Source organism: Rutidosis leptorrhynchoides, chromosome 9, assembly GCF_046630445.1.
Source record: "Rutidosis leptorrhynchoides isolate AG116_Rl617_1_P2 chromosome 9, CSIRO_AGI_Rlap_v1, whole genome shotgun sequence".
Classification (NCBI taxonomy): domain Eukaryota; kingdom Viridiplantae; phylum Streptophyta; class Magnoliopsida; order Asterales; family Asteraceae; genus Rutidosis; species Rutidosis leptorrhynchoides.
The window spans coordinates 58,701,692-58,773,780 of record NC_092341.1 but is presented as its reverse complement, the minus strand read 5'-3'; the positions used below and the strand labels follow the sequence as shown (position 1 = coordinate 58,773,780).

At 35.1% G+C, this 72,089-nt stretch overlaps 4 protein-coding genes across 5 annotated transcripts; 3 read left to right on the top strand and 1 right to left on the bottom strand.

The window, feature by feature from the left end:
- Window positions 1-13,060: 13,060 nt before the first annotated feature.
- On the top strand, window positions 13,061-14,058 carry LOC139868082 (uncharacterized). The gene is made up of 2 exons (XM_071856420.1): window positions 13,061-13,312; window positions 13,456-14,058. Exons 1-2 carry the CDS (start codon window positions 13,061-13,063, stop codon window positions 14,056-14,058), a joined length of 855 nt encoding a protein of 284 aa, XP_071712521.1.
- Window positions 14,059-55,486: 41,428 nt separating this feature from the next.
- On the bottom strand, window positions 55,487-61,380 carry LOC139866331 (tRNase Z TRZ1-like). Of its 2 annotated transcripts, none has more exons than XM_071854547.1 (10): window positions 61,263-61,380; window positions 58,131-58,327; window positions 57,255-57,460; window positions 56,986-57,148; window positions 56,814-56,884; window positions 56,624-56,719; window positions 56,396-56,509; window positions 56,019-56,087; window positions 55,824-55,898; window positions 55,487-55,711 (listed from the first exon to the last, which is right to left on the bottom strand). In XM_071854547.1, the coding sequence occupies exons 3-10, from the start codon at window positions 57,438-57,440 to the stop codon at window positions 55,637-55,639; spliced, it is 849 nt and encodes a 282-aa protein (XP_071710648.1). In that variant the 5' UTR covers window positions 57,441-57,460; window positions 58,131-58,327; window positions 61,263-61,380; the 3' UTR covers window positions 55,487-55,636. The 2 variants fall into 2 exon arrangements, with proteins under 2 accessions (XP_071710648.1, XP_071710649.1); XM_071854548.1 differs by having other exon boundaries at window positions 57,360-57,460.
- A 2,376-nt stretch (window positions 61,381-63,756) lies between these two features.
- On the top strand, window positions 63,757-64,767 carry LOC139869389 (uncharacterized). The gene is made up of 2 exons (XM_071857708.1): window positions 63,757-63,942; window positions 64,057-64,767. The coding sequence occupies exons 1-2, from the start codon at window positions 63,810-63,812 to the stop codon at window positions 64,629-64,631; spliced, it is 708 nt and encodes a 235-aa protein (XP_071713809.1). The 5' UTR covers window positions 63,757-63,809; the 3' UTR covers window positions 64,632-64,767.
- Window positions 64,768-65,875: 1,108 nt separating this feature from the next.
- On the top strand, window positions 65,876-69,431 carry LOC139869388 (protein QUIRKY). Its single transcript, XM_071857706.1, has one exon. The coding sequence runs from the start codon at window positions 66,180-66,182 to the stop codon at window positions 69,252-69,254; it is 3,075 nt and encodes a 1,024-aa protein (XP_071713807.1). The 5' UTR covers window positions 65,876-66,179; the 3' UTR covers window positions 69,255-69,431.
- Window positions 69,432-72,089: the final 2,658 nt, after the last annotated feature.

Genomic DNA, 72,089 nt, shown 5'->3' with positions numbered 1-72,089 from the left:
AAATTACAAGTTTAATACAAGTTAAGAGTTTCGACCACCAAAAAGTTTAAGTTCCAAACTACACAATGAGCATGGCGTTTGGGATTAAACTACCCAACTATCGGTCAAACTCCAAGAGCTACTAAAGCCAAAAGCGTCCCCTAGCATCAAGCGGGATCTCTAGTCCAAAACGATGCCCTTACCCTTGTCCAAAACCGAACCTATAAAAATGGTAAACAACGAGAGGGTAAGCAAAGCTTAGTGAATGCAATAATTATACGAATACATATATAATTATACCTACTTGCATACACTTACACACCAACCCGCAAACACGCTAGCATACACATTTAGCTTATCGTCACAATAACAAGCTATAAATCTCCAATACCACAAGCTAGCATAACAACCGTATATGAATATAACTCGAATAATATAATATGCTTACAACACAAATAACCATGGTTAATCAATAGTACAAGGGAACGGCGCTCGCGAAAACGCCATCGGTGTTCACAACATCCGTTAGGGCACTTAACACCTCGCACCACTAACCCCTAGGGTGGCACCTTAACACCTCGGCACTTCACCCCGAGTGGCATCTTAACACCTCGATGCTTCACTCATCATTTTACGGAGTGGTGTCTTAACACCTCGACACTACACTCCTAGGTGGCATCTTAACACCTCGATGCTACACCCGAGTGGCATCTTAACACCTCGATGCTACACTCTTCACGTGAAACGTGGTGTCTTAACACCTCGACACTACACATTTCACGCTACAATAAATAGATACATTATATACCTACGCATATAATTATTCCACTCACCTCAAAGTCTTGTGAAAAGATACCCGAGCTTGCAAGACCTTAAAGTAACGTACCTATCATATAATACACATCATCAAACGCAAACTCAAGTAGGTCAACCAAACCCTTTTCACCATTCTAAGCCATTTTGACCCAAGGTGCAATTTCAACCCATTTGCACCCTTAACCCTAAATTGGGTCAACACACACCAAAACCCTAATCATTCGTCAAGATGGGTTTAAAACACATTTAGGTCGCAAGGCTAACTCGTTTTCATACTTGCTAGGCCACTTAGGTCATTAAAGACTCATTTGACCCATTTCAAGGTCAACACACCCATTTGGGTCATCCATACCCAATAACACCCATTTACATATTATTAAAGTGTTCTAGCAACTAACTAACCAAATTTAAGACTCAAAAGTCCAATTAACACATTCAAACCCTAGGGTAGTCATCAATGAGCCTTCATAACCCATATTCACCCAAAATCCCCAAAATACTAACAAAATGGGTCTTTGGTTCATCACTAGCCCAAACCCTAACCCTTAAAGCAATTAAAGTAAGAAATCGGGTTTTATAACTTACCAACACAATCACCACGTAGCTATCGACTAGATGAACGACTTTATAACTTGCACCAAGACCCGATTCAACCTCTTTCACCCTTTAATGGAGCTTTCTCTCTCAAGGATTGCACTCTCTCTCTAGAGTTTAATTGGAGAAGATAAGGTTGTTGGGAATGGAGTGAATGAAGCTCCAAAACTGATCCAAGGTATTAAATTCGGGCTCCAATGTGTTTTGACCAAAATGCCCTCAAAATATCTATTTTAAAAGAAGAGGAGAATTTGTCGCAGACAGATGGCGCGACGCGCCACCTAGCCGCGCGGCGCGCGACCTCCCAGTTCAGCATCTTTTCTCTTTTTAATTAAGTGCAACCAAAACCCCAAAACTTGAGTAACTTATATACACACATGTACACTACAATTATTCGGGTCTTACAACTCTCCCCCACTTATTCGGATTGCGTCCTCGCAATCCAAGCCGCATGACACGAGGGAAGATAAACCAACACGAACTCTTCGGGTTCCCAAGTGAACTCGGAACCTTTACTTCGCCGCCATTGAACCTTGAAAGTTCTCACCTCTTTATTCCTCAACATTTTCACCTTCTCGTCAAGGATAGCAATCGGTTCCTCGACATACTCTAACTTGTTGTTTAGCTCGATTTCGTCTAATGGCATCCATGAAGAATCATCAGACACTTACGGAGGTGGGAAACATGAAATGTATTATGGATCCCCGCAAGCTCTTCGGGTAATTCTAATCGATATGCAACTTCACCAACACGAGCTAAAACCTTGAACGGCCCAATAAACCGAGGAGCTAACTTTCCCCGTTTTCGAAATCGAATAATACCCTTCCATGACGAAACCTTAAGCATCACCATATCTCCTTCTTGGAACTCAATCAATCGCCTACGTCTATCGGCATACGACTTTTGCCTATCTTGAGCCTTCTTCAAATGTTCCCGAATCAAATCGATCTTGCTATTGGTCTCTAAAACCAAATCGGTACTCCCGATCTCTCTTTGACCCACTTCTCCCCAACAAACGGGAGTTCGACACCTACGCCCATAAAGCATTTCGTAAGGTGGCATCCCGATACTAGTATGATAACTATTATTGTACGAGAATTCCACCAAAGGCAAATGCTCATCCCAACTACCACCGAAGTCAATGATGCACGCCCGTAACATATCTTCCAAAGTTTGATTCGTACGTTCGGTTTGACCGTCCGTTTGAGGATGATACGCCGTACTCAACTTCAATTGCGTACCCATATCTTCATGAAACTTTTCCCAAAACCGAGATGTAAAACGGGTATCTCGATCCGAAATAATAGATATAGGAACCCCATGTCGCGAGACCACTTCCTTGATAAACAACTTAGCCAATGCCTCCGACGATATCGCTTCTTTAATGGGAAGAAACAAAGCGCTTTTTGTCAATCGGTCAACTATAACCAAAATCGAATCGAATTGGGTTCTAAGCCGTTTTAGGTAACTTTGTAATGAAATCCATGGTAATGTGCTCCCATTTCCATTTCGGGATTTCTAACGGTTGCAACTTACCATACGGCTTTTGGTGTTCGGCTTTTACTTGTAAACACGTGACACATTGCTCAACATACTTCACAACATCACGTTTCATGCCCGGCCACCAATAATCTTTCTTCAAGTCATGATACATTTTCGTCGCGCCCGGATGAATGGAATATTTTGACTTATGTGCTTCATCAAGTAGCACCCGTCGGTAATCACCCATCTTAGGCACCCACACCCTTCCTTGAAAAGACAACAAACCACGCGGGCCTATAGTAATGAACTCCGATTGGCCCACGATTCGTTCCACATGCTTATTGTGAACGTAAGCCTCTATTTGAATCTCGCCAAGCTTCTCAAGAAAATCGTTGGAAATAATCAAACGTAACGACCCCACTTTTATCGCAGGATGTTGACTCTTTCGGCTCAACGCATCCGCGACAACATTCGCCTTACCCGGATGATAAAGTATTTCACAATTGTAGTCTTTTACCACATCCATCCACCTACGTTGGCGATAATTCAAATCTCGTTGATTAAAGAGATGTTTCAAACTCTTATGATCCGAATAAATCGTACACTTGACACCATACAAGTAATGACGCCAAATTTTCAACGCATGCACAACCGCCGCCAACTCAAGATCATGAGTCGGATATCTCGTTTCGTGTTCCTTTAATTGTCGAGAGGCATAAGCGATGACTTTACCTCTTTGCATCAGAACACACCCGAGCCCATTTAGCGAAGCATCACAATAAACCGTCATATCTTCCACACCTTCCGGTAATACTAACACCGGAGCTTGACACACTTCTCTTTTAACAATTGAAAAGCAATTTCTTGCTCGTTCTCCCAATTAAACTTAGCATTCTTTCTCGTCAACTTCGTTAATGGAGAAGCAATCTTGGAAAAGTCTTGGATAAACCGACGATAATAACCGGCCAATCCGAGGAAACTTCGGATTTCCGTAGGCGTAGTCGGTCGTCCCCAACTCTTCACCGTCTCTATCTTCCCCAGATCTACTTGAATACCGTCTTTGTTCACAATATGACCAAGGAATTGGACTTCCCTTAGCCAAAATTCACATTTGGAGAACTTAGCATACAACTTCTCCTTTCGTAAGGTCTTCAATACTTCACGCAAATGACGTTCATGTTCGTTCATACTTTTCGAATAGACTAGTATGTCGTCGATGAACACTATTACCGACTTGTCCAACATAGGTTGGCACACTAGGTTCATAAGATCCATGAATGCCGCCGATGCATTCGTAAGACCAAAAGGCATCACCACAAAATCAAAATGCCCATACCGCGTTCTAAAAGCCGTTTTCTCAATGTCTTCCTCACGGACCCGCATTTGGTGATAGCCGGACCGTAGGTCGATCTTAGAGAAATACGTTGCACCTTGAAGTTGATCAAATAAATCGTCAATCCTAGGTAATGGATAACGATTCTTGATCGTCACTTTATTCAACTCACGGTAATCAATGCATATTCGCATACTACCATCTTTCTTCTTCACAAATAACACCGGAGCGCCCCACGGTGAAGCACTCGGTCGAATTAAACCCTTCTCGAGCAATTCTTGAATTTGATTTAACAACTCTTGCATCTCCGTTGGCGCTAAACGATAAGGAGTTTTAGTAATGGGGGTAGCCCCCGGAACCAACTCGATGCGAAATTCAACTTGTCTTTCCGCCGGAACACCTGGTAACTCATCCGGAAAAACATCTTCAAACTCATTAACCACCGGAATTTCACGAATAGGTGGTGGCTCATTACGAGTATCAAAAACATGAGCAAGGAAAGCCATGCCACCGGTAACAACATGACGACGTGCGCGTGCAAAAGTGCATATCGGCACCGGTCTCCTCCGCCTATCACCATGAATAACCAACTCTCCCCCACTTGGGGTCTTCACACGAATAAACTTATCATGGCATGCAATATCGGCTCTATAACGATCGAGCCAATCCATACCAACGACAATATCAAAGTCGCCCAAGGTCATTGGAATAAGATCAATTTTAAAGGTTTCGGCACCAAAAACAACATCACAATTTTCACACACATCGACCACTAGCACCGTCTTGCCGTTCGCTATTTCGACTTCTACCGGACGACTTAACTTAGCTAACGGTCTATCAAGTTTAGGCACAAATCTAGGAGACACAAACGACAAATTTGCACCGATATCAAAAAGAATCCTCGCCGGATTAGAATTAACCATGAAAGTACCTGAGACAACTTCGTTCGATTGTTTGGCTTCATCATTAGTCATCAAGTAGTTGCGACCCCTAGCCGTACCCGCCGCCTTCTCTAACCACTTCACATTATCATTTCGCAAATCGGGACACTCCGACTTCTTATGTCCCTCTTTGCCGCAATTAAAACAAGTGACTTTGTTTCCGGAAGATGGTTTCGGACACTCACGAGCCATATGACCCGGTTGCCCACAATTGTAGCACGTATAAGAAAACCCGCCGGTAGTGCCCTTCTTTGCACTATTGACACTTTCGGCCCCCCTCTTGATCTTGCTCTTCTTGCTTGAGGCGTTAGAGTAACTAAAACCTTCAAATTTTCTTTTGGAAAACATGAAATCACTCTTTCTTGGAACCTCCGGCTCAAAACCCCGAGCCAACTCGAACAATTCATCAAAAGACTTAGCCATACCCCGACTAATCTTCCCCTTGTACTCATCATTCAAAGTACGGTAGAAATCCTTCATGAGCTTATGATCATCACCCACATATTCCAGGCAAAAATGAGTCTTTGCCAAGAATGTAGACTTGAGTGTAACCAAGTCCATTGACCCTTGTTGCAAATGGTGCAACTCGTCCCGGATTCTATCGAGATCGGATGAAGTTCGGTATTCTCTGAAAAATTCTTTCTTGAACTCCTCCCATGTCAAGCCCATACATTGTTCTTCACCATACAAGTTGATTTTATCGTCCCACCACAACTTAGCTTCTTCGCGTAACATGCTAGAACCATACCTCGTCTTCTTTTCGGGAGGACATTCCGCGGTACGGAAAGCTCCCTCAATATCGGAGATCCAACATGTACTTTTTAAAGGATCCCGCACCCCATTAAACATCGGGGGTTGAGCATCCTTGAAGTTCTTGTAGTGGAAGTCCTGCCTTCCTTCACCTCCTTCACCGCGAGGATAGATATTCCTAGCGTCAAGGGCCTCTTCGATAGTGGCCTTCATTCGTTCATTAATTAGATCGGTTATTTGCTCATCAACCGAATCTTGAAAGACCTTTCGAACGTCCGCAAGAAAATCCGCTTTTAACTTCTTAAAGACGGCCTCGACCTTGGTTGAGAACTCGGCGTCCCCGCTTGTACTTCCGTTATCATGTTCGGGACCGTTTCTCGTCTTCATTCAATAAAAGGAATTAGGTTAAACCACCAAACGAAAGGACAAATTATATATATATACATACACATAAGCCACACTACTCCATCTCGCTCAACAATCATCGTACTTGTTTGACACGATTTGCGCCCGTAACAATGGTAGCTAATCATTGTTACGCGAGCACGTCGCATTAACTTGCTAGTACAACGTCCATCTCGCTCGATGCTCGCTAAACATACATAACAAATAACGCATGATTAGTTTACATAAACCTATGCACAAACTAATCCCGATCCGACCCAAAGTCCTACAAGTCCCGCATAGCGCACACACAAAAAGTCTAAGTCTAGGCGCCTATCTCAAGTCACCTAAATCCCTTAGACCATGCTCTGATACCACTTGTAACAACCCAAACCAACCCTCGACCAAACCACGCGAAAATACAAAATAAAAAAAAAAATTATGTGCAGCATACTCGCGCGGCGCGCCAGGTAGGGGCGCGGCGCGCCAAAGTGGACTGTCCGGAAAGTTTTTAAATGCGAAAAAGATTGACTAGTTCCCGACACTTTTAGACGAAACGCTTTTTACCATACATCCAAATATGTAAAACTAACCTGTTTCAAACATAAAATCAATGTTTTACAAGCGGGGCCCACACGGCCCAAATTACAAGTTTAATACAAGTTAAGAGTTTCGACCACCAAAAAGTTTAAGTTCCAAACTACACAATGAGCATGGCGTTTGGGATTAAACTACCCAACTATCGGTCAAACTCCAAGAGCTACTAAAGCCAAAAGCGTCCCCTAGCATCAAGCGGGATCTCTAGTCCAAAACGATGCCCTTACCCTTGTCCAAAACCGAACCTATAAAAATGGTAAACAACGAGAGGGTAAGCAAAGCTTAGTGAATGCAATAATTATACGAATACATATATAATTATACCTACTTGCATACACTTACACACCAACCCGCAAACACGCTAGCATACACATTTAGCTTATCGTCACAATAACAAGCTATAAATCTCCAATACCACAAGCTAGCATAACAACCGTATATGAATATAACTCGAATAATATAATATGCTTACAAAACAAATAACCATAGTTAACCAATAGTACAAGGGAACGGCGCTCGCGAAAACGCCATCGGTGTTCACAACATCCGTTAGGGCACTTAACACCTCGCACCACTAACCCCTAGGGTGGCACCTTAACACCTCGGCACTTCACCCCGAGTGGCATCTTAACACCTCGATGCTTCACTCATCATTTTACGGAGTGGTGTCTTAACACCTCGACACTACACTCCTAGGTGGCATCTTAACACCTCGATGCTACACCCGAGTGGCATCTTAACACCTCGATGCTACACTCTTCACGTGAAACGTAGTGTCTTAACACCTCGACACTACACATTTCACGCTACAACAAATAGATACATTATATACCTACGCATATAATTATTCCACTCACCCCAAAGTCTTGTGAAAAGATACCCGAGCTTGCAAGACCTGAAAGTAACGTACCTATCATATAATACACATCATCAAACGCAAACTCAAGTCGGTCAACCAAACCCTTTTCACCATTCTAAGCCATTTTGACCCAAGGTGCAATTTCAACCCATTTGCACCCTTAACCCTAAATTGGGTCAACACACACCAAAACCCTAATCATTAGTCAAGATGGGTTTAAAACATATTTAGGTTGCAAGGCTAACTCGTTTTCATACTTGCTAGGCCACTTAGGTCATTAAAGACTCATTTGACCCATTTCAAGGTCAACACACCCATTTGGGTCATCCATACCCAATAACATCCATTTACATATTATTAAAGTGTTCTAGCAACTAACTAACCAAATTTAAGACTCAAAAGTCCAATTAACACATTCAAACCCTAGGTTAGTCATCAATGAGCCTTCATAACCCATATTCACCCAAAATCCCCAAAATACTAACAAAATGGGTCTTTGGTTCATCACTAGCCCAAACCCTAACCCTTAAAGCAATTAAAGTAAGAAATCGGGTTTTATAACTTACCAACACAATCACCACGTAGCTATCGACTAGATGAACGACTTTATAACTTGCACCAAGACCCGATTCAACCTCTTTCACCCTTTAATGGAGCTTTCTCTCTCAAGGATTGCACTCTCTCTCTAGAGTTTAATTGGAGAAGATAAGGTTGTTGGGAATGGAGTGAATGAAGCTCCAAAACTGATCCAAGGTATTAAATTCGGGCTCCAATGTGTTTTGACCAAAATGCCCTCAAAATATCTATTTTAAAAGAAGAGTAGAATCTGTCGCAGACAGATGGCGCGATGGCGCGGCGCGCCACCTAAGTTCAGCATATTTTCTCTTTTTAATTAAGTGCAGCCAAAACCCCAAAACTTGAGTAACTTATATACACACATGTACACTACAATTATTCGGGTCTTACATATTGACTATGTGAAGTCAGATGATAATATTGCGGATCCGCTGATAAAAGGCTTAAACAGAGAGTTAGTTTGTGAGTCGTGCGTGGGAATGGGACTGAAGCCCATGAAAGGCTAAGTTTATATGAAGGAAAACCTAACTCAGTTGACTGGAGATCCCAAGATCTGAGTTCAATAGGACAACCTACTTGTATGAACTGGCGACGGTCACTGTGGGGGAGTTAATTACTAAACTAGCAACCCCTACACCTTTTAAAGGGAGTTTACTAATTATGTATGAGTAGACTTCCTAGTCCATTCCTAAAAGTGACATGTAAGAGGATAAGCTCATGGCTTTTAATGATTCAACTGAAATAACCATACGTGGTTAATAAGTAGCCATTCGTTGGTGAATCACCTATGTGAGAGAGAAGTAGGGTCGCTTCGAAGGGTATTGTTGGGGCACAATACTTGATAAGCTCTCGCAGAACCAGGCTAATGTTCATGACCATAACGAACATAACTATGAGGACTTGAAGTTGTCAGGGAGAGTCTTGTGTGAAGCGTATTGTCGCCTACACAAACGGCAGACGAGTTCAAAGACATCGCCATCTACTCAGAGCCAGTAGACTAAGTGCGTTTTCACAAGCGAAAGTTCAAAGGGTAACACCTACTTATCGTATGCAAGATTCAACCGCTGAAACTTAATTGGAATATTGTTGTTTCTGAGATCGATTTCCATTCATGTGGGGGATTGTTGGAAAATTTGTGTTGAAAAGTGTGTTTTCACCAATATTTGGACACAATTTAATATATGACAGAGTGATATATATTAATGACTAGTTAGTGAGTTTTGTAGCCTCTAACGAGGGCTTTACAATGAACTAAAGTGTGCCCAAAATGGATTAATGGTGAATGAGATATCGAGTCTCTAACTTGCTAGTTTGGTTGTTAACTTGAAATAATAAGTAAAGAAGTGGAGTTGTCCCACATCGGAAGTGGGAACAAACTGATGGCCTAAGTCTCCACTATAAATAAAGCCTTTAGGCTTTGTTGAAAAACACACCGAAAACTAGAGAGCACAAACACAATTAGTTTTTCCTCTCAGCCGCAACAAGGTCTCCCCATTCCGGTTACCTTTCAGGCAAGTGTTCAAGTCCGGCAGTACGCTGCTTCGAGCCGGTGTACCCTGGGAACAGACGTCGAATCTGTTTAAGGGAATTGTGTCAAACACAAGCCCGGTTCAACCTAATATCGGTTAGATCGTTTCAACTTTCTCTTAGTTTGATTATTTATTAGCAATATGATTATTACGTTTGTGATAATATATATATAAGTGTTTCAGTTTCGTATTCATATTTTCCTACAGTTCATTCTGATCTTGTTATAGTTACCTGATCAATAATCTCTTATTATGCGATTTGACATCTTCTAAATCATATTTCATTCTGATTTTTGGGCATGTTAACTATCTAACGTAAGATACACGAGAAAATAATTATGAAGTTTGTTGATTATTCATTCACTAATCAAGCTTTGTATGGGGAAAAGTGTATATACACCTCAGTGAAATATCATCCCAGAATCTGTTAACACTAATTATTTATTTGAGTTAACTACGTTAAGTATCTAATGCGACGTTTGAAAAGTACACACGAAAGTAATCCTGAAGTTTGTTGATTATTCATTCACTTATCAGGCTTTGTTTGTGAAAAAGTGCATATACACCTTAGTGAAATATCCTAGAATGTGTTAAACTTATAAGTACTAAGATGAGTTAACTAACTAACTAACTAATAACGCATGCTACTGTTACATGCTGTCACAAGCATAGAATGATTGTGATATCAACAGTAGCAAGGTGAAAGTTAAATAACTTTTTGTTTGGTGGAGGTTGTGGACCTTGTATGGTGCATTTGCAGGGTTTAATATATAGCCTACACTCCTCCTAAATCTAATAGGATATGTGCTATGCATTAATCAATTATTATTCATTAAACAAATTCTGTTTTTAACGTATGAGATTTAGGTTATATGGTGTCTAAATCAATGAGACATGAAATCAACTAACTTATATGTTCAATTATAGGTACACCTAAACAAAGTGCACTCCATCAAAGCTTTGAAAGCCAGATGTACAATGACCACATCTAACATTAGCATTACATCAAACACGTAGTGTGCGATCGCTAAAGTCACTAAATACTTCGCCAAATACTTGAACTAGGTGACAAATTAGCTTATTGTATTGATTTTACAACTTATTAAAATTAAACTCCGCCAAATACTTGAACTACTAGGGGACAAATTAGCCTACCATATCGATTTTTTTTTTTTTTTTTGAACGGCAAGATTTGCATCGGTGTATCATTTATTTAAACGCTACCATATTGATTTTACAAGTGAACAAACTAAGTAATAAGTAATTCATGAATTAAATGCAATTGTATGAACCAAATAAACGAGTGTTAACTTATAAGGATGAGTATTATTAAATGTTAAGAGAGATAGTTACCAGATTGCCGGAAGATGAATTAGGAAACGGATTACGGCAACGTTTGGAGTACGGCGATGAGTCTTTTTTTGATGGTCTAACGGTGGGTCTATGAGTAAATAAGAGTCGACTGTAGTGGATTTCAACGCCGAAATAAAGGTATAGAACGTATGCTGAAATAACTTAATAACTTCGTTGATGATATACATACAAGAGACTTAATTAGGAAAGGATTAAAAAAATGGGGGCAACAATTGGTAAACTTTAGCTCCAAGGAACTAAGTTACTTGGGCCACAATCCGTAATAACTTGGTCCATACTTTTATTGTTAGACTCGTTGATGTCGAAGACGGAATTTAAATGGATTGGATTGGAGCGTTAAAAACATATATGCTTTTTATTTTTATTTTTATTTTTTTTATGGCAAAAAAACGAAAACTATACACATGAATGAAGATCCTAAACAAAATGTACAAAGACATGGATGGCTCGAAACTAGTAAACGTCACAAGTCGACATTCACTCCAACCGAGCCAAACCTTGACTTCCAAAACCTAAACCAATACAAACTACCATTCTAACAAATGCTAATTGAAAAAACAATTAAATTAACAACGAAGACAAAAAACGAAAAATAACCGAAATTAAGAAGGCTTGCTACCATTCCTCTTGTCCGGTCGATTTGTGAAGCCTTTAATTTTGTCGATACGAAGTCCTTTGACACCACGGGATTCGAAATTGTATGAAACAACATTAGACGAGGAACTCCCAATTATTGAATTATCAAGGTAATGTATCATTCAAGCTTTCTTGATCTCTTGTATTTACAAACTTGAAATGTTTATGTGATAGATATGTTGGTGAGTACATGATGATGGTTATCAGATCAAGAGGTTTATAGAGTTATGTTGTTGGTAGCTGTTATGATGATGATTTTCTGCACACTTCAAGGATTAGAGCTGTTTGCATACATTAAAAGAGTTGAAGGGCCTTTTATGTACACTTTGTATATAAAGGGTTGTTAGTGTTAATTAATTTATTAATTTATTATATATAGATAGATATATCACAATTTAGGGTTAAGAAATATCATTCAATCATTCTGGCAGTTTTCATTCTCTCTCAACTTTGTTAACTCATATTAGGGTTTCTGATTATTCATCACTTTGGTGAATAACAAATCGTTGTATTCTGTGTTCTTGTACGTGTTCTTATATAGAAACACTTGGTCTCTTAAGCGATTGAAGAATTATTGAATATTATTACTGTGTTGTTGAGAATTTGTCTGTATTCATCTTTGGATTGATTCATAATCTTTTAGATGGTATCAGAGCGTCAAGGACTCTGATCATCTTCTTCGTTGTTTATATTCAACGATTTCTCTGGTGGTGAATCGATTTAGGGTTTCTTTGTTCGATTTGGGGTTTTTCAAGATCTGTTCTGAAAATCTTCGAATTCCGTTCTTCTATTGGGTTACGAAGGTTGATCTAAATGTGTGTGGGCTACTACAGTTGTTAATCTGAAGATTAATTATTGCTTTCTCTGTGATTAGAAAATTAGGGTTTCTTCAAACCCTAATTACTGGAGTTTTTCTCTTTCGCTGCTTATTGTCTAAGTTTCTTTCGTTTCTTTTTAAATCTATTGCTCCCACTGTGAGCCTTCTTCTCTCCTTTTTATATAAAATTGTTCTAACTCTTTGTTTGTAGCTCTGAAAATTGTTGTGGTAGTATCTTTTACTCTCTGAATCTTATTTTCTTGTCTGATCTGTGTATGATTATTCTGAATATTTGAATTTGTGCATCTTGTTTCTCTTTTGTGTTTGTTATTATTCTCTTATCTGCTTTGATTATGTTTACGTGTTTATTTGTTTGTCTTTGATTTTGTTATTATGGGTGATACTAGTGATACTCTCATTAGTAAATTGGATTTTGGGGATTCACTTTATTTGCATCCTAGTGATATTAGCAGTACTCCACTTATCTCTATTAAATTGACTGGGACTGAAAATTACAGAGTCTGGTCATGTGCTATGACTTTAGCACTTGAAACCAAAAATAAAATTGGGTTTATATATAAAACTTGTATTAAATCTGAAGATGATGATATTCTTGCAAAACAATGGAACGGATGCAACTCTGTTGTACTGTCCTAGATTTTAAACTCTGTGTCTGAAGAGTTTTATCTTGGTCAAACTTTTTCCAAAGTAGCTTCAGAAGTGTGGACAGACTTAAAAGAAACTTATGATAAAGTGGATGGCTCTGTAGTTTTCATCTGCATCAAAAGATCAATTCATTGACCCAAAATGGTTCACCATTGTCTGACTATTACCACAAACTCAATGGCTTATGGAAGCAGTATGAGTCTATTGTGCATATTCCACAGTGTACATGTAAAACTGCTAAAGAACTACAAGATCATAATGATATGACCAAATTGTGGCAGTTTTTGATGGGTCTTGATGATAAATATCAGCAAATAAGAAGTATTATTCTAACTACTGATCCTTTACCTTCTATAAAAACTGCATATGCAACTCTTTCAAGAGAAGAATCACATAGATCTTCTTCTGCTTTAACTCATAAGAGTCAAAATTCTGCTTTTATTTCTAAAGTTGTATCTAATTCTGTAAATTTTAATAACAATTTTCAAGGAAATAACAATAGAGGTCCAAATATGAATCTTAAATGTACTAAATGTCTAAAGTTTGGTCATACAGTAGATAGGTGTTATGTAGTTGTTGGCTATCCTCCTAATTTCAAAGAGAAGATGGTTAATAATAGAATTAACACTAATTCTACTAATTCATGGTCTAGTAGTTCAAGCAGTAAACCTTTTTCTAGTAATTCTTGTGTTCCTAATCAACAAAGTTCTCAGAATCTTACTTAGGAACAAATTACCCAACTTCTTAATCTGTTGAACACCAAGAATATGTGTGATGAACCAAAAGAAAATATGGCATGTATTAGTCAATATTTGTGTAATTTAGGATGGATAATAGATTCAGGAGCCAACCAACATTATGTCTCAAATGAAAATAATCTTACTAATGTTGTTGATATATCTGACTTAAGTCTTGCTGTTGGTCACCCAAATGGGTCCATAGCTACTATTTCTAAAATTGGAGATGTTGTGTTAGGTCCAAATGTTACTCTTTTTGATGTGTTGGTGGTACCTGAATATATTGTCAATTTGTTGTCTGTTAGTAAGTTGGCTAGAGATAGTAAATTGTTTATTGGTTTTGATGAGTACAAATGTTACATTCAGGACTTGCCCCAAGGCAGAATAATGGGCAAGACTCATGGACTGGTAGTGAGCAGGGTGGATTTTATTTTTTTGATAGCTATGGTAAGAAAGTTGATAATTGCAATATGAATGTTTGTTTGTTATTATTATTATTATTATTATTATTCATTATTATTATTATCATTATTATTTTTTATTATCATTATTATTATTATTTTTAACATTAATATTATTTTATCAAGTTACTATTAGTTATATAAAACTATACTTAATACATATAATATAACTACATTTTTATTTATTTAAAGTACATAAAATGAATACATTTATGAAAAATACAAGTTATTAATATAAAATGATATCACTAACAAATATATATATAAATTTGTTTGATTACAATTATATGTGTTAATATATATATAAATGATATAGGTTCGTGAATCCGAGGCCAACCTTGCATTGTTCAGTATCGTCGTATGCATATTTTTACTACAAAATATCGTATCGTGAGTTCATTTGATTCCCTTTTACTCTTTACATCTTTAGGACTGAGAATACATGCGCTGCTTTATAATTGATTTACAACTGTTTTATTCAATGCTTTTACAATCTATATTTTTGGAATACATGAGATGCTTTTATAAATGTTTGACGAGATAGACACAAGCAAAACATTCCTCGAATGAATTATTATGCAGACAGAAGTTCTGTGGATTATTATTGAATTAGTTGGACGTTATAATTGCCACTAATTGTTGTGAATATTTCCCCTGATTATTATTGCTTGGTAACCTAAGAATTAGAAACGGGTATGGCCCTAATTCACGCGAATCCTAAAGGTAGCTACTGGGTTTAACACCCCCACCCAGAATGTTCACTAAACGGGTATGACATAATTAGCATGAACACTTGAAATGAGTTAGTTAACTCTTTGATTTTGGTTGATTAAATGTTGTTAGATGTTAAACCTTATGTGTTAAAAGTGTTACTAGCATCATTAGCTTCGTTATGGTATGTTGGATGACATGAAAACCTTACATTAACATGATTATTGATTTTGTGATTCTTGGTTAGGGTTTGATAGATCTTAAAATGAACTTTTGATGCATTAAATGCTTTGCAGTGTTAATTGTAAGTGTTTAGTTGTATTGTATGCGTAATTATATTCGAAACGGCATATTGTATGTGTAAAGTAAGTTCCCGAATCATGAAATGCGTTTTACGAACTTGAAACTTGAATGATGAACTCTTAACAATAATTCGATGAGGTTTTTGTTGTTGTAAATGATTAACTTGATTGATGATACGTGTTTAGTTGTATTCCTTGTCAAAATACCTTTCCAACGATATAAGATACATGTTTTAAGTGTTTTCGGTTCACAATTTGTGTTTGTTTGAGTTTTGGTTCGAGACTTGTGAATTTTCTGCAACTTCAGCTGCCCAGGTGTTTGGACACCGTCCAAAACCTTGGACGCCGTCCAGTCCTTCACTACTGGACGCCGTCCAGCCATTTTGGACGCCGTCCAAATGAACTGCAGAATTCTGATCAACTTGGTCGTTTACCTTTTAAATCTAACTATGCTACGCACCTCCGATTAACATGAAACTTGGCCAACATGTTCATATATGATTACTAATTGAAGAAAAATTGTCTGATACCCGACCCGACCCAGTTTAATTTGACTTTGACTTTGACCAAGTTTGACTTTTAGTCAAACTTAACCAAATGCGTATGCAATCGTTCTAACATGCTTTTATACTTATATCTCACATGAAACTTGACAACGTGATTCACATGCTATATATAATCGAGTCGTAACGAGCCATAGGACTAATTGAACACATTTCGACCGACCTTGTGTCATAACCGGTAATTGATACGACTTATTTGTTTAGGTCAAGGCTAAGCAACTTTCATTTGCACAACGCTTAATTACAAGCACTTTGGCATGCAACTACGGTGAGATCATAGTCCCATCTTTTCAACAACTTTTACTCTTTAAATTATGGGATGAGAAACATATACGTATCATACTTTTATACTTTGAACACAAGTACGAAAACAAACATTCCACAGCGAGTTAGAACAAAAAGTGTGATGGCCCCGTCAAAACACTTAACGGCTCCGTCACTTGGTCCCACAGCTTGATCGAACTTAAATGAATTTAACAAACGACATTGCATTCTTTTGTTTCAAAAGTTTCCCAAAAAGGAAAGCATACCAAAATATGTAGTTTAAAAGTAACCCAACATATTAATTAACCCAAAGTTGACATAAAACATTGTCAACAAACCACAAGTTTAAATTATCCAAAAATAGAATGCAAGCTTAAGTTTCATAAATTGTTTCATTAACATCTGCCCAAATGCATGCAGACTCTTCTAAATACAGCGGAAGCATCACATAAACTCAAGTACCTGTGAAAACATGCAAATAAACTGTCAACACAAAGGTTGAGTGAATTATAGGTTTAAATAATTGAATAAACTTTAGACCACAAGATTTAAAAATGTTAGAAAACATTAAACATTATTTTATTATCAATGAGCCACCTGGTAACCACTTAACCCTTTATTTACCCTTTCCAAACACAATAATAATATACACTGGACAGTGTATCTTCAACTAAATACGAAGTACTAAACATTCCGATTATAAATTGCTAGCGCAACTAGCTCGAAATGGGGTTGTCAAACCCGATAGATCTATCCGTAGGATTCGCGTTCACCGATAGAAACCAATGATTACAGTTACCAGACTAGGGAATATTTTTGTCCAACTCACAATGAATAATTTAAATTTAATTGTCACTTGTGTCTAAACGTAAATAAAATGCATGTAATCACATCCCAAAAATATACCTTGAAAAGTATGTAAAAACGGGACTATAACTCACCTTAATAGTAACGAAGTAACCAACACAATTAAGCGAATATCAAATGAGTACAGTGATCAGGAATAATCACAACGCCGACCTATAAATAAAACAGGTCGATATAAATAACTAACTTAGGTCAAGTCTTAGTATGATAGCTATTGTACATGTTGCAAGTAGTCATAGAACAATACTTAATATGCATCGGTTTGATCGGAACAGCTTACGGACACACACTTTCTATTTTTAGAAAGTTTCTATTTTTAGCAGGTTTCCATTTTTGGAAAGTTTCTATTTTTGGAAAGTTTCTATTTTTGGAAAGTTTCCATTTTTAGAAAGTTTCTATTTTTGGAAATTCTATTTTTGGAAAGTTTCCAAATTTAGAAAGTTGCTATTTTAGGAAAGTTTATAAGTTAGGAAAGTTTCCTTAATTAGAAAGTCAACAAAAGTCAACTGAAAGTCAAAGTCAACCGAAAGTCAACTCAAAAGTCAACCTTGGTCAAACATGGTCAACGTTAATTTTAAAAATGTAAGTTGTAATAATAATGTAAGTTATAATGTTTATTAATGTTAAATATGTCTAATTATGTCATAACATAAGTTTAATTAAATTAAAATGAATTATTAAAGTTAATATAAGTTTAAATGATATAATTAATATAACATAAGTATTTAATTAATTAATTAAATATTAGTCATAATATAAGTATTATTAATTAATAATAAATTTTAAATCATATCATAAGTATTATTAATTAATAATGAATTATTAATCATATCATAAGTTTCTAATTATAATTATTAAATCATAAGTATTTAATAATTAAATTATAATTAAATAATAACTAAGCCTTATAGTAATTAAATAATTAATTAATCCTTATTATAAGTCTTATAATAATAATCTTACAATATAAGTTTAATACTTATCATAAGTATTTTCCATTAATAATAAAAGTGTTGTTAATCATAAGTTTAATTAAAATGTTAATTAAATCATAAGTAATAATTAAATGATATAATAAATATATATCATAAGTCTTAAATTATAATAATTACCTTTTATATCATAAGTAATTAAATGATAATGAAATTCATTATTTATATCATAAGTTTAATAATTAATCATAAGTTTTAAATCAAAAGTTCATCGGATCGTATCTTGAGCCCCGGGTGTCGGTTTTCGACGAGCCTTACATATATCTCCGCCTAATCAAACCACCCGACACTTTGGTACACTTAAGAACACACCAAGAACAGCCAACAAGTCGTGGTGATCAGCCATGACACCACTTGAAACTTTAATTCAATCAAAATCGTGTTTTAGACGTAACGGGTGATTCGTGGCTTGGATTTAGATGACCCGAACATGAAAGTTCGTCCCACCATTAATCCTAACACACTAACACACCCTAAAGTCACCAAATATGGTCACAAAGTCGGACCAAACCTGGTTCATACCAAAATCACATTTCTATCTTAACAAAATACCACTTTGATCATATCTAGGGCTCCGGGAATCGAAACGTCATGAATCCGGAGTCTAAAATTAATGTCTTGATGAGAGGAACTCATCTAGATACTTTATTTTAACTTTTATAACAGTCACAATATCATAAATACACGAAATAGCTGCTGTCCCAATTTTATCAAACCGAAAACATGTGTTTATGAGTAATTCTATGCATACAAACACCATTACAACAACAAGTAATCATCATACTATTAAAATATAATCAAAATATAGAAAAATAAAAAAAAATCAAAAGTTCTAGGGTTAGGGTTTATACCCTAATCAATAATCAACAAGTATAATCGCGTAGAGAACGGAATGAGGAACGCGTTGATGTATAACAATGGATGATCCAAGCTATGATTTGATGAAGGATGATGATGATGGTGGTGGTGTACCATCGCCAAAAGGAAGAAGAAGAGAGGAGGAGAGCAAAAATAAAAGCTAGGTTTTAGGGAAATAAATTGTGATGTAAATGAAAAATGAAATTTAGAAGTGAAAAACAAAGGGGTATCCCCTCCCCCCTTTGGTTCGGCCGATTGGTGGGGTGTAGGGTGGGCCCCAAAAGCCCAATTTGATAAGTGATCCATTCCTTATGGCCCGAAAGCCCGAACGAATCCCGAAACGCGAAAACACGATTACTCGATTAAAAATCCGGAGAGATAACAAACGCGCAACGAAAAATAAATATAAATACTACATATAATAATATGACCTTAAAATATCATATTTAAAATAATTAGGATTTAAATATCCCAAAAACTCGACCATTGGTTTGAAAACCGAAAAGATTCGCCGGATATAAATCCGCAACACGTAGAAACGTATAATTCAAAATATGAATACAAATATTCACATAACACATAATAATTAATATATTATTATTAAAATAATAATATAGGTCATAGAAATGACGTAGCACAATTAACAGTTAATGGTCGTTAAATAATTAACGGTAAAAGATAACGGAAAAAGTAGGGTCGTGACAGTACCTTCCCATTACGGAAATTTCGTCCCGAAATTTAAGCAGGTGCAGGGGTTGACTCAGCATCTGGGAACAAATGCGGATACTTCTACTTTATCTGATCTTCACGCTCCCAAGTGAACTCGGGACCGCGTCTGGCGTTCCATCTAACCCGGACAATAGGAATTCGGCTCTGCTTAAGAGTCTTAACTTCTCGATCCATAATTTCAATTGGTTCCTCAATAAAGTGTAGTTGCTTATCAACATGAAGTTCTTCCAAAGGAATAGTTTTGTCGGCCTCGGCCAAACACTTCTTTAAATTCGATACATGAAAAACATCGTGAACAGCACTGAGTTCTTGTGGCAACTTCAACCGATAAGCCGCCGGTCCAACTCTCTCAACAATCTCAAACGGTCCAACAAAACGAGGACTTAACTTTCCCCTTTTACCAAAACGGATCACACCCTTCCATGGTGAAACCTTTAACATGACAAGATCACCAACTTGAAATTCTACATCTTTCCTTCCCCTATCGGTATAACTCTTTTACCGACTTCTGGCAGTTCTCAATCTTTCTTTAATCTGTACAATCTTCTCGGTAGTCTCGTGAATAATTTCTGGACCTGTGAGTTGAGCATCCCCAACCTCATTCTAACAGACAGGAGACCTACACTTCCTACCGTACAGAGCTTCAAACGGTGCAGCTTGAATACTTGCGTGATAACTGTTGTTATAAGAAAACTCAGCTAGTGGCAAATATTTATCCCACCCATTACCAAAATCAATAACACACACTCGTAACATATCTTCTAACATCTGAATGGTCCTTTCACTCTGACCATCTGTTTGAGGATGATAAGCGGTGCTCATATCTAACCTAGTTCCCAAGGCTTCCTGTAAGGATCTCCAAAACCTCGATACAAATCGGCTGTCTCGGTCTGAAATAATGGATACAGGAACACTATGTCTAGAAACAATCTCCTTCAAGTACAAACGAGTAAGCTTCTCCATTGAATCTGTTTCCCTAATAGGCAAAAAGTGAGCCGACTTAGTGAGTCGATCTACAATCACCCAAATGGTGTCATAGCCACCCGTAACTCTCGGTAACTTAGTAATAAAATCCATCGTAATTCCTTCCCACTTCCACTCGGGAATCTCAGGTTGCACCAAAAGTCCAGATGGTTTTTGATGTTCAGCTTTAACCTTAGCACAGGTCAAACACTTAGCTACATACATAGCCACATCACCTTTCAAATTAGGCCACCAATACAGCTCCTTAAGATCATGATACATCTTTCCTGAACCAGGATGAATAGAGTACCTAGACTTATGAGCCTCATCTAAAACCAGTTGTCGCAGTTCACCAAACTTCGGAACCCAAAGACATCCTGCAAAGTATCTAGTACCATCTGCTCGTACCTCAAACTTCTTAGCCATACCTCTTACGTTCTCATTCACAAAATTCTCTTCCTTTAAGGCTTCTTGTTGTGCCTCAAGAATCTGCCTTGCGAGATTTGTTCTAATTGTCATATTCAAGGCCCTAAACCTGCGAGGTTCAGCCCTTTCTTTACGACTCAATGCATCCGACACAACATTGGCCTTACCCGGATGATATAAAAGTTCACAATCGTAATCATTTAACATCTCAATACATCTTCGTTGCCTCATGTTTAACTGTTTCTGATCGAGGATGTGTTGAAGACTTTTTTGATCTGTGTACACAGTACTCTTGACCCCATAAAAATAATGTCTCCAAATCTTAAGCACAAAAACAACGGCCCCCAACTCTAAATCATGAGTTGTATAGTTCTGTTCGTGAATCTTCAATTGACGTGATGCGTACGCAATAACTTTCTTTCGTTGCATCAAAACACAACCAAAGCCTTGACGCGAAGCATCACAATAAACAACAAAATCATCATTACCCTCAGGTAGTGACAATATCAGAGCGGTAGTCAACTTCTTCTTTAAAATCTGAAAAGCAGCCTCTTGTTCATCCGTCTACTCATACTTCTTCCCCTTGTACGTTAAAGTAGTCAGAGGTTTCGCTATACAAGAGAAATCTTGAATGATCCTTCTATATTAATCTGCTAATCCTAGGAACTGACGAATCTGAGTAGGAGTTTTCGGAGTTTCCCACTTTTCAATCGCCTCAATCTTAGCAGGATCAACTTGTATCCCTTGTTTACTAACAATATGTCCAAGGAATTGAACTTCTCGTAACCAGAATGCACACTTAGAGAACTTAGCGTACAACTCTTCTTTTCTTAACAGGTCGAGCACTAACTTCAAATGTTCCTCGTGCTCTTCATCACTCTTCGAATAAATAAGGATGTCGTCGATGAACACAATAACGAACTTGTCCAGATAGGGTCTACACACACGGTTCATGAGGTCCATGAACACAGCAGGTGCATTCGTCAATCCGAATGGCATAACAAGAAACTCAAAATGACCGTAACGGGTGCGAAAAGCAGTTTTCGAAACATCAGATTCTTTAACACGCAACTGATGATAGCCGGAACGAAGATCGATTTTTGAATAAACAGATGAACCCTGGAGCTGATCGAACAGATCATCAATTCTCGGAAGGGGATAACGGTTTTTAATAGTAAGATTGTTCAACTCGCGATAATCAATGCACAAACGAAAAGAACCATCCTTCTTCTTAACAAACAGAACAGGTGCTCCCCAAGGGGACGAACTAGGACGAATGAAATCCTTGTCTAATAACTCACAGAGTTGACTTGACAATTCTTGAAGTTCGGAAAGCGCAAGACGATAAGGAGAACGTGCTACAGGAGCAGCATCGGGAACAAGATCAATTTGAAATTCTACCGCGCGTTGCGGTGGAAGGCCAGGTAAATCTTCGGGAAATACCTCAGGAAAATCTCTAACAATATGAACATCACCAACGTTCTTCGTTTCTTTATCGGAATCAACAACATGGGCTAGAATAGCATGACAGCCCTTGTGAAGATGTTTAAGAACTTTTAAACAGCTAATAATATTTAACTGTCTGCATTTCTTGTCTCCAAAAACCATCAGCGGCTCTCCAACCACATTAGTAATATGAGTAGCTTTATCATAACACACAATCTCAGCACGATTCGCAGATAACCAATCCATCCCAATAACAATGTCAAAACTACCAAGTTCAATTGGTACCAAATCTACCTCAAAATCTCTACCTGCCAAACTAATGTTATATTTACGATGCACAGTCTTAGCAGTGAGTACCTTACCATTAGCTATTTCAACAACATAAGTATTGTCTAAAGGAGTTAACGGTGTTTTGATTTTTGGACTTAATTTACTCGACACAAAACTCAAATCAGCCCCTGAATCAAATAGTACATAAACTGATAAATCGTTGACCGAGAACGTACCACTAACAAGTTTAGGATCTTCCTCAGCATCCCTGGCGTTAACATTGAACGCTCTACCACGTGCAGTCTCTGCAGTCTTCTTGTTGGGACAGGCATCACGGAAATGCCCCGGCTTCCCACACTCGTAACAAACCCTCTGATTACTACCATTATTCGGCTTCCCATTACCATTACCATTCCCACCTCTATTACCAGCATTATTACCGTTATTACCACCTGCAGTAGGAGTAGCAAAACTCGGCAGAAGCACCGTACAATCCTTAGCAATGTGTCCCTGTTTGGAACACCTCTTGCAAGTACCGGTACAGTAACCATCATGAGCTTTGTAACATCGAGGACACACACGCTGACTGCGGTTATTCGAACCAGAAGTATCCTGCTTTTTCTGCTGACTTTGGTTTTGATTGCGGTTATTATCCCACTTTCTCTTCCCATTATCAGCTTTCTTAACAGTCTCTTCACTAGGTTCGATTACAGGAGCCTTGGTTCTTCTCAAGATCTTATCATTCAACTTATGAGCCATTGACATCGCGGCCTCAATAGTCTGGGGCTCACTAGACTCGACCCCATGCTCGATTTTCTCAGATAACCCATCGATGTAAGCTTTAATCTTAAGATTCTCATCCGCATAAACATTAGGACACAACAGAGTTAACTCGAAGAACCTTTGCTCGTAGGCATCTAATTCGGTGCCCATCATCTTCAAGTTCTTAAGTTCAACCTCTAACTTCTTAAGCTCACCCCGGGGACGATAGCGGGTGATCATTCTTTCTTTGAAATTATTCCAAGTTAAACCATAAGCCACATCATTTCCCAAACTATTAACCAAGTTGTTCCACCAGGTCAATGCACTATCCTTAAGAGTGCAGCTAGCAAAACTAACCTTGTCCTCCTCTCGGACTCGACTAACCCTGAAAATAGACTCGATTTTCTCGAACCAGCGGGTAAGTCCTATGGGTCCTTCCGTACCACTGAATTCCTGTGGACGACTTGCCATGAACGTTTTGTGGGAGCATCCCACCTGATTGTTATTCGTATTAGCATTAGCATTTGCATTTGCTGCCATAGCAGCAGCTATCCCTTCGGTGATAAGACGTTGCATACGGGCTTCGTTGGACTCTCTAGGAGGCATGATCTTCAAAACAGAATAACACAACCGTTAGTACTAAGAATAATACCAGTGTTATAAAGGAATAGATCGAACACGAAAAGATTAATCGTTAAAATAATAGTCAGTAACCACTATGAGTAATAACATGACAGTTATGATTGTTATAGAAATAACCACCACATGCATACATATTTTATGGTAACATCATACAACATACATAGCACCTAACATACATGATCTACATTACGCATAATATAACATGCCAAGAGTTACAACATCAGAAATAAAATGTGATAATGATAATAGATGTCATAAAAATAACCATCCATACATAATGAAAAACATCCCATAACAAAAACCTTAATAAAATCCTCGGCAAAACGCCGTACATAACCCAAAAATGTATGTATGAAAGGACATTAAGTCTTATGAAATAAGTAATCAATCATGAATCATCATATCACATCTGCTTAGAGCGGGTGTGATAAGCTGGGCCGGCATGAGTCTCGGCAGGAGGCTCATACTTCCGCAACTTTCCTTTCACTTCTTCCAACTCTGCCTTCAAACCACGAACTGTGCTCTCGAGAGCCTTGAACCTAGCGTCAACTTCACGGTTACGCTTACGATTCTCGAACCCAACATTATTCTTGAAGCTAACAAACGAATCCATACTAGCTCGAATCTAGTCCATCATCTCGTTATGTGGTAAAGTATGCATACAATCACTAAGCGCGTTAATACGCGTCACTTCATTGTAAGCCCTGTTCATGTGAGTAAGGGTGGAAAAGTAGTAGTGAACAGGATCGTCGATCAAAGGTTGACCAGCACGGCGTCTTTCAGCAGCCGAAGGAGCAGGAGCACGAACGGAGTTGTTGCTCGAAGTCGACATCTGCAAACAGTAAAACCACAAACCATATACCAAATAGGAATAAATGCTTATGATATATCTCATATGAAATGAAATGCATAATAATGCTATAGCAAAAGGGTCGGGCTGTAGACTAGACTCTAATGCATCCTAAGAACCACGGGTTGATCACATTAAGACCGCCTAGTTCCCTACAACCAGAGCTCTGATACCAACTGTGATGGCCCCATCAAAACACTTAACGGCTTCGTCACCTGGTCCCACAGCTTGATCGAACTTAAATGAATTTAACAAACGACATTGCATTCTTTTGTTTCAGAAGTTTCCCAAAAAGGAAAGCATACCAAAATATGCAGTTTAAAAGTAACCCAACATATTAATTAACCCAAAGTTGACATAAAACATTGTCAACAAACCACAAGTTTAAATTATCCAAAAATAGAATGCAAGCTTAAGTTTCATAAATTGTTTCATTAACATCTGCCCAAATGCATGCAGACTCTTTTAAATACAGCGGAAGCATCACATAAACTCAAGTACCTGTGAAAACATGCGAATAAACTATCAACACAAAGGTTGAGTGAATTATAGATTTAAATAATTGAATAAACTTTAGACCACAAGATTTAAAAATGTTAGAAAACATTAAACATTATTCCATTATCAATGAGCCACCTGGTAATCACTTAACCCTTTATTTACCCTTGCCAAACACAATAATAATATACATTGGACAGTGTATCTTCAACTAAATACGAAGTACTAAACATTCCGATTATAAATTGCTAGCGCGACTAGCTCGAAATGGGGTTGTCAAACCCGATAGATCTATCCGTAGGATTTGCGTTCACCAGTAGAAACCAATGATTACAGTTACCAGACTAGGGAATATTTTTGTCCAACTCACAATGAATAATTTAAATTTAATTGTCACTTGTGTCTAAACGTAAATAAAATGCATGTAATCACATCCCAAAAATATACCTTGAAAAGTATGTAAAAACGGGACTATAACTCACCTTAATAGTAACGAAGTAACCAACACAATTAAGCGAACAACAAATGAGTACAGTGATCAGGAATGATCACAACGCTGACCTATAAATAAAACAGGTCGATATAAATAACTAACTTAGATCAAGTCTTAGTATGATAGCTATTGTACATGTTGCAAGTAGTCATAGAACAATACTCAATATGCACCGATTTGATCGGAACAGCTTACGGACACTCACTTTCTATTTTTAGAAAGTTTCTATTTTTAGCAGGTTTCCATTTTTGGGAAGTTTCTATTTTTGGAAAGTTTCCATTTTTGGAAAGTTTCTATTTTTGGAAATTCTATTTTTGGAAAGTTTCCAAATTTAGAAAGTTGCTATTTTAGGAAAGTTTATAAGTTAGGAAAGTTTTCTTAATTAGAAAGTCAACAAAAGTCAACTGAAAGTCAAAGTCAATCGAAAGTCAACTCAAAAGTCAACCTTGGTCAAACATGGTCAACGTTAATTTTAAAAGTGTAAGTTGTAATAATAATGTAAGTTATAATGTTTATTAAAGTTAAATATGTCTAATTATGTCATAACATAAGTTTAATTAAATTAAAATGAATTATTAAAGTTAATATAAGTTTAAATGATATAATTAATATAACATAAGTATTTAATTAATTAATTAAATATTAGTCATAATATAAGTATTATTAATTAATAATAAATTTTAAATCATATCATAAGTATTATTAATTAATAATGAATTATTAATCATATCATAAGTTTCTAATTATAATTATTAAATCATAAGTATTTAATAATTAAATTATAATTAAATAATAACTAAGCCTTATAGTAATTAAATAATTAATTAATCCTTATTATAAGTCTTATAATAATAATCTTATAATATAAGTTTAATACTTATCATAAGTATTTTCCATTAATAATAAAAGTGTTGTTAATCATAAGTTTAATTAAAATGTTAATTAAATCATAAGTAATAATTAAATGATATATTAAATATATATCATAAGTCTTAAATTATAATAATTACCTTTTATATCATAAGTAATTAAATGATAATGAAATTCATTATTTATATCATAAGTTTAATAATTAATCATAAGTTTTAAATCAAAAGTTCATCGGGTCGTATCTTGAGCCCCGGGTGTCGGTTTTCGGCGAGCCTTACATATATCTCCTCCTAATCAAACCACCCGACACTTTGGTACACTCAAGAACACACCAAGAACAGCCCACAAGTCATGGTGATCAGCCATGACACCACTTGAAACTTTAATTCAATCAAAATCGTGTTTTAGACGTAACGGGTGATTCGTGGCTCGGATTTAGATGACCCGAACATGAAAGTTCGTCCCACAATTAATCCTAACACACTAACACACCCTAAAGTCACCAAATATGGTCACAAAGTCGGACCAAACCTGGTTCATACCAAAATCACATTTCAATCTTAACAAAATACCACTTTGATCATATCTAGGGCTCCGGGAATCGAAACGTCATGAATCCGGAGTCTAAAATTAATGTCTTGATGAGAGGAACTCATATAGATACTTTATTTTAACTTTTATAACAGTTACAATATCAGAAATACACGAAATAGCTGCTGTCCCAATTTTATCAAACCGAAAACATGTGTTTATGAGTAATTCTATGCATACAAACACCATTACAACAACAAGTAATCATCATACTATTAAAATATAATCAAAATACAGAAAAATAAAGAAAAATCAAAAGTTCTAGGGTTAGGGTTTATACCCTAATCAATAATCAACAAGTATAATCGCGTAGAGAACGGAATGAGGAACGCGTTGATCTATAACAATGGATGATTCAAGCTATGATTTGATGAAGGATGATGATGATGGTGGTGGTGTGCCATCGCCAAAAGGAATAAGAAGAGAGGAGGAGAGCAAAAATAAAAGCTAGGTTTTAGGGAAATAAATTGTGATGTAAATGAAAAATGAAATTTAGAAGTGAAAAACAAAGGGGTATCCCCTCCCCCCTTTGGTTCGGCCGATTGGTGGGGTTTAAGGTGGGCTCCACAAGCCCAATTTTCTAAGTGATCCATTCCTTATGGCCCGAAAGCCCGAACGAATCCCGAAACGCGAAAACACGATTACTCGATTAAAAATCCGGAGAGATAACAAACGCGCAACGAAAAATAAATATAAATACTACATATAATAATATGACCTTAAAATATCATATTTAAAATAATTAGGATTTAAATATCCCAAAAACTCGACCGTTGATTTGAAAACCGAAAAGATTCGCCGGATATAAATATGCAACACGTAGAAACGTATAATTCAAAATATGAATACAAATATTCACATAACACATAATAATTAATATATTATTATTAAAATAATAATATAGGTCGTAGAAATGACGTAGCACAATTAACAGTTAACGGTCGTTAAATAATTAACGGTAAAAGATAACGGAAAAAGTAGGGTCGTGACAAAAAGCCTCAATTCAATTATCATTAGTTACACTTGCAGGGTGTAAACGTGAACTTATGTTATGTGATCACATGGGCTTGAAGAGCCCTCATTCGGACGGTTCGCTACCGTTAGCGGATGAAATATATTTTTGGGTATAGTGTAGGTTCTAACACTAATTCAATGGGGTTCGTATACAGTTAAGTTTTGATAATTGGGTGCTCGCGAATGTACAACATCTTTGGAATGCAAACGATTTGGATAATCAACTATACAAAATCTTGTGGTTCAAAAACAACGTTTACAAATACACCTATGATTTCACCAACGTTTTTCGTTGACAGTTTTCTATATGTTTATCAGGTTCATACTTGGCTACTTGATACATGCTTCTGCACACTTTGATTTCTTGCTTGGGGTCAAGCATACATGCATACGCTAGTGATAGCACCTTGGGATTCAAACATAATGTTTACATGCATACGCTATTGATAGCATTCGTGATTTTCAACTTATATTATGTCGGAAGTTATTTCATTTATACTTTACAACTGTAAACTTAAACTTGTTGTCAAACCGTTTGGTAACTTAAAACTTCGCAAGTCATGCACGTTTCAAATGAATGCGACATAATTTTGGTCAAACGCGTCTCATTTAGGGACTATGACCACGTAATGAGACCTAAGTTAACGGCTCCGTCAATGACGATTTTGTTGGGCCGTTACAAGGAGTGTGTCATGGAACCCAAAGGACTAGCGCTTTTTCCTCATTTAGTTGTATATAAAACAAATAAAAATAGAAGATAATAGACGATTAACATTTTTCTCTTCTTTAAAAAAAAGAAAAAGAAATTGTTAGCCATTATGGCTATACTTAAGAAAAATATTAAAGCTTTGATGATTATGCATTTTAAGTAGTGGGTTAGTTATTCGAGGTGGTTTTAATTATGTACAAAATAATTATGCGTGTTCTAATTTCTTAAGCATAGTCCTAAGAGCACTAGGAGTCATTCGGTGTTAATCTCAGTGTTAAATTTAACACTGGATTTAACACTGAGGTCAAAATAGGGGAAATCGTTCAGTGTTAAATCTCGGTGTTAAATTCATTATTTAAATACTTTTAATATTATTAAAACAGAAAAACAAAGGAAAAAAAAAACCACAGCGTTACCACAGCAACGGTGGAGCATAACGGCGAGATTTAATGATGGATTAACGCCGGGACGGAATGGAAAAATGTCGACGTCGCCGGCGTTAAAAATGATTTAACGGTGGGAAATAGCTTTGACTCCCACAGCTCTTAGGGCTATGTTTAGAAAAATCCTTCAAAAAAAGACAAAATTGCGTCGATGGTCCTTTATGTTTGTATCAAATAGCACGGATAACCTTTATCCATTTTTTCGACTTAGATAACCTTCAACTACAACATTTGGCACCGAAGACCCTGTCGATAAACTCTGTTAGTATTCTTAGTTTCTTACGTTAAGTTTCATCACGTGCTAGGCACATGAGGGAAATTTAGTCCATTACTATATTTCTTTGTTGGATACGTACGTGAGTGTTAACATAGTTAAAACAAATCCTACAAACTAACCCAACCAAAACTCTTTCTCTATTAGAAGCTGCAGACATGAATTAAACCGTCAAGAAGCTGTGCGATTACTAACAACGGTAAGCGAGTAACTATTTTGAAACCCCATCAAGTGTTGATGTCCTCCCAGATCTCATAAACTACCTTGGATTTGAATTACTCTACATAAAGGATAAAAGATAGCTTCAGTTGCGAGTTAGACACAGATCTAAAAAACCATACATAAATTAATAAGAAGTTTCAATTCCAGAAGGAAGAAGATGACCTCGTTTTGTTTTCTTTAGATCCGGAGTATTTTGGGGATACCAATCCTTTGGTGGTTTCTTTGCAACTAAGCTCTCGTCAAGATTGATGTACTGATTTCTAGGATTTGTAATTTTTTAAGGTCCGTCGTAGGAGGTGGGGCTGCCGGAATCTTAAGAGTCGTCGTTGAAATCGGATCAATCTTCATCGTCGTCGTCTTCGAAGGTGTGCGTGTTTTTGAGTTTCACAAGTTACAGATCGTGAACCATTTAGTTTATGAAGATTGTATATGTGTTAACGGATATTAGACGTAGACGATATCTTATGTAATATCTAGCATTAAATGTAGGCATATCTATCCATATCTCATATTAAATGTAGGATCCCTAAAATCAAGGGATATGAGATCAGATCATGTACTATATATTTGGCCTCTTTGATCAATAAGAATCATGGGTGAATTATAACATTCTAATATGGTATCAGAGGGTTTGATCCAAAACCTAGTCGGTCGAATGTGTGCCGCTTCTGCTCTACCACCCATCAAATCTTCTTCCTAACCCCATTAATACCGAACCTCTACTTCGGTCTTCTATCTTTTTTTTCCTCAATCTATCTACCGAAGCTCTACTTCGGTCTTCTATTTATCTTTCTTTTGTTTTTCAATTCTTGCAAAAAGCACCTAAATCACGGTTGAAATATACACCGTCATATCACCACCGGAGCAGCAACATCACGGTTTAGATTTCAACCGTGATGTTGCTGCTCCAGTGGTGATATGACGGTGTATATTTCAACCGTGATTTGGGTACTTTTTGCAAGAATTGAAAAACAAAAGAAATATAAATTGAAGCGACCCGTCCTAATCCATCTGGACGAATACATTACATTTGGTTACATCGCGAGGTACTTGACCTCTATATGATACATTTTACAAACATTGCATTCATTTTTAAAAGACAAACTTTCATTACATCGAAAGTTGACGGCATGCATACCATTTCATAACATATCCAACTATAATTGACTTAATAATAATCTTGATGAACTCAACGACTCGAATGCAACGTCTTTTGAAATATGTCATGAATGACTCCAAGTAATATCTTTAAAATGAGCAAATGCACAGCGGAAGATTTCTTTAATACCTGAGAATAAACATGCTTTAAAGTGTCAACCAAAAAGTTGGTGAGTTCATTAGTTTATCATAATCGATCATTTCCATCATTTTAATAGACCACAAGATTTCATATTTTCATAAACATCATTCTCATATCAGGCATTTCGCAAACTGCATAGAGATAAAAATCATTCATATGGTGAACACCTGGTAACCGACCTTAACAAGATGCATATAGAATATCCCCATCATTCCGGGACTCCCTTCGGACATGATAAATTCGAAGTACTAAAGCATCCGGTACTTTGGATGGGGCTTGTTGGGCCTGATAGATGTATCTTTAGGATTCGCGTCAATTAGGGTGTCTGTTCCCTAATTCTTAGATTACCTGACTAAAAAGGGGCATATTCGGTTTAATAATTCAACCATAGAATGTAGTTTCACGTACTTGTGTCTATTTCGTAAAACATTTATAAAATCAGCGTATGTATTCTCAGTCCCAAAAATATATATTGCAAAAGCATTTAAAAAGGGAGCAAATGAAACTCACGATAAGATATTTTGTAGTAAAAATATGCGTACGACGATACTGAACAATGCAAGGTTGGCCTCGGATTCACGAACCTATATCAATTATATATATTAATACACATAATCGTAATCAAATAAATTTACATTTATAATTTATTAGCTGTATCATTTTTATATTAATAATATATGTATGTCTCATATATTCTTTTTGTATATAAAAATATTAAATTTGGTTATGTTATTTGTATTACTTATAGTTGTATATAACTATTAGTTATTTTAATAATAATAATGATATTAGTAATAATAAAAATGATGATAATAATGATAATACCAATTAATAATATTAATAGTTAGCAATTCACTTAATTCATAATTTTATCCATAGTTTTCAAATCTATAAATTTATATATACTTTTAATCTTAATAATACTATTTTTAAAAACTTTTATTGTCATAATCATAATACTTTTAATAATAATGATATGGATATTACTAATAATAATAATAATACTGATAATTTTAATGATAACACTAATAAAATTTATAGTTATAATAATAAGTTTTAATTTATTATAATACTTGTAATAATAATAATAACTAATGATAACAATAATAATAATAATAATAATAGTAGGAATAATACTTATAATACTAATAATAACAATAATAATAATAACAATAACAATAACAATAATAACAATAACAATAATAACAATAATAATAATAATATAATAATAATAATAATAATAATAATAATAATAATAATAATAATAATAATAATAATAATAATAATAATAATAATAATAATAATAATAATAATAATAATAATAATAATAATAATAATAATAGAAGTTATACCTCAAAAGAAAAGGGTCTTTAAAAAATTTGGCATCGGCTGGGCTCGAACCCGCGATCTCCCGCTTAATCACAAACACCAAACACCACTCATCCGTCCCATTCATTTCTGAAATATTCATAAGCCCAATCCTATTTAATCTTTTTAATTATGTTACACTAACTCCTCCTTCTTCTTCTTCTTCTTCTAACTTCAAATCAACAGAACCCACAAATCTTTTTACTAATAAGTTGGTGATTTAGTTTTAGGTTATTCCAAATGAAACAGAAATGATTGGTTTAAGGGTAATACGATTAACAGAAGAAAAGTTTATAGCAGCAGCAGGTTTCGCAAGAATACATTTAAACAAAAATTTCGATTTCCAAATCAAGGTGTTTTAAGACCCTAGTATCTTCACGAAATATCCTCTAAACCATCTATAGAATATACGAGTAACATCAATTGAACCTTAATTGTACCAGATTACTCAAATTTGCTCAAAGAAACTCGTTTGACTTTTTGTTTTACAAACTTTGACTTCGAAATTCAAAATCAGTTGAAGGAATTAATAATTGAAAACTTACAGATAGTTTGAGTAGATAAATCCTAATATAATTGCATTATTAGTTTTTGGAAACAGATTCGAATTCGAGCATTTGATGAAAAGGTGTTGGTATAGAGGAACGGCTTTGTTCTTCTTGAATTTTCTGTTTTTCAGATAATAGCAGCTAAGATAAATATAACAGATAATGATAGTGAGAAAATGAAGGATTTCCTCAACACATTAGCTGCTTAATTGTTTTATAGCGATTATGGGAATTGACAGTATATGACACAGAAAAAAAAATAAAAAAAATTTTAAAGCAGAAAAGGATGTGCAACGGCTTTTGTTGGTATTGTGGCTTGAATTCAACAGCTAAAGAAATCAATCGACATGTACAAAAAGGTGATAACGATATGAAACAGAGAATCACAAGTTATAACAGTTATATATATATATATATATATATATATATATATATATATATATATATATATATATATATATATATATATTGTAATTAATTTTAATGATTAATATTTGTATTAATATTAATAATATTACAATTATTAATAATAATAAAAATAATATTAATAATCAAGATAATACTAATAATAAGAGTGATATCAACATTAATGAATAAAAATTAATAAGTTGTATTATAATGATAATAACCACAATTATAATGGTTTTAATAATTTTTGTAATAATATTATTGCTAATAAGGTTATCATTAATATTAGTATTAGTAATTATATTTAATGTTAATATTTAAAAATAATAATTATAACACTAATAATATTGATATAACAAATTATATTTATCAAATCTCATATCTATATATTATATATATAATATTAATAATACTGACATCAATATTAATAATGAAGGTAATACTTGTGAGGTTTCGTATATTATGCAAGATGTATATGTGTAATATAGAATAGATAGTGGAAGGGAACACATATAGTACACTCTCCTGATATCTATAATTGTATGTATGTGATAAAGTGGTAAAAGCAAGTTGGTGAAATTACTAACATATAATATATATAAATGTGGAAATTGAATATCATTTAAGCAGCCCTTTGAACTTATTCGTCGACATATTTAATAAGGTGTTAGATCATACTCCGTTGTTAAACAGTAGCGGTTAAAAGTACTCGGAAAAGAAATCCCAAATTTTTAAATTAAGTTCATGTATTTATTTTAGTCATAAAATGTGCGAAACATGATCGAGTAGGTTCGTCTATTATTTATTTTATTACACTCACAAGCTCGCAACTTAATTAATATCAATTGAAATAATGGGCGTGTGTTATTATCGTTTACTCAATATATCTATATTCGATATACTTTACATATATGTACATATTTTTATTTTAATAATAAATTTTATTATATCATATATTATTTTACTTTACACAATTAATTCTAATAACTAACTAATATAATATTTCAATTTATATTTCGAATTAATATATATATTTATATTTTTAAATATATATATATCTATTTCCATATAGTTGTTCGTGAATCGTCGAGAACATTCGAAGGGTAATTGCATAAATGAAAATAGTTTAAAATTTTGAGAATTAACCTTACAGACTTTGTTTATCATGTCGGAATCATTTATAGTTTTAGTTTAAATTTGGTCAGAAATTTCCGGGTCGTCACAGTACCTACCCGTTAAAGAAATTTCGTCCCAAAATTTGATTAGGATGGTCATGATTGACAATAAATATGTTTTCATGACGCATACGAGCTGAAAATTAGAATTTTATCATCATCGATTAATATAGACAAAACAATTTGATTTTGTGAAGAGTACGAGTGAAGCTATCGCAAAAGAGTAAAATGAATAAATGTAGGTTTGTCTTGTAACATCCCGCGTTTTTTTCCGTTAAATTTAATTTTAACACCGTCTTTTTTTTTTTAAAACATAATCTTTCGTATTTAAAGTAATAGTTTCCGTGAGTAACGTTCATTATATTTCCGCTATTTAATTATAACATCACTCGGTTACTCGAGCGTTTTTAAATTATTTCGTTGGTTAATTCCCGCACCCGCTTTGAAACTTGAGGGACCGAAGTTGTCAAGTGGGCAAACTAGTTGACTAGGTCAACTAGTCAACCCACCATTCTCATCCATTCAATCCCTCCATCTCTCTCCCTTTTCTCTCTAGCTCAAGAACCCCATTTCTCCCAACTTCACTAAATCATCATCTAAATTCGATCTAGGAGGCTTACAACAAAACAAATTACATTTTCGTGACCCTCTCTTCATCCTCTACGATTTGATACTAACTACACCGATTTTGGGTAACATTTCTAAAACTCTAGATTTCTTTAAATTCGTGTTTTTGACTTGAAATGTTGTTAGTTAGTGTCTATGGCTCGTGTCTAGCATGATTATATGATTTGTATGCTCGATCTTGATGTTTTGGTGTAACTAGCTTGAAAATGAAAAGTGGATGCTTAATCCTTGATTTTGGATGAGTTAATGTTGTTAGATTGTTAAAGTGCATGTTTTAATTGTGTTACTAGTATCATTAGCCACATTTGGATGTGTAGGTTGATTAAGGAAACTTCAAAAACCCGATTAATGATTTTGTGATGTTTGACTAGGGTTTGATAGTTCTTGACATGAACTTTTGGATGCTTAAATGCCATGGAATGTTAATTGTTAGTGTCTAGTAGTAATGTATGCTTCATTACCTTCAAAACGGCATATCGTATGTGTAAATTGGATTCCCGAATCATAAAATACGTTTTACGAACTTGAAACTTGAAAATAAACCTTTCTCGATCAATTGACGAGTTTTCGTTTATTGTAAATGATGTTTTTGATTGATGATATGTGGTTAGTTGTATTCCTTGTCGAAATAGCTTTCCGATGATATAAAATACATGTTCTAATTGTTTGCGGATCATAAAATGTGATTGTTTGTGTTTTGATTCGTGCATACTTTGAAAACTGACCAGAAATCCCTGCACAGAGGGTGGCGCGGCGCGCCCCTTCCCCGCGCGGCGCGCCGATGTGCCTGGTCAGATTCTGACCTCCTCGTCCCGTTTCACGTGAAATGTTTGACTAGCTATCGACCTCCGATTCACATGAAACTTGTTCTAATATGCTTATATATGAGTAAAAACCTCAGAAAAATAGTTCGGGACCGAACCCGAACGCGTTGACTTTTTCGTTGACTTTGACCAAGTTTGACTTTTAGTCAAACTTAACCAAACTTTTAATGCAATCTTCCTAACATGCTTTTATACTTATATCTTGCGTGAAACTTGACAATTTGCTTCACATGCTACATAATCGAGTCGTGTCAAGCCATAGGACTAATTGAACACATTTCACCCGACCTTGTGTCGTAACCGGTTAATTGATATAACATACTTGTTTAGGTCAAGGCTAAGCAACTTTCATGCACACGTTTACTTGTTGAAGTACTTTTATACTCGTGCACTCGAGGTGAGATCATAGTCCCACTTTTACTCTTTTTGAACTTATATTTGGGATGAGAAAACATAAACGATTCTTTTGAACTAAGTGAACACAAGTACAGGAAAACAAACATTCTACATACGAGTTTAGAACAAAATCCTCAATTCGATTATCATTAGTTACACTTGCCGGGTGTAAGCGAGAACTTATGTTGTATGGATCCATATGGGTTTGACAAACCCTCATTCAAACGGTTCGCTACCGTTTACGAATGAAATATATTTTCGAGAAACAGTGTATGTTCTAGCACTAAGTGATGGGGTTCAATGGAAGGAAATGTTAAGCATTGATAATTGGGTGCTCGTGAAACAAACTTTTGGAATGTATTACTATTATTTCATTGATGCAAATCTTGTGGTTCACTTGTACTTATTTACTTAAACCTATGATTTCACCAACGTTTTCGTTGACAGATTTCTATGTTTTTCTCAGGTCATGCACGATATGTGAAACATGCTTCCGCTTACTATTTGATACTTGCATCCGATGTCGAGTATACATGCATTTCATGGAGCGTCTTTTGACTTTACTTTAAACCGTGTCGCCTAGATTTCAATCGTACTTATAACGTTGTAACTTAACTTTTGGTTGAACAATCCTTGTAAACTTTGAAACAATCTTTATTTTGAAATGAAGGCGACATATTTTGGTCAAACGTTATCTTAAAGACTTATAATCAGGTAATGGGACCCACGTAGCCGACGCCGTCACTTGACGATTTGTCGGGGTCGCTACAGTTGGTATCAGAGCCAGGTTGTAGGGATTTAGAGTTCATTTGTGTCCACCCCGAGTCATAGGGTACATAGGTGAATCTAGACTACAACCGGCATATAGACTGAAGTAGGAATTATTTGACAAATTGTGCATTTATACTCGAACTCTTCTATCATATCTAACTCGTATTCGATCTTGATCTTACGTTGATAAATTTTGTTGAGGCGCCACCTTGACTTTATGAAGTAATGTTAAATGCACATGAGAATCAGGGTAATATAATTTCCGGGATTATATTACGGTGATTCACATGGACGTTCCGACATTATGACGTAAAGAATTTAAGGCGAGTCAAGGAAAAATTTCCTCTCTATCCTATTTCCATACTCCGGTTAGTATTGTTGAAAATACTAACCAACGATATTCTTGTCTCATGAAGGAACAATGGCTCACCAAGGTCAACACAATACTCCTCTCGAAACTCTGGAACAAGCTCTTCAACAAATGATAACCACCGCCGTGGGTACGGCCGTGGCCGATCACTTTTCTAACAACAACAATCATGGGGCCGGTAATTCAATCGAGGGTTGCTCCTACAAGAACTTCATGAAGTACAATCCTCCCACTTTCAATGGAACCGAAGGACCGGTTGCTCTCACCCGATGGTTCGAACAAACAGAAGCCGTTTTTAGCATAAGCGGTTGTCGGGACCAGGATAAGGTCAAGTTTTCCACCCTCACTCTCACCGGTATTGCTCTCTCACGGTGGAACACGTATGTACAATCGGTGGGTATCGATGAAGCCCTTACACTCTCTTGGACCGAATTAAGAGAAAGAATGACCACCGAATACTTCCCGCGCGAAGAGACTCGAAGGCTCGAACAGGGGCCAAGAAATTTAAAAATAGCCCGAGATGACCTCGAAGCTTATAATCAACGGTTTGCCGAACTAACCTCAATTTGTCCAAACCTCCGGGCTCCCGGGCCCCAAGGAGTTGAGTTTTACATGGATGGCCTCCCTAAGAGCATTCCACACGGGGTAATGCCATTAAGACCCGCCGACCTACAAGAGACTGTGATGATAGCCCGCCGATTTATAAAAACGGTGGATGAAATTGAAGCGCTGGCACCAACGGCCGAGGCCCAACCAGTTAACAACAAAAGAAAACAGGAAGTCTCTCCATCAAGCAACCACAACCACAACGACTCCACCAAGAAGCCTTTCACCCCCGGCGGCAGGAAAAATTATGCTGGAACACGACCTTTTTGCAACACGTGCCACAAACATCATTATGGAAAATGTGGCGGACCATTTTGCATCAAGTGTCAAAGAAGTGGCCATGTGGCCCATAGTTGTAAGGGTGCCGCCCCCGTCGCTAAAAAGGTGCCCAGTGCACGCAGAAGGGGTGCTTGTTTTGAATGTGGACAACTGGGTCATTTTAAGAATGCATGTCCCAAGAAGAACGCCCACCCTAATGTACGCGAATGAGCTTTCAACCTTAACACATAGGATTCCCGGAACGACAATTAGTTACGGGTACGTTTCTTCTCAACGACTCTTATGTTTCATGTTTATCCGATTCGGGTATCGATAAATGTTTTGTATCCAGGGCTTTGGAGCCTACTCTTTGCACTCCACCCCTCCCCCCTAGATATTACTTACGCCATTCAAGTGACCAACGGAAAACCATTGCGTATCGATAAATTTTATCGGAGGGAGTACGTTAAACTTATTGGGTAGGTAATTTGAACTTCGATTTGACACCTATAGAACTAGGGAGCTCGGAACCTATTCGAAAAAAAAAAAAAAAAAAAAAAAAAAAAAAAAAAAAAAATGTTTCCCCATCATCTTGTATAGATTATTGTGAACTGAGTAATTTTCGGTTGGAAACCGATACCCTCTCCCTCGCATCCATGACCTCATGATTATTTGCACGAATCCCGTATGTTCCAAATCGACCCCCGTTCCGGTTATCATCAATTGGGGGTTAAGTGAGACGATGTCTCCTAAGCCACTTTCCGAACTCGCAACGTTAGTTGTAAATTTTTCTTAGTACCATTCGATTTATTTAGGACTCTGTCCGTATTCATGAACCTCCTAAACCACGTATGCGAACTTATCTAGACAAATCGGTTATCGTATTTATAGATGACATCTTGAGTTATTCAAGTAAAGAAGGAAAACGAACAACATCACCATCTTACGCTCGAACTTTTGAGAAAAGAGCAACTCTATACCAAATTCTCCGAGTGAGAATTTCTGTTGAACGAAGTACAATTTTCTAAACCATGATGTGAATGGTCTAGGCATTTCAATCAATCTCGAAATCAAGCCACATGTAATCAGGAAACTCCCCCGACTCAGACTTGTATTCGTAAAATCTTAGATCTCGCCGGTTATTACCGAAGATTCATTTCTGCCTTTTCTCGTGTTACACGACTTTTAACCTCGTTAACTCACTGAGGGAAAAATTTAAACCCCCCCCATGTCCGAACCTTGAGCGTGATACTTCACACCAATATTTCTAGTTAAAAATCGTATAGCACCAGATGGAACTCAATTATGAAAATATTTCTACATGAACGCCGGAAGGCATGCTCTCTCGACTCAAAATCAGTGTAACTGAAATTCGTTATGTTGCGCGAAGAATTCTAATACTAAATTGTGGATCCGATCAATTTTCTCGTCATCACATACCACGCTACATATCTCTGTTATTTCACCGTTACCGTCTGATATTACTGGAGCTTAAGATAACACACGATCCAATGATACTTCACTCTTCTTTGACTTAATGTCATTGTGTTTCTAATAATCGGCCAACTATTATTCAACCCCGAACTAAACAACTACGTGTACGATCTCGTTTCTCTTTCAGACTTCAACTTTTGACAACTAGAGGCACGTTATGGCAACCTCGAGATGTAAACTCATCCTATTCTAAGTCCTCATTTCACTACTATCTTTACCGTTCGCATTTCCGTTTAAAGAAACTCCTTGTAACATTTCTCCATGGATAGAGAAACTCCTCATATTACATAAGTATTCGCCACGAGGGTGAATAGTCCTAACGAACATTTTTTTTTCGAACCCTAACTGACTCGTTCAAACATATCTTAAGAGATTCTATTCCAACACGGTGTATCTTTGTTAATTATCCCGTATCGAAATACTCGTTTCACTTCTAGTTTTACAAGAAGCCTCGGGACCGCGTTTAGACATGAGTACCGCGTACCATCCACAACCCGACGGACCGAACAAACATGCGATTTAAACCTTGGAAACCATAATACGAATTTGTATTACCAACTTCAAATTTACTTGAGAAAAATATTTTCCTTTAACCGAATCCTCGTACTACAATGATTTTCATTCGAGTTTTAACGTCACTCCTTTTGAAACCACGTGTGACCGGAAACGTCACTCTCCTTTGTCGAACCAAGTAAACGATGATCAATTCACCGGGGCCGAGGTTATTCATGAGCAACCGAGAAAATTTATTCATATTCAGGCAAAACCCTACGCGACTCGTAATCACCAAGAGCTGCGCCAATGTTAGACGTAAACATTTCAAATTCCACGTGGGAAACCGCGTCACGTTAAGAGTCGCACCTTGGAAGGGTGCAATCCGTTTCGGGAAAACGTAGGAAGCTAAATCCGCGATATTTTGATCCTTTAAATTCTTGGGGTGTTTTGGACCCGTAGCTAGCCGTTTAGACTTTTCCGACTCATTTTGGGTCTCCGTTTATCCTACATTCAATGTATCAACTCAAAGATGAATTTTGCGAAACGAGAACTTGTTATCTCCTTTGATGAACTCACTATCGACGATAACCCTCACTTCCTAGGAGGACCGGTTGAAACCATGAATCATGGAAGCCAAACCTTAAAACAACATATGATCCCGACCGTCAAAATCCGTGGAAATACTCAAGGACGTACCTTCACTTATTCGTAGAATTTACAACGCAAGGTCTCGAGTAAGATTCAACAACTACTACTTCCAACTAAATTTCGGGACGAAATTTCTTTTGAGGTGTGGATAATGTAACATCCCGCGTTTTTTTCCGTTAAATTTAATTTTAACACCGTCTTTTTTTTTTTAAAACATAATCTTTCGTATTTAAAGTAATAGTTTCCGTGAGTAACGTTCATTATATTTCCGCTATTTAATTATAACATCACTCGGTTACTCGAGCGTTTTTAAATTATTTCGTTGGTTAATTCCCGCACCCGCTTTGAAACTTGAGGGACCGAAGTTGTCAAGTGGGCAAACTAGTTGACTAGGTCAACTAGTCAACCCACCATTCTCATCCATTCAATCCCTCCATCTCTCTCCCTTTTCTCTCTAGCTCAAGAACCCCATTTCTCCCAACTTCACTAAATCATCATCTAAATTCGATCTAGGAGGCTTACAACAAAACAAATTACATTTTCGTGACCCTCTCTTCATCCTCTACGATTTGATACTAACTACACCGATTTTGGGTAACATTTCTAAAACTCTAGATTTCTTTAAATTCGTGTTTTTGACTTGAAATGTTGTTAGTTAGTGTCTATGGCTCGTGTCTAGCATGATTATATGATTTGTATGCTCGATCTTGATGTTTTGGTGTAACTAGCTTGAAAATGAAAAGTGGATGCTTAATCCTTGATTTTGGATGAGTTAATGTTGTTAGATTGTTAAAGTGCATGTTTTAATTGTGTTACTAGTATCATTAGCCACATTTGGATGTGTAGGTTGATTAAGGAAACTTCAAAAACCCGATTAATGATTTTGTGATGTTTGACTAGGGTTTGATAGTTCTTGACATGAACTTTTGGATGCTTAAATGCCATGGAATGTTAATTGTTAGTGTCTAGTAGTAATGTATGCTTCATTACCTTCAAAACGGCATATCGTATGTGTAAATTGGATTCCCGAATCATAAAATACGTTTTACGAACTTGAAACTTGAAAATAAACCTTTCTCGATCAATTGACGAGTTTTCGTTTATTGTAAATGATGTTTTTGATTGATGATATGTGGTTAGTTGTATTCCTTGTCGAAATAGCTTTCCGATGATATAAAATACATGTTCTAATTGTTTGCGGATCATAAAATGTGATTGTTTGTGTTTTGATTCGTGCATACTTTGAAAACTGACCAGAAATCCCTGCACAGAGGGTGGCGCGGCGCGCCCCTTCCCCGCGCGGCGCGCCGATGTGCCTGGTCAGATTCTGACCTCCTCGTCCCGTTTCACGTGAAATGTTTGACTAGCTATCGACCTCCGATTCACATGAAACTTGTTCTAATATGCTTATATATGAGTAAAAACCTCAGAAAAATAGTTCGGGACCGAACCCGAACGCGTTGACTTTTTCGTTGACTTTGACCAAGTTTGACTTTTAGTCAAACTTAACCAAAATTTTAATGCAATCTTCCTAACATGCTTTTATACTTATATCTTGCGTGAAACTTGACAATTTGCTTCACATGCTACATAATCGAGTCGTGTCAAGCCATAGGACTAATTGAACACATTTCACCCGACCTTGTGTCGTAACCGGTTAATTGATATAACATACTTGTTTAGGTCAAGGCTAAGCAACTTTCATGCACACGTTTACTTGTTGAAGTACTTTTATACTCGTGCACTCGAGGTGAGATCATAGTCCCACTTTTACTCTTTTTGAACTTATATTTGGGATGAGAAAACATAAACGATTCTTTTGAACTAAGTGAACACAAGTACAGGAAAACAAACATTCTACATACGAGTTTAGAACAAAATCCTCAATTCGATTATCATTAGTTACACTTGCCGGGTGTAAGCGAGAACTTATGTTGTATGGATCCATATGGGTTTGACAAACCCTCATTCAAACGGTTCGCTACCGTTTACGAATGAAATATATTTTCGAGAAACAGTGTATGTTCTAGCACTAAGTGATGGGGTTCAATGGAAGGAAATGTTAAGCATTGATAATTGGGTGCTCGTGAAACAAACTTTTGGAATGTATTACTATTATTTCATTGATGCAAATCTTGTGGTTCACTTGTACTTATTTACTTAAACCTATGATTTCACCAACGTTTTCGTTGACAGATTTCTATGTTTTTCTCAGGTCATGCACGATATGTGAAACATGCTTCCGCTTACTATTTGATACTTGCATCCGATGTCGAGTATACATGCATTTCATGGAGCGTCTTTTGACTTTACTTTAAACCGTGTCGCCTAGATTTCAATCGTACTTATAACGTTGTAACTTAACTTTTGGTTGAACAATCCTTGTAAACTTTGAAACAATCTTTATTTTGAAATGAAGGCGACATATTTTGGTCAAACGTTATCTTAAAGACTTATAATCAGGTAATGGGACCCACGTAGCCGACGCCGTCACTTGACGATTTGTCGGGGTCGCTACATGTCTTAACAGGTGACGTAGTCACGGTTGATTTCCGGAATTCAAGGAATTTCGAGAAAATCTTCGTAATAAGATTTGGTTCTTTGGTAATTAAGGAAATTAGGATCCGCTTTGATTAAATGCGATAATATGTTTACTTCTAATATTACCTTGGTGTGATACTATCCTTAATTCTACCGTGTCTTTATATTGCTATTCGTATTAATATCCACGATTTATAATTTCTGGGTTGTTATTGGGCTTTATATTTTCTCTTATATTTTGGAGCTCTCTGCCTTTTTATTCTCTACTCGACCTCTAGTAAAGCGAGTAATGGTCCATAATTTGTAAGTATGGAGTTTCGAATAAACTTAATGTTCTAAACAAGAAAGAACGTAATAGCACGATTTGATTTGTCAAATTACCAGAATCACTGAGAATAGAACTATCAAGAATATACTTTCTTGATATGTTCAGAAGTTAAGCAGAATGAAAGAGTTATGTAACATGGCACATGATGACGTTATGATCTGTGAATCATCACGTTCCATTAGAAACTCAGCATGACTTACTATAATATAATCACGTTGATCAAGTGTCATTATATTATACTAATTCATGCATCAATTTCTTTACATTTCTCCAGAATTCATTCATAAATTAAACTTAGATTTTACATAAGTTTCCAATATAATGAAACACAGGAAGCACGAAGAGGTATATAATTTTGGACGAGAATATTTATGAAAATATCCTCAGAAATATCGAAGATATTTATGATGATATTTTGGAATTTCCAAGTTCGAAGGTTGATGAAGAAAAATTTTCTGCAAGATTTTAACATGACTACGGAGCAAGATATTCTCTAAAGATTTCAACGGATCCAGAATTACCTGGATTCTTTGAATATAGGGTATGGTCCTTGTATTTGTCCTTGGTCTCCTTCGTAGTTAGCTCAATCCGTTTTCCAGTTCCAACTTTTCTGAGCTTTTCCAACATACTATTCTTTATCATCAAACTTCTGATGATTAAGGTCGTTTACGGTTGTCTACGGTTTCTGCTGCTTCATTCATCTTTTTCAACATTCAGAGTATTGATTTGCAGACTGGGTGCTTTTCAGAATTTCAGAATGAAAGATCATAATTCTAAGAGATAAATGTTATACATATAACTGTTGATGTGGATATGCGGTGAGTTTTCAAAGTACTGATTGCTGATTCCCGATAATTGGTATGTCAGTTCTCGTTACAAGATGCAGATGAGTATATGATAGGGTTTCAATGAATAAATATAATGATTTATCAGAGAGATTTAAGCCGAGAAGCAATGAGGTTGCTGGTACGTCTGCTGGTAATATGGTGGAATATAAAAGTTTCCCTGGTAATAATAAAAAAGCACGCATATATATATCAAGGTTATAATAAGGTTGTTTTGAACGAAAAGTCGAAGTTGACTTGTTGGAGCTGTGACAAAATTTGCTACTTTGAAAGGGATTACCAAGTTATTTTGGGTAATAATAACACTAAAGAATTAGCACAGCTACGTGTTAAACGTTTACTCAGTTGCCGAGAGTTTCTCAGGTGCATAACTATATGCATCAATCTCTTCTTCCGTAGAATAAGTGCGGTTGGTTCATCCTATCGATTGAAGTGTTTTCAAAAATTATGAAAGGTTTGAATCGCAGATTGTAATCGTCAAGATACAAATGAGGTTTAAGATGAAATCAAGTGGCAAACTCGAAAGATTGTTTAGTTTTATATGTTATAATCAATATTTTAATTCATTTTAATTGTCCAATGTTGGCAGTCCACAGTTAGCAGTCCACAATTAGTAATCCAATAATTCATATATAGTTTAATATATAATATTTGAATTAATTAATACGTATTCGTGACCCGTTGTATACATGTCTCAGACTCGATCACAACTCAAAGTATATATATTATTGTAGAATCAACCTCAACCCTGTATAGCTAACTCTATCATTACTGCATATAGAGTGTCTATGTTTATTCCAAATAATATATATAGATGCGTCGATATGATATGTCAAAACCTTGTATACGTGTCCCGATATTTAAAATGCGTAAATAACAGTATTTAAATGACGATAAATAAAGTGCGTAAAATAAATAACAGAATGTAAATGACAATAAATAATAAATTGCGATAAAATAAATTGCGATAATTAAATGTACAATAAGGAATTAACAGTTAGCTAGGAACAGTTAGCTAGGATTTTGTTAGCGTGGATTCTTAACAAAATTTCTCATAGTTAATTTGTTTGTTTCTAACAAATTTTATTTTGTCCAATGTTTTCTTCATTATGCCACTTGTCGAATTCTGATAGGTCAAAATCCAAATATGAAATTGAATGAAAATGGTTATTCTGTGGTGAACGGATACGTGCACCGGTGGATGTAAGTAGGATAGTAAATGACTGTTGAATCAGATTTGAAAGAATGTACAGTGTAACTTATTAATGTGAAATCTAAATATTCCTCGGGTATTACCTACCCGTTAAAATATTTCACCATTAACAGTTTGTACAAAAGAATTTTTGATTACAATCTTGATAATGCTAAAAACGAACATATATTTCATAGCATTATTCCTCAAGAAAGACAAGCTTTTAGTTGCAATTGTTCTATTTACAAGTGATATTCGTTTAAATAATAAAAGGTGAAGACAAAAGACAGATTCGACGAATTGAAGACGCAAATGACCAAAAAGCTCAAAAGTACAAAATACAATCAAAAAGGTTCCAATTATTGATGAGAAACGTCTCAAAATTACAAGAGTACAAGATTCAAAACGCAAAGTACAAGATATTAAATTGTATGCAAGGACGTTCGAAAATTCAGAACCGGGACCAGAGTCAACTCTCAACGCTCGACGCAACGGACTAAAAATTACAAGTCAACTATGCACATAAATATAATATAATATTTAAATAATTCTTATAATTATTTATATATTATATAATATATAAAAATCCGTCGGCAAGAAAGGAACCAAAATGTGTGAGCTGGTTTTACAAACTCCGCGAGTTGTGGAGTTTGTAGTGAAAAAATTACGCGAGTCGCGGAGACTTCCTGGACCAAAATCCTTATAAAAGCCAGCGCAGTTCGACGAGTAAAAATATCATATAATCTTTTTCTTCTTCTTACTTATACGTAAGATATATATATATATATATTTTATATTTTAATTTTAATTTTAATTTTAAATCCTAATAATAAGGGTATGTTAGCGAATGTTGTAAGGGTGTAAGTCGAAATTCTGTCCGTGTAACGCTACGCTATTTTTAATCATTGTAAGTTATGTTTATATTATTTTCATTAATGTCTCGTAGCTAAGTTATTATTATGCTTATTTAATACCGAAGTAATTATGATGTTGGGCTAAAAATATTAAAATTGGGTAATTGGGCTTTGTACCATAATTGGAGTTTGGATAAAAGAACGACACTTGTGAAAATTAGACTATGGGCTATTAATGGGTTTTATATAAACTAAACAATACCTTGTTAATTTAATATACAAACTTATAATTTGACGTATTTATATATAACCAAATACGCTTGACTGGATACGGTGGGCGGGATATCTATAAATACCAATAATTATTCATTTTACCGGACACGGAACTGGATTAATAGTTAATAGACTTGTTGAAACAGGGGTGAATTACATTCAAGGGTAATTGGTGTAATTGTTAACAAAGTAGTAAAACCTTAGTTTACACGCAGTCGATAACCTGGTGTATTCATTAAATAAAGTATTAAAACCTTGTTACAATTCGAATCCCCAATTAGTTGGAATATTTGACTTCGGGAATAAGAATAATTTGACGAAGGCTTTCGCTTTTTATATTTATGACTGATGGTCTATTATGGACAAATCCGTATGGACATATTAAATAATCCAGGACAAAGAACAATTAACCCATGGGCATAAAAATAAAATCAACACGTCAAACATCATGATTACGGAAGTTTAAATAAGCATAATTCTTTTATTTCAGATTTAATTTCCTTTATTTTATATTTAATTGCACTTCTAATTATTGCACTTTTATTTATTCTTATTGTATTTAATTGCACTTTTAATTATCGTACTTTTTAATTATCGCAATTTTATTTTTTCGCACTTTTATTTATCGCATTTTCATTATCGTTATTTACTTTACGTTTTAAATTAAGTCTTGTATTTATTTAATATTTTACATTAGTTTTAACTGCGACTAAAGTTTTAAAATCGACAAACCGGTCATTAAACGGTAAAAACCCCCTTTTTATAATAACAATATTACTTATTTATATATTTGTATTTTTATAAAATAAAACTAATATAGCGTTAAGCTTTACTTTAAAGATTTTTTCCCTGTGGAACGAACCGGACTTACTAAAAACTACACTACTGTATGATTAGGTACACTGCCTATAAGTGTTGTAGCAAGGTTTAAGTATATCCATTCTATAAATAAATAAATATCTTGTGTAAAATTGTATCGTATTTAATAGTATTTCCTAGTAAAATTTAATAGTATTTTATACCCCTTAGCTTTAACTATCAAATCTTTATGAAAACATATATACATATATATTTTCTTCAGATATAATCGTGGATTTAATGAGTTAATATGATATTAATCTCATTTGATTTATCGTTAGAACTAGAACACATAATCTCTAAAACATTAGAAATTATATAATCGTCACGTAGAATGAAGATAATTGATGTAGAACAATTCGTAGAACGATAATTATACTCGAGGTACAGAATGAGATGTTGAGGCATGTAGCGTTGAAACTTGGTTTGTTGGTGGTACTGGTGTTGATGTTGCTGGTACTGTTGGTGTCAGTGATGTTGCTGAAGCTGGTACGTTTTGCACCATATTTTCCAAGACCACAACTCGGGAGCGAAGCTCGTTGACTTCTTCCATAATTCTGGGATGATTGTCGGTCGGAACGAGTGGATGAATAAGGTTTAGAATTGTGGGTAGAATATAATCGTGACGAGCTAATCTGGAAATGAGGCTGAAATTGGTGTTTCGGATAGGGTCGCCGGTAAGTGCATCAGGTTCTTCGCCAAGAGGTGAATTCGGTTGGTGGAAGGGATCGCCTTCTTCTTATCTCCATTGATTAGGTCGATCATGAACCCATCCCCAATTCATCCAGAATTGATGATGGCCGATTGGTTGATCCATTTCGGGTATACTGCTTTCGGAGCTCAAGTGTGTTTCCTTATCGGAATAACTGTCGGAATAACTATCGGAATAGCTATCGGAATCTGAGGGACTCGAACTGGTTGAGGGATTCATCTCGTATGATCAGATGAAGGATTTTCGATAAGAAATAGATTATAGGATGTAGATTAGTACCCTGCAATACATAATTTACATATGCATATATAATACTAAAATCCCATAAATTACGGAGGAATCTACGGAAGCTGTCAGACAAAGGTAACAATAATAGATACGCTAAGATATGAATTTATCTATACACTGTCTATGCAATAGAGGCAGTAAGACGTGTCTAGACTTTAAGGATGATAAGCAAATAATTTTCGACACGAAATGATAAGCAAAACTTTTGACATGCAGACACGGTCGAAGTCCAGACCCACTAATGCATCTAAACAACTATCAGTTAGACACACTAATGCAAGACCTGGTTCACTAAGACCACCTCTCTGATACCACATGAAGCGATCCGTCCTAATCTATCTGGACGAATACATTACATTTGGTTACATCGCGAGGTACTTGACCTCTATATGATACATTTTACAAACATTGCATTCGTTTTTAAAAGATAAACATTCATTACATTGAAAGTTGACGGCATGCATACCATTTCATAATATATCCAACTATAATTAACTTAATAATAATCTTGATGAACTCAATGACTCGAATGCAATGTCTTTTGAAATATGTCATGAATGACTCCAAGTAATATCTCTAAAATGAGCAAATGCACAGCGGAAGATTTCTTTAATACCTGAGAATAAACATGCTTTAAAGTGTCAACCAAAAGGTTGGTGAGTTCATTAGTTTATCATAATCAATCATTTCCATCATTTTAATAGACCACAAGATTTCATATTTTCATAAACATCATTCTCATATTAGGCATTTCGCAAACTGCATAGAGATAAAAATCATTCATATGGTGAACACCTGATAACCGACCTTAACAAGATGCATATAGAATATCCCCATCATTCCGGGACTCCCTTCGGACATGATAAATTTGAAGTACTAAAGCATCCGGTACTTTGGATGGGGCTTGTTGGGCCGATAGATCTATATTTAGGATTCGCGTCAATTAGGGTGTCTGTTCCCTAATTCTTAGATTACCAGACTAAAAAGGGGCATATTCGGTTTAATAATTCAACCATAGAATGTAGTTTCACATACTTGTGTCTATTTCGTAAAATATTTATAAAATCAGCGCATGTATTCTCAGTCCCAAAAATATATATTGCAAAAGCATTTAAAAAGGGAGCAAATGAAACTCACGATACGATATTTTGTAGTAAAAATATGCATACGACGATACTGAACAATGCAAGGTTGGCCTCGGATTCACGAACCTATATCAATTATATATATTAATACACATAATCTTAATCGAATAAATTTACATTTATAATTTATTAGCTGTATCATTTTTATATTAATAATATATATATATATATATATATATATATATATATATATATATATATATATATATATATATATATATATATATATATATATATGTCTCATATATTCTTTTGGTATATAAAAATATTAAATTTGGTTATGTTATATGTATTACTTATAGTTGTATATAACTATTAGTTATTTTAATAATAATAATGATATTAGTAATAATAAAAATGATGATAATAATGATAATACCAATTAATAATATTAATAGTTAGCAATTCAGTTAATTCATAATTTTATCCATAGTTTTCAAATCTATAAATTTATATATACTTTTAATCTTAATAATACTATTTTTAAAAACTTTTATTGTCATAATCATAATACTTTTAATAATAATGATATGGATATTACTAATAATAATAATAATACTGATAATTTTAATGATAACATTAATAAAATTTATAGTTATAATAATAAGTTTTAATTTATTATAATACTTGTAATAATAATAATAACTAATGATAACAATAATAATAATAATAGTAGGAATAATATTTATAATAATAATAATAACAATAATAATAATAACAATAATAATAATAATAATAATAATAATAATAATAATAATAATAATAATAATAATAATAATAATAATAATAATAATAATAATAATAATAATAATAATAATAATAATAATAATAATAATAATAATAATAATAATAATAGAAGTTATAACTCAAAAGAAAATGGTTTTTAAAAAATTTGGCATCGGCTGGGTCGAACCCGCGATCTCCCGCTTAATCACAAACACCAAACACCACTCATTCGTCCCATTCATTTCTGAAATATTCATAAGCCCAATCCTATTTAATCTTTTTAATTATGTTACACTAACTCCTTCTTCTTCTTCTTCTAACTTCAAATCGACAGAACCCACAAATATTTTTACTAATGAGTTGGTGATTTAGTTTTAGGTTATTCCAAATGAAACAGACACGATTGGTTTAAAGGTAATACGATTAACAGAAGAAAAGTTTATAGCAGCAGCAGGTTTTGCAAGAATACATTTAAACAAAAATTTTGATTTCCAAATCAAGGTGTTTTAAGACCCTAGTATCTTCACGAAATATCCTCTAAACCATCTATAGAATATACGAGTAACATCAATTGAACCTTAATTGTACCAGATTACTCAAATTTGCTCAAAGAATCTCGCTTGACTTTTTGTTTTACAAACTTTGACTTCGAAATTCAAAATCAATTGAAGAAATTAATAATTGAAAACTTACAGATAGTTTGAGTAGATAAATCCTAATATAATTGCATTATTAATTTTTGGAAACAGATTCGAATTCGAGCATTTGATGAAAAGGTGTTAGTACAGAGGAACGGCTTTGTTCTTCTTGAATTTTCAGTTTTTCAGATAATAGCAGCTAAGATAAATATAACAGATAATGATAGTGAGAAAACGAAGGATTTCCTCAACACATTAGCTGCTTAATTGTTTTATAGCGATTATGGGAATTGACAGTATATGACACAGAAAAAAAAATAAAAAAAAATTTAAAAGCAGAAAAGGATGTGCAACGGCTTTTGTTGGTATTGTAGCTTGAATTCAACAGCTAAAGAAATCAATCGACATGTACAAAAAGGTGATAACGATATGAAACAGAGAATCACAAGTTATAACAGTTTTATATATATATTGTAATTAATTTTAATGATTAATATTTGTATTAATATTAATAATATTACAATTATTAATAATAATAAAAATAATAATAAAAATAATATTAATAATCAAGATAATACTAATAATAAGAGTGATATCAACATTAATGAATAAAAATTAATAAGTTGTATTATAATGATAATAACCACAATTATAATGGTTTTAATAATTTTTGTAATAATATTATTGCTAATAAGGTTATCATTAATATTAGTAATTATATTTAATGTTAATATTTAAAAATAATAATTATAACACTAATAATATTGATATAACAAATTATATTTATCAAATCTCATATCTATATATTATATATATAATATTAATAATACTGACATCAATATTAATAATGAAGGTAATACTTGTGAGGTTTCGCATATTATGCAAGATGTATATGTGTAATATAGAATAGATAGGGGAAGGGAACACATATAGTACACTCTCCTGATATCTATAATTGTATGTATGTGATAAAGTGGTAAAAGCAAGTTGGTGAAATTACTAACATATAATATATATATAAACGTGGAAATTGAATATCATTTAAGCAGCCCTTTGAGCTTATTCGTCGACATATTTAATAAGGTGTTAGATCATACTCCGTTGTTAAACAGTGGCGGTTAAAAGTACTCGGAAAAGAAATCCCAAATTTTTAAATTAAGTTCATGTATTTATTTTAGTCATAAAATGTGCGAAACATGATCGAGTAGGTTCGTCTATTATTTATTTTATTACACTCACAAGCTCGCAACTTAATTAATATCAATTGAAATAATGGGCGTGTGTTATTATCGTTTACTCAATATATATATATTCGATATACTTTACATATATGTACATATTTTATTTTAATAATAAATTTTATTATATCATATATTATTTTACTTTACACAATTAATTCTAATAACTAACTAATATAATATTTCAATTTATATTTCAAATTAATATATATATTTATATTTTTAAATATATATATCTATTTTCATATAGTTGTTCGTGAATCGTCGAGAACAGTCGAAGGGTAATTGCATAAATGAAAATAGTTCAAAATTTTGAGAATTAACCTTACATGCTTTGCTTATCGTGTCGGAATCATTTATAGTTTTAGTTTAAATTTGGTCAGAAATTTTCGGGTCGTCACATAAATAGAAGACCGAAGTAGAGCTTCGGTAGATAGATTGAGGAAAAAAAAGATAGAAGACCGAAGTAGAGGTTCGGTATTGATGGGGTTAGGAAGAAGATTTGATGGGTGGTAGAGCAGAAGCGGCACACATTCGACCGACTAGGTTTTGGATCAAACCCTCTGATACCATGTTAGAATGTTATAATTCACCCATGATTCTTATTGATCAAAGAGACCAAATATATAGTACATGATCTGATCTCATATCCCTTGATTTTAGGGATCCTACATTTAATATGAGATATGGATAGATATGCCTACATTTAATGCTAGATATTACATACGATATTGTCGACGTCTAATATCGTTAACAATATGTTGCTCTTTTTGTGAAGCACTTATTGATGCTATTTATGTTGTTGAATTTTAATTTGGTTTTAGTTTTAGAATTTTTAAATGGAGTTTTACTAAAAGATATGAACGTAAACAGGGATCAATTTGTGGTGGTTGTAGAGGGAACAAGGGTTTATTTGATTGTGAGGTTTGATGTTTACTCAAAGTAGAGGTGAATTACTTTGATTATTTTGATACTGACATCAAATGATTTACGGAGTAATTATTTTGTGCTAATTTGATTTAGGTTTTTGATGTGTTAATTTATTAGTTATGGTTATAAAGAAAAAGGGGTTTTATCTTTGGGAAGAAGAATGTGAGTTATACAAGACCCTAAAAAGTATATGGACAAAATTGCCCTCGCGTGCTTTGCATGTGATCGGTTTTAACGTCCAAATACTAACGGGTGTTAGTGGTTGAGTTATTTGTGTCGAAATTTGATATTTGAGGGTCATCTAAGTAGAAAAAATAGATAAAGGTTATCCATGCTGTTTTATTAATGAAAAAATAAATTTACATTTAACAAAGCCTTACTACTACTTCAAAAAAAGAACCAGCAGGATAATGGATCATTACCCTGATAATATAAGATAATAAAAGGTTTCTCTAGATGAGGGGAAGATAAAAGAAAGATAAAAGAATAACAAGAAAAAAACCCTGTTCTTCTTCCGTAAAGAATTCTTCTAATAATAATAATTCCGAACCGAATCACTATACAATCAAAACCCTCATTATTAATTTTCAACTAGTCTTAAACTTTGAAAGGAAAGTGCAAGAGTAAAATCCTAATTCGGAGTAATTTTTCAACTAGTCACAAAATTTACCTTTAAGGAGTAATTCCTACAAAGTGCATAGCCAAATTAGTCCTCGACTAACTTTACAATTTTGTACTGAATTAACATATTCATCACATTAATTAGTCAATTGGTTTAATTTAAATCGACATCAATACTCTCCAGGTACTACTTTACATGTATTCCCAACCCATGAAGAACAAACTAGTTTCTTTTTAAAGTCAACACAAAAATAAAATCTGCCTGATATCACTTTATCAGTCTTCCTTGTAGCAGATGGAGAACAACAAATATGCAGTCATTTTGAACACCAAACAAAATCCAATTTTCATATATTTTAACTTAGCCAAATGTTTTAATCGGAAACTATTTCCAGATTATGTTGTTGCTTAATAATTACTCCCTCCGTCCCATATTTATTGTCACCGGACAAAAAACACACAGTTTTAAGAAATCCCACTAACTTTATTTTTCCACCAATGAAATATCTCCTCTCTCCAGATCCACCAATGAAATATCTTCTTTCCTTTCTATTTATGGAAGTAGACAATTAATTTGGGACATCCCAAAATGGAATACCGGACAATAATTTAGGGACGGAGGTAGTACTAATTATAAATTAATGATAAGATTGATTGCGAGTTGTGACCCAAACACTTTTTTTATATTTACTCGTAACACTATTCAAAGAAAACCAGAACTTCAAACTTCTAGTATTGTATAACAAAGGTTATATACCAAATATGAAGAACGTAAAACAAAATCAGCTAAACTACTAGAAAACAAAACATAGTCAATTCAATTTCATCTGTTCCTCTTCATTTGAAAATATGAAGGTCATATAAACCATCTAGAATCCTTCTTTTAGTGCGAAAACAAGACCCGCCAAAGGTGGAGGCAATGCCGAAATAGCTTCTTCAATCACCTGATTCACGCCAAACAAATGTCACACGTCAGCAAAAACAAAACTGTTAGTGATAATAATAAATAAATAAATAACTGCTTCAATTTGGGTGTTGATCAACATTACTACATACATCCAACTTATACCGAGCTGAAAAGTGTATCAACAGAATTGCTTTATTCTCAAATTTACTTGCATAACTGACTATCTGTATATCACCAAAATAAGAGACCACAAACATATGTTATATGTTATCAACACAATAATGATGATGAGTGTCTATCATGTCATGTGCATATATCATGTACATACAAGATGATGATTTTACCTCGGACAAATGTATGTGTCCATACTCTTTTGCATGCTCCACTGTCTTTGTATTCTCCACGTACGTGCTCTACACGACCCAAACAATCATGTACATATAAGTTTTTGTGTTTTTAAAAGAAATGTTTGGCTTTACTGTTTTAATTTATCATAGTTTATTACTTTGATTATTTTATATTTATAATAGCATAATAGAGACTGAAGAACATATATATATATATATATATATATATATATATATATATATATATATATATATATGTATATATATATTGATATTTTACAACTGTATAAATATTGAGACGTTTGGGGTATCATATGGAGTATTTAGTTTGTAATATAAAAAATATATAAAAAAAAATGAAAAACAAATGTTACCTCCATAATGAGAATCTTTGCTTTTAATACATCACCATTATCTTTGTCAAAAATGAACTCGGATGTTGTATCTCCAGTAAAAGCTACTTCAGGTGATGTTACCATACTTGTAATCTGCCAAATTACAAACAAAATGTATATACAGTATACATATATAATATATAATATATAATATATACATATAAAATGTATATAAAGTATACAATATCTAAAATTAAAAAGACAAACCTCGACACCAGAAAATTTCAACTTTTTAATTTCATCCCCTGGAAGACCAACATACTCGGGCTTAAGTTTTTGTTTCACTTTATAAACTATATAACCCTGCAACCAATAAAAAAAAAGGTGAATAATTTCACTATAGTTTTAAAAATTAATGCATATTTGGTTTTAAAAAAGATATATGTTGAGTAACGACCTGACTTGGTATACGATGGTAAGTCTTAAATGCTTTTACTTTAAGATCTTTTTTCAAGAAGAATTCTTCACCTGTAGTTTGTATTGATGTATATTAACTTAATAATATTGAGTAGTTCATCTCAGCTTTTAAACTGAAATAAATAAAGAAAAACAATACAAGAAAGTATTACCAATATCCAAACCGATTAATGTATGATTGAGCTCTGATCGGTCAATGTCCCTAAAATCTTCGAAAAGCTTTTCAACACTTTCTTTAATGACGGTTGGTACAACAATTGTTGGAGGAGACATTTTCTCTAGACCACGTGTTCTAACATACGCAGGCAATCCTCCCTATTAAAACGTTGCAACATGAGTTACTGGTAACATTAAACCAAAAAAACAAAAAAAAAACTATAAGATTGAATATATATATATATATATATTCAAAAAGGTTTACAATGTGATCTATGTGGCCATGAGAGATGAAAATGAATTGCTGAGAGATCAGTCGTGGATGATTAATTCCAATGTCGAAAGCCAAGTTGAGTGACGGAAGAATTACACTAGTCTCGTGCCCTGCTATCGACAACCCTTCGATTGGGTACCCTTCAATTTCCAAACCACGTTTCTTCTTTGTCTCCATTTATGATAACAAGCTTGCACCTGTATAGTATATATCCCAAACAAGAAGTAAAATTTGATTAATAATGTTCATTCTAATCTTGTTATAGTTACTTGATCAATAATCTCTTTCTAAAGCTAACTGGCAATGTGCTATGCATTAATCATTTAATATTCATTAGAGAACACAATTTGTTTCTTACCTGTGAGATTTAGGTTATATGGTGTCTAAATCGATGAGACATGAAATCAATTAACTTATATGTTCAATTATAGGTACGGTACACCTAAACAAAGTGCACTACATTATAGCTTCAGAAGCCAGATGTACAATGACCACATCTTACATTGGCATTACATCGAACACCTAGTGTGCGCTCGCTAAAGCCACTAAACACTTAGCCGAATACTTGACCTACGTGACACATTAGCCTATCGTATTGATTTTTTTTACAACTGATTAAACTCCGCCAAATACTTGAACTAGTAGGTGACAAAATTAGCAGCTTATCGTATTGATTTTATGACTGATTAAACTCCGCCATATACTTGAACTAGGGGACAAATTAGCCTATCATATTCATATCGATTTTACTACAAGTGAACAAACTAAGTAATTCATCAATTAAATGCAGTTGCAGTTGTATGAACCAAATAAACGAGTGTTAACTTATAAGGAGGAGTATTATTAAATGTTAAGAGAGATAGTTACCAGATTGCCGGAAGATGAATTAGGAAACGGATTACGGCAACGTTTGGAGTACGGCGATGAGTCTTTTTTTGATGGTCTAACGGTGGGTCTATGAGTAAATAAGAGTCGACTGTAGTGGATTTCAACGCCGAAATAAAGGTATAGAACGTATGCTGAAATAACTTCGTTGATTTTGATTTGATATATATACAAGAGACCTACTTACCTGTTCATTAAGTGTCTAAGTTGGTAGTTATATTTCTCAATCACTCTCAACTTCGTAATCTGTGCCGAACGGCACTCCGCCTGTAAATTTCAAAATTCACAGGAACACCGTCCCTTTTCAGTTCAACCACCGTTAACCACCTTCCTTTCCGACTTGGACTACTGTAATTCTTTTAAACCGTCTTTCCCTAATTCAATTCCTATTCATCATCCTTACCAACAACAATTGAATCCGAACTTTCAATCTCATACATACCACAATAATAAAACCTCGAACACTCCTTTTTTCAGGAAATCCACAATCTTTGTTGGGGGTTTATCTAAATTCATTAATCCGGAACTTATTATAAACAACTTGAATGAGTTTGGCATCATTCAGGGTGTTGCGTGGAAACAGGGGCGTAGCTTCGCCTTTGTAAAATTAAAAGAAATCGATTCAGCTTTCAAAGCCATTGATTCCAAACATGGTTCTTATTTTAATGGAAGAAAAGTGTTCGTTGGGTTTGCAAAATCGGAGATGGTTATCAAAGATAGTACGATAGCAAAGGATTTATTCTATAAAGCAAAAAAACCGTTCTTAAATTCCAATTTCTCCAATTCTAAGAAATCTTTCAAACAAGAAATTAGGTTAACTGTCAATCCGGAAGTGCAACAGAGGATGAAGAGATCGGCTTTGATTATCGATAAAGTTCCAATCAAAGCTGTAAAATTATTCAAATGGCTAAGGAGCCGTAATATTTCAATCGTTTCAGTAGCTACATGGGGTGTTTTCGGGTACATTGTTGAATGTAAAGATGCTGAAAGTTTTAGTAGAATGATTATGGGACCTTCGATGAACAATCTTGAGTTTTTGAAGGTTCAACCAATGGACCAAAGATTTCTCAAATTCTCTAGAATTACGCGTTTAGAGTTGAAGGGGTGCCCATTTGAATGTTCATCCATTGACACGATGAACTTGGTTGCAGGAACATTCGGTAATGTAATTTATGTTGATCCTAAACCTACAGGGCTTATTCACGCAGAATCCCTTTTTGCTTTAGTAGAAGTCAATGATCCGGCACCGATTACTCAATATGTTAAGGTTAAAGTGTCTGAAACAGAATGGCTTAATATTTGGGTACAAGAATTCAACGAAGGTGTCACGATTGAAGCTGTTAATTTAGATCGTATTGATGAATACAATTCTCTCTTACAAACCTACTACTGTCATGTTCCTAATTCTAATGAAAAATCACAGTTTGATGAAAGTAATGGGGTTATTAATATTTCGTCTCCGGTCAATGTTACATAAAGCTTTCGGTGGTGAAGAAGACGAAAGGCCTGATAAGCTCAACCTTGTAAATAATGTTGAGTTTCCAGTTTCTACTCCTGGTGTTGTTTCCATGAAAAAAAGTGGTGGAAAGGTTGATTTACACCACACACTTGAAAAGGTACAAAAAGCTATTTCCACCCACAAATCTATTAATAAAAACAATCCTCCTTCCATTTCCACTTTTCCAAACCTTGATATCTTGGACCCCAATGAGGGATCTGTTTTAGTCAAAGACGTTGAATCATCTTCCAAAAAGCAAGTATTCGACTTCAATGGTGAAGACTTTCCATCTCTTACTCCTAAACAGGTCAGTTGCAGTCAACATGTTAACCCTCCTTCTGCCATTTCGAAAGATAAATTATGCACAAAATCAACCAATTCGGTTCAAGAAAAAATCAAATGCATTGATAGTGATTGTCGTTCATATTGTGATGCTATTAGAAAGAGAGGTAACAATTCGAAATTTACTAAGCAAAATACAACTGTTTCTAAAGCTAACACTAAAGATAGTTATGTAACCCCACGGACCAAGGCTGGTATTGTTGATACACTTTGTAAATCTCCAGTTTTTGATACTATTAGTGAGATTAAGATTTCTGGTTATCATAAAGATAATAAGGAACAATTATTAGCAGAAACAAAGAATTTATCCCTCGAAGAAGAAATTCAAAATTTAGATGTGGTAATGAAAAATTTAGAGGCTGAAGTGATGCCTTCTAAATTACCGAAAGCATGAGGGCCGCCTCATGGAACACCCGTGGCCTCGGAAACATAGACAAAGGTCGTATGACGGGTACAATGGTCAACCACTTTCAAGTTTTGTTTTTGGCAATTCAAGAACAATGGTTAAAGAGGTAACTCAACCTCCCATTTTAAACGAGTTAGAATTTGGAAGTATTGTCGAATGAAAAAAAAAAAAAAAAATAATAGAAGGAAGGCCCTGTTATCAAGAGAAGAGTGCAACAAAACGCAGTCATTCACGAGTGAAGTGGTTAAAATCGGGGGATAAGAATGCAAGGTTTTTTCATCTCGTGTCTCGTATCAAGCAACAATCATCGTTCATCATGGGCATAGCCTTGGCTCCTGTTTTCGATACTCACTGTTTTAATTGGTCTGGGGCCTGCTCAATCTAACAGCCCAACTTGCCATGTATATCGAATCCCTGATCAGTCTTGATGATATTCACAAAGTCAATTCCGGGTGCTATTTTGGAGTTTTCGGCCGATTGGTACAGTGGCATGGGTATCGGTGACAAAAAAAAAAAAAAAAAAAAAATGGAGTTTAATCAGGCCGACTACTATTTGGGTTATTTGGCTTGCAAGAATCGATTTCGTTCTCAATGGTAATTACACGTGTTGGGCCTCAATTTTACGACAAATCAATCTCAAAGTCTTCTTTTGGGCCATTTCACTCAAGCTTTGATACGGGCTTCAATTTTATGTTTGGGAGTTTAATCCCTGACTCTTATGTATGTAATAGTATTAGGTTGCAAGTTTCATTTCCGTTCACGTGTAACTTTACTTTGTAACCGGTTCTCTTCATCGGTTTGATGATGGACCATCTTTCGATTTGAATATATTTTCCTTTTTCGTCGAAAAAAATAATATACAAGAGACTTAATTAATTAGGAAAGGATTAAAAAATGGGGGCTACAATTGGTAACCTTTAGCTCCAAGGAACTAAGTTACTTGGGCCACAATCCGTAATATCTTGCTCCGTACACTTCGATTGTGTGGACTCGTTGATGTCGACACAGGAATTTAAATGGATTGGAGCGTTTAAATACATATATAATTGTTACAATGGATATATATCTATTTATTTTGTTAGATCCCCATAGTTAGGCCCGTTTGTTTTTTTTCTTATTAAGTCCATTTATCTGAATATATATATGATGTCTGAAAAAATTAATTGACGAATAAATAATTATTGTTTGTTTTTTGAGCTGAATAAGCGTCTGAATAAATAAATTTACTAAATTAACCTTATAGACGGGTAGTTACACTGGCAATTATTAAAAACTGAAGACTTAAATGAAAATTCATAATACTTTTGATTATTATAAATTAAGACGTGTCTTATTTATTAAGTCTAAAACAAACACCCCTTAATAGCTTTTCATATTAAGTTCCATTGTATTAAGTTAATTAAGTGAAAAACAAACATGACCTTAGTCTTCATCATGTGTTAGTCTTCATCCTCATGTGAGGTTGCATAGAAGAGTAATTTTTTCATTTTACAATTGAAGTTTATTGTATATCATAAGATCAATCGCTATATGTTTTACTATACAATAGATTGCAATCGTAAAATGACAAAATAACCCTTGTGTGCACCTTACGTGATGGAACCCTGACTGTCATGTCAGAGTCAGATTGTGTATTTTTTGGTAAAAAAGTGGGTTTTGACTGTGACTGTACTTGACCCCCGTTAACCCAAAATGTCAAGTTTTTGTGTGAAATATTTGAAGGATGAGATGGTAAAATCTGATTGAAAATTGGGTGGGAAAAAATAAATTAAATATAAATATAAAATGGCAAAAACTTGTGATTGGCTCTACCAAATCTGACGCACATGGCTTGTACCGTCAAAAAACCAACTAACGGAAGTTGGCGTCAAAAATTGACGCCGGGTTAACGGCATCAAAATCCGTCAAAAGCTGCCACATATGTTGGCTGACGCAGCGTTAGTAGTAGTCTAACGCTGAGGACCTAACGTTTGTTACCTTCAGGGACAAACGACGCAATATTTTGAAACATTAAAGTCATCACGTAGAAAAATACTTTAAGTCCATCAATGAAACATTAGTCAAACATTAAGGACCAAATGGTGTAATTTTGTCATCATACAATTACGAGTACATTTTTCATACCTCCATATTCATTATTCATATTCTCTCTAAAAATCCTTTATTTTAAAAAATGTCTAATAACCAAAACATCTCAAACAATCCACACAACCTATACAATCCACTTAATTCATTTGAAAATAATTGGAATTGGGAACTATTATATTGTTTTCTTTAAAATAAATTAAATAATAATAAAAGTAAAAGTGAATAAAATAATTAAAATGGACAATAAACGACACATTCATTTTTTTTTAGCAATGTTAATTTCAAAGTCTTTCTAGACTTTGAGAGGGACATCGAAATATACTAATCACAACGCCTCGTACTCTTTAAGGCCCAATGTGCTAGGCTAAAAAATCGATAATGCAAATACTAAAAAATACCACAAAGCAAAAAAGATATCCTTAAAAAAACATGAACATTAATACAATACACGCATGTTAAACATTTAGGGTAGATCGGGTGGCCTAGTTTCCGTTTTGATAGAAGAATATTATTCACTTTTTGAGTTCCGTCAATCTCAATGGGCAAGTTCATGCCTTCTGATTTTCTAAAATGCCATCCATTCAAAAATGGTTCATCGATTGGCTCTCCTGTTGGTCGGAAGCCGTTATCCTTGTCAAGATAAAAAGTCTGTTATGGGGCCTTGAAGAGTACGAGGCGTTGTCAAGATATACATAATTTCTATAATTTTATTATCAAGTTTATGATTACAAACATCATAACAAACCATATTAAGCATAATGGCATATTTCTACAAATCATTTGCCAAAATGGGTTACTAGCTTTTTTTAAATGAATGAAGGACCAAATAGATTTTACATTGTCCAGTAAACGTGGTTCTAAACTTGTAACATGACTATAGGCAACACTTTTGAAGTATGAAACCGCTCATGTAATGGGGACTCTCGGACACAGCAAAAGAAAAGAAAAAAAGAACTTTCTTTGCCTCATTTCGTTAACCTTAACGTAAGAGTTAACAGGGTGCTTTCTGTTTAGCCAAATTCCGGGTTTGCTTGTTATGTAAGAATTAATGAAAATGAAGTTTAAATGTAAAATGCAAGTACATAGACTAAATGAGAAACAAACCAGTATCCAGAAGTTAAAGTTTGGAATAAAAATGATAAGTTTGCAAGAAAAGTTATTTCAATCTTTACCATCTCTTGAACTCAAAGAACATATATGCATTATACTCATAATCATGTTCTATATATACTTATACCAACTATTCACATAACAACTAAACATCAAATAACAAATATTGTTTTTACAGTTCCAACATCTAACCTACATTTCTCAAAGTTCATTATCAATGGAATATCTCCCTCGACTACCACATTTTGGTGACATAAAAAGCTCGAGTAGTTTGCAATTCCAAGAGTTCGTGCCTCCTTCAGCTTGGACCGAAGACGAAACATGCCATTACCTCCTTGTTGACCTTCCCGGTACATCAAATTTCATCAACTTACATTTATCATAGAAAATTAAACAAACTAACTTATTTGCAGTCACAAAATAAAATGAATTATTATAGTACGATGTTTATATTTGTATTGCAGGTTTTAAGAAGCATGAGCTAAAGCTTGAAGTTGCTGACCAGACTCATATAGTAGTTAGTGGAGAAAGACAGGTAAGCGAGAACAAATACAAACGATTTGAGCAACGTTTTGAGTTGCCAAACAATGCAGACGTAGTAAAGATTACAGGGAAGCTCGATGGCGAGATTCTGTATATTTCAGTCCCAAAAGTAGTAGAACAAAAACATCAAGAAATCAAACATGACATTGGTCATGGTGGCAACATGGACACGTTTGATCCAACACCGACATCAACATCAGCACCAACACCAGCACAACTTTTAGATGTTGATGAAAATGGAGATGATGAAGACAAACACGATGATGAAAAATCAGATCAAAATGAAGATGGAAGTGATAACGAAGATCATAAACAGGATCATGAAAGAATGAAACACAGAAGGGCTTCTGATAATGATTGGGGGCATGAAGCTGATATGATTCTGAAACTTGCTATAGAAAAATTACGAAAGAATAAAGGGATTGTCGTGACCGCAATCGTTGCATTTTCGTTAGGTGTGATGGTAAGTCAGAAGTTTCAGTCGAACGGACAATGATGGAGCTGTTTGAATTAACATATCTACATTCTACATGATACATTATATTATACTGCATATACAACATAAAAGATGTAGCGCAGATTGCAAATTTGTCAAATAAATAAATAATGTTTCAGTTTGATTATATGGTAATGCCAAGTGTTTAATCTAAAATGTAAACATGAATTTAAGTGAAATGAAATACAAAAACATCAGATGAATCATCATTACAGTTTATCACCTGAAAGAAAAACACAAGTATCAAATGCTATTCTCTCTTCTTCTTTTTTTACCTTATCGGAGAGGATCAGATACCACACTATGCTCAACCAAACTGGCTCTACATGATGCTGAATGTAGAAGCTTCGGAAATATTGTTAACCAAGTGCTTTTAATATGACCCAGGCATGACAATATACTAGTGGCAAAATGGGCGGGTCAGGTTGACCCACTAATTTCAGCCTTTCTCTTATCTAGTCGCGGGTTCTATACCCGCGGGTGGAGTAGTGACTTCCTTCTAATATAGGGTACGAGCAATGATTGTCTACACTTCACCTCCCCGTACCCTACATTCGTGGAATTGAGTATTGTTATTGTTGTTGTTGTGTCATCATAAGCATTAATTTTGTCACACATCTAGATTATTCAACAATTAACAGAATTAATAATTTGATTATGTCCACGCTTGAAAACCAAAATGACATTATTCCACTTCTTTAAAGTTATGAGAGTATATACAGTAATATTTTTGGGTACAAGAGCCAGACTAATGTAAATGACAGATAATGGTAAGATTGAAAATTAAACAGTGTCCCTTGATCAAAGGAATAGGTTGAAAAAAGGGAATGCTTTCTTCCTAAAACTTTATACAAAAAAGCCTTTTTCAAGGTGCTTTTTGACAATAAAAAAGGGAGAAAGGAAGGTGGAATCATGTGCCTTAAGAAGCATCTTAGTTTATAAGTGGTCTAAAACAGTGATATCTGCATCTGCAAAATTGAGTTGGAGTGAATGACAATGCAGATTGATGACTGCTGTTTGGGGCAAAGTATCTAATTCTTATGTCCACAACAAGGATTTTAATGCTTGGCTAAAAGCAACATATTCAAATTCCTATTTCAACTTTGTCACTACTTTATCATCATCTATAATCCCAAAATATCCCTAATAAGTTCACAAAAAAACAAATTGACATAGCGGTAAAACTAAAACCCAATACAGTATAAAACATAAAACTGTAAACATAAATAGAAAATCAAAGACAAGTTTTTATTAATAACTTCTTTTCAAACAAAACCATCCTTTATGAATAAAAAACTAAAAAGTAGCATGAAGAAGCCTTCTTGAAAGAGCATGGAATATAATCTAAATCAGCAACCACCACATCAAAAATTCCCCACCTAAAACATTCTCCTACCCAATCTTCCTGGATATTATATTATATTTTACATGTAATAATAACTACTATACAAATTATATGATTCTTTTATATATTTATTTTACTCATTTAAAATAATAAGAGGATGACACACACCTCTATTATCTCCACCATCCACCACCAATGACACCATGAGGCCGGAACAGCAGCAACAACAACCATCGACACCACCACCACAACAACCACCACCAACAAGACCAGTTCGGAAACTAGTAATAGATGTTGCAGATGCACGTGACCTACTTCCAAAAGACGGATTAGGCAGTTCAAGCGCTTACGTTGTTGCAGACTTCGACGGCCAAAAGAAGCGAACTTCGACCATTACTAGAAGCTTGAATCCAGTATGGAACGAGAGTCTAGAATTCATAGTATCCGATCCAAATACAATGGAATACGAAGTGTTAGAGATAGAAGTATTCAATGACAAACGAATGAGCAATGGCAGTGCTAGAAAAAATCATTTTCTAGGAAGAGTAAAACTCTACGGAAGCCAATTCGCTCGAAAAGGTGACGAAGGATTAATCTATTTCCAGTTAGAAAAGAAAAGTGTTTTCAGCTGGATTAGAGGTGAGATTGGATTAAGAATCTACTATTACGACGACGTTGAATATGTAGGCGATCATGATCCAAACAACCAAAACGACGCCAATACTCAACCGCCAGATAAAGAACCACCATCACACCAACAACAACCGCCACATGAAGTTAGAGTAATGGAAGTACAACATCCAACAGAAGGTGTAACAGATAACTTACACCAACCGCCAATGGTTACGGTTGAAGAAGCTCCACCTGCAGTTACAGTACAAATGGAAAATTATCCGAATCATCCAAATCATCAAATTCCACATCAGGTTCAACCAGAATATCAACCAGAAATTAGAAGAATGCAAACAGGTAGAGTAAGAGTTATGAAACGTCCTGATAACAATGATTACTCACCTCGAGTAATACCTAGACGATCCGCCGCCGGTGAATCAGAACGAATACCGGCTTACGATCTAGTCGAACCGATGCAATATCTGTTCGTACGGATCGTAAAAGCTCGCGGTCTGTCACCGAACGAAAGTCCTTACGTTAGAATCGGTAATTCGGTTAGATCAAAGCCAGGAGTTCCTAAACCTAACGAACCTTCATCGAATCCGGAATGGCATCAGGTGTTTGCACTAGCTTACAACAAACCGGAATCTGAAAACTCATCAACGCTCGAGATCTCCGTTTGGGACGCGCAATCGGAGAATTTTCTCGGCGGTGTGTGTTTCGATCTCTCCGACGTTCCAGTTCGTGATCCGCCGGACAGTCCGCTTGCTCCGCAGTGGTACCGTCTCGAAGGCGGTGATGATCCTAACGCCGCCGGAAAAGTTACCGGAGATATACAGTTGTCCGTTTGGATCGGAACTCAAGCTGATGACGCGTTTCCAGAATCATGGAGCTCCGACGCACCGTATATTTCACATACTAGATCTAAAGTTTATCAATCGCCTAAATTGTGGTACCTTAGAGTTACGATTATTGAAGCTCAGGATCTTCAAATTGCGCCTAATTTACCGCCGTTAACGGCGCCGGAAGTTAAAGTGAAAGCACAGTTAGGTTTTCAGTCGGTACGGACAAGGAGAGGTGTGATGAATAACCACACGGCGTCGTTTTACTGGCATGAGGATTTGGTGTTCGTTGCCGGTGAGCCACTGGAAGATAGTTTGATTTTACTATTGGAGGATAGAACAGGGCCGGATCCTGTACTACTCGGACACGTGTTGATTCCTGTTGCTGCAATTGAGCAACGAATAGATGAGCGCCACGTGGCGTCTAGATGGTTGTCATTAGAAGGTGGTCCTGGTGGATCTTATTGTGGCAGAATACACTTAAGAATGTGTTTGGAGGGTGGTTATCATGTGCTGGATGAAGCAGCTCACGTGTGTAGCGATTTTCGACCAACTTCGAAGCAGTTGTGGAAGCCTGCTATTGGAATATTAGAGCTCGGGATTTTAGGTGCTCGTGGGCTGCTTCCGATGAAAGCACGAGGTGGTGCTAAAGGCTCGACCGACCCATATTGTGTCGCAAAGTACGGGAAGAAATGGGTAAGAACGCGAACTATTACCGATAGTTTTGATCCGCGTTGGAATGAACAGTATACGTGGCAGGTGTATGACCCGTGCACAGTTTTAACCATTGGCGTGTTTGATAACTGGCGCATGTTCGCTGACATGGCCGATGAAAAACCTGACTTTCGGATTGGAAAAATTCGAATACGAGTATCTACGTTGGAGAGTAATAAAGTATACACAAACTCATATCCTCTATTAGTTTTACAACGAACCGGATTGAAAAAAATGGGAGAAATTGAGGTGGCAGTTAGGTTTGCGTGTCCATCTCTATTACCTGACATGTGTGCAATTTACGGTCACCCATTGCTACCACGAATGCACTACCTACGTCCCCTCGGAGTGGCCCAACAAGAGGCCTTACGTGGGGCTGCGACAAAAATGGTGGCGGCTTGGCTTCAAAGGTCAGAGCCACCATTAGGTGCAGAAGTGGTTCGGTACATGTTAGATGCGGATTCACATACTTGGAGTATGAGAAAGAGCAAAGCAAATTGGTTTAGGATTGTTGGGGTACTCGCTTGGGCGGTTGGATTAGCGAAATGGTTAGATAACATTAGGAGATGGAAGAACACGGTTACAACGGTTTTGGTGCATCTACTATATTTGGTTCTTGTTTGGTACCCGGATTTGATAGTCCCAACTTTATTTTTATACGTGTGTTTGATCGGAATTTGGTATTACAGATTCCGACCAAAATCACCCGCGGGTATGGACATACGTTTATCACAAGCGGAAACAGTTGATCCTGAAGATTTAGATGAGGAATTCGACACGTTCCCAAGTTCAAGACCTCCTGAGCTTATTCGGGCCCGATATGATCGGTTAAGAATGTTGGCTGCGCGAGTTCAGACCGTGTTGGGAGATTTTGCAACACAAGGGGAGAGAATTCAAGCCTTGGTGAGTTGGAGGGATCCAAGAGCTACAAAACTTTTCATTGGGGTGTGTCTTATGATCACGGTGGTGCTATACGTGGTCCCGCCAAAGATGGTAGCAGTGGCTCTCGGGTTTTACTTTTTGCGACACCCGATGTTTAGAGAACCAATGCCGCCTACTAGCCTGAATTTCTTTAGAAGGCTTCCAAGTTTATCGGATAGGTTAATGTAGTGATGAGAGTGATACACAATAAGGCTTTGTTTTGGAGTAAATTTGCCCCACATTGGGTGCTACAAATTTTCAATGCTTTGTAATGAAAATATGTTTGAGCTCAACGACTAGTAGTAGAATGTGTTACTGACATTTTTTATTTACATATTTATAATCACCTATATTTTTTAAATTAATGTAAAGGAATTACCTTTAGAAGACAGATTTGAAATTGCCATAGGTTTGTTTACCTTTTGTGTAAAAAAGAGGAGACACATTTTTGTTAAATAATGACATGTATCGTGAAAAGTTAGTTACTTGATTATTTTTGTTCATGTCTTAATTCTTTTTGTTTACTAGAAAACTAATTGTGGATGAAAAAGAAAGATCAATTCATGATTTTTTTATAGTATATAAAAGCATACCATGCTACTACTGTATAACAAGAACTACATATGTAATTTGTGATTGAATGAAAGACTAAAATTAAAATAATACAGTGACCCGATCCATTTTACTACATTGCAGATGTCAAAAAAATAAAAAAATAAAAAGGTGATCTTGGTATTAGAAGTATACATGCTTAAAATCAAACTATGCCAGCTAAACTTTTGGATGAAAATTGGACTAGTGAAAATCTTGAAATTGAGTATCCAAAGTTCTACACCTTGGAATGTGATAAAACTCGTTCGATCAATACACGATTCAATCCGGCTAGCTCAAATGGTAGTGGTATGTCTCTCTTAGCGAGAGGTCATGAGGTCAACTCCGCTGGACTGCAACATTGCACTTAATGTTATCTCTGACCTGAGGTATCCACCCATGTCGCCTTTCGCTTAGTGCGGGGCAGCGGGGAGGGGAGTGGTTTTACCGGTTATGCCCTCGGATTGGTCCGGGTTTCCTTCAGAGCAGTAGTTGGGGGCGAGTTATGCAACTATGGGAGATGAACGCGTGGGTAATCCCAAACTAACATCCCAGAAAAATAGTTCACCGATCCAAAAAATATACTGCAACTTGGCTAACAATGGGCCAACCGATCCCACACATGGATTAGCACTAGCAGTATAGCACGATTGAAACAGTTTTCAATCCATTAGTAGCAGTCACTTTTAGACAGGCCCATAATAAAAGTGTTAAGAAAGTCACTATAAGACTCAATGGGCCTATCCTTAAAACCTACCCATTGGGCCAATCCTTGAAACCTACCCATTGGGCCTATCCTTAATTAGTTACGATCATTTCAAGAAAAACATCTCAATTTTATTTCTTTCTATTTTATAATTTATTTATAAATTTATACGGTCAGAAATAAATAAAGGAGAATGGTGAATTCGTGTTGGCCCCAACATATTGCCTAGGCAGGATTGGTTAACCATACATGATGCACCAATTGAGGGGTATTCATATTTTAAGGCCACAGATTTGTAGCATATACTCTGAATCCATCATTTTAATTCAAAAATAGCCAATAAAAGGGCCATTTCATCTTTTATTTAACACATTTAAATCTCTTGAGATTTATATAATAGAACATTTCAATATTCAGGTAAGTAAGGCATGTTATAACTTTAATTCATACCTCCATTTCTTAGTGTTAACATGTTTTGTTTTTTAGGAAAGCTATAGATATAACAAATCAAAAATGGGCGAGACGGATGGAAAAGAGGTTGCGGACCATAAAAAGGAAGAAAAACACGTGGACAACGAGGGGGAGAAGGTGAAAGACAAAAAGAAGAAGAAAGAGAAGAAGGAAAAAAAGGAAAAGAATCCCGAAGATAAAAAAGACCCGGCCAAATTAAAGGCCAAACTCGAAAAGATTGATAATAAAATTCAAGCACTCAATGTAACACGAGCAGAAATCCTTAAACTTATTGAAGAAGCCCAAGCCAATGCTCCGGCATCAGAGGTCGGGCCATAGGCCTAAGCGTATAGAACGAAGCTAACCTATAACGTTATAAGTTATTTATACATGTATATACTTGTAAATATTTGTTTTTTCCTAGCTTTTCAACAAACTTGCAATTCGAAATATCTTGTTCGCATTTGGATCGTTATATAATGATACTCAATTCAATGCGTACGGAGATATAATTTGTCAAAATAACGATATGTTTTATCTCAAAGATAATTTTGACAACATCTCAAGCTTTAGAGTCGTAGTTCAGATCTGCGCCAAGGTTTCAAATGGAAAGGATATAGGATTTTGATCAACGGAAGAGATACTTCATTTTAGCATTCGGGTTCAATAATTTTGCTAATGCATATTATACGTGGTCGTAACCTGACGGATAGTTTACGGTATTTATTATATATTGTACACCTAGATTGATGTAAACGCGTGAAATTCGTCATTCGCAGGAGCTTATGCGGATAGAGTATTATTCGCACAAATGAGTCTCATTCGTGCCGGTGAAGGCCATGTATGTTAGAATGTCTATCCGAATGAATAAATGACTCATTCATACGAATCAAGGCCCGTTCATGCGAACGTGGGTCTGCAGGCCTATATAACGCGTTTAGTATTCATTAGGGTTAAGAGAGAAGAGCCCTGGTTAGCAACGGCGATCCAAAGACAAGAGATCATGCCGATACAGATGGTGACGATGTCAGTATGTTGGTTTCGTTGTTAGGTTACTCACTTTTGTATAACCCTAGCCGCATATTGTTCTTTTTATTCGTTCCCAACCATATAGCAACTCTAAGTATTGATTAACAACATAAAAAACGATTACACAATCAAGTTAATCAACTCCATATTAAAGTTTATAGTTTGGAAACTTAATATTGAGAATTAGGCACTCTATATTGGTACACGATTGTTTTAATCCATTAAACACGATCCTACAAATTTTGCAC

Excerpts from the sequence above, each read along its gene's own strand:
- LOC139868082 (XM_071856420.1), top strand. The coding sequence starts at position 13,061 with ATGGGTGATACTAGTGATACTCTCATTAGTAAATTGGATTTTGGGGAT. Across the intron at positions 13,313-13,455 it reads GGAACGGATGCAACTCTGTT|ATCAATTCATTGACCCAAAA; the intron begins GTACTGTCCTAG and ends CTGCATCAAAAG.
- LOC139866331 (XM_071854547.1), bottom strand. The coding sequence starts at position 57,440 with ATGGAGACAAAGAAGAAACGTGGTTTGGAAATTGAAGGGTACCCAATC. Across the intron at positions 57,149-57,254 it reads ATGGCCACATAGATCACATT|GGAGGATTGCCTGCGTATGT; the intron begins GTAAACCTTTTT and ends ACGTTTTAATAG. Across the intron at positions 56,510-56,623 it reads TGAAATTTTCTGGTGTCGAG|ATTACAAGTATGGTAACATC; the intron begins GTTTGTCTTTTT and ends GTAATTTGGCAG.
- LOC139869389 (XM_071857708.1), top strand. The coding sequence starts at position 63,810 with ATGGAATATCTCCCTCGACTACCACATTTTGGTGACATAAAAAGCTCG. Across the intron at positions 63,943-64,056 it reads CCTCCTTGTTGACCTTCCCG|GTTTTAAGAAGCATGAGCTA; the intron begins GTACATCAAATT and ends TTTGTATTGCAG.
- LOC139869388 (XM_071857706.1), top strand. The coding sequence starts at position 66,180 with ATGAGGCCGGAACAGCAGCAACAACAACCATCGACACCACCACCACAA.